The sequence below is a fragment of the Tripterygium wilfordii genome, chromosome 23, assembly GCF_013401445.1.
Source record: "Tripterygium wilfordii isolate XIE 37 chromosome 23, ASM1340144v1, whole genome shotgun sequence".
NCBI classification, from domain to species: domain Eukaryota; kingdom Viridiplantae; phylum Streptophyta; class Magnoliopsida; order Celastrales; family Celastraceae; genus Tripterygium; species Tripterygium wilfordii.
In genome coordinates this window covers 4200338-4262693 of record NC_052254.1, presented here as the reverse complement: position 1 = coordinate 4262693, position 62356 = coordinate 4200338, and the positions used below count along the sequence as shown (strand labels likewise).

General features: G+C 34.1%; 2 protein-coding genes and 1 long non-coding RNA gene across 28 annotated transcripts; all 3 read right to left on the bottom strand.

Moving 5' to 3' along the window:
* Positions 1–1757: 1757 nt before the first annotated feature.
* Positions 1758–12753, bottom strand: LOC119993168 (probable disease resistance protein At4g27220). Of its 7 annotated transcripts, XM_038840157.1 has the most exons (11): positions 12441–12753; positions 12029–12105; positions 11773–11796; positions 11390–11529; positions 10600–10674; positions 6297–8883; positions 5599–6036; positions 4834–5463; positions 3427–4200; positions 3187–3266; positions 1758–2107 (listed from the first exon to the last, which is right to left on the bottom strand). In XM_038840157.1, the coding sequence occupies exons 6-10, from the start codon at positions 8841–8843 to the stop codon at positions 3207–3209; spliced, it is 4449 nt and encodes a 1482-aa protein (XP_038696085.1). In that variant the 5' UTR covers positions 8844–8883; positions 10600–10674; positions 11390–11529; positions 11773–11796; positions 12029–12105; positions 12441–12753; the 3' UTR covers positions 1758–2107; positions 3187–3206. The 7 variants fall into 7 exon arrangements, with proteins under 7 accessions (XP_038696085.1, XP_038696088.1, XP_038696089.1 ...); XM_038840160.1 differs by lacking the exon at positions 10600–10674 and having other exon boundaries at positions 12029–12141; XM_038840161.1 differs by lacking the exon at positions 10600–10674 and having other exon boundaries at positions 12029–12138.
* Positions 12754–31647: 18894 nt separating this feature from the next.
* LOC119993165 (probable disease resistance protein At4g27220) lies at positions 31648–54572 on the bottom strand. 20 transcript variants are annotated; one of them, XM_038840147.1, is made up of 13 exons: positions 54427–54572; positions 54140–54215; positions 53683–53793; positions 51693–51778; positions 48472–48548; positions 47715–47885; positions 42871–45454; positions 42137–42574; positions 41355–42017; positions 39626–40402; positions 39293–39392; positions 39052–39146; positions 38784–38933 (listed from the first exon to the last, which is right to left on the bottom strand). In XM_038840147.1, exons 7-12 carry the CDS (start codon positions 45412–45414, stop codon positions 39091–39093), a joined length of 4578 nt encoding a protein of 1525 aa, XP_038696075.1. In that variant the 5' UTR covers positions 45415–45454; positions 47715–47885; positions 48472–48548; positions 51693–51778; positions 53683–53793; positions 54140–54215; positions 54427–54572; the 3' UTR covers positions 38784–38933; positions 39052–39090. The 20 variants fall into 20 exon arrangements, with proteins under 20 accessions (XP_038696067.1, XP_038696075.1, XP_038696073.1 ...); XM_038840145.1 differs by lacking the exon at positions 53683–53793 and adding an exon at positions 48216–48239; XM_038840150.1 differs by having other exon boundaries at positions 54412–54549.
* Positions 54573–61456: 6884 nt separating this feature from the next.
* LOC119993169 lies at positions 61457–62036 on the bottom strand. Its single transcript, XR_005466515.1, has 2 exons — positions 61937–62036; positions 61457–61694 (listed from the first exon to the last, which is right to left on the bottom strand). It is a non-coding gene; the product is annotated as an uncharacterized LOC119993169 (long non-coding RNA).
* Between the last annotated feature and the right edge of the window lie 320 nt (positions 62037–62356).

Sequence of the window (62356 nt, the reverse complement as noted above, 5' to 3'; positions counted from 1 at the left end):
TCCTTATTTGTACTAGAGAGACATGAAAGTCAGGGGGTCTAATTACGTGTGGGGAAGATATTAAACACCCCATAATATATGTCCGTGTGGGACAGTTACCATTCGAAATCCAGGTGGTGCATGGCCTTGTCATTGTCAACGAACTAATGCACATATTTATAGAGTGAGATTCTGACGTCAAATTTATTGGCATGGTCATGGTCGATCGAACTAGATGTTTCACCCCGAGTCTGTATGATCTATGTAAAGGAAGTACTATGATTACCGAATGCTGGCACATGGCCTTTTACTGTAAGAAAAACTTTACAAGTGATGTGAGTGAGGAATGCAAGATGAGATGTTGGAATAGGAGACACAGACAGAGGTATGTCAAGATAAATATTACCTATTTTCGAGTTTATTAATAGGAGATACAGACAGAAATATGTCACGTAAAATACTGCTTATTTGTGTGTCGATGAATAGGAGACAAGAAAGAAATTGAGTCACGCAAAACACTACCTATGTCTGTGTGGATGAATAGAGGACATAAACAAAAATATGTTACGCGAAACACTGCCTATCTCCGAGTAGATTATTAGGGGACATGAATATAAATATATCACACGAAACACTGTCTATTTCCGAGTGAATATATCACAGGTACAACCTTGACTATTTTCATGTGTGAGTTCGGCTCATGATCTTTCTTTGTGAACGTCTTAGTAACCTGTCGGTATGTTGCAGTTGGTACTAGACTCGGAAAAAGTCCGGTTGTTATAAGCCTTAAAGTCTTAAACACAATCGGACAAGTATTAGTAAGAAAATAATGTTGACGTTAGCCACATTTGTTCGTGTTTTATGGCACAAATGCTGGTTAGTTGTAATGGACCTCCAATTAGCACAACCGAACTTACCGTCAAAGGTTCACCAAGTCCCATAGCTAACCAGACTTGGCCCATCGCGTATAGACACATAGCAGTATAACACAACGCAGTCTCATTTTGGACTTGACCGACGTACAAGGAGAGGGCAGACTTTAACTTGGCCAATAGAACATGCTACACATTATTTGCACCCTATTATTTTCTAAGTATTCTCCATTTTTTATCATTTTAACTTTGACCCTGTATTTTTTTAAGTAGAAGATTATTACACTTCACCCCAAACCTTCAACGAGAGACTTGCGAGCAGGAAGGGAGACTTACGATGATGAGTTTCTAGGATTTATTTATTTTTGGATATGTGGGTTTGCATTAGTTTAGGGGCGATCAAATTCTTGATTTACTAAAGTTGAATCAATTTAGGGGCAAGTCACAACGTAATAGAATGCAAAGTGCAAGAGAGCCTACTTCTTTATGTTCGTCTAGTCTCACTGTAGTATAGTTTTTGGTCTTTGGTGTGTATTTCATTGATGTGTGAGTTTTTTTTTTTTTATTACTTAAGATGAGGTTAGATATTTTCAATTTCGGTGGGGTGCAATATATTGGGATGATGTTTGAAATTAGTTATTTTAGGTAACGTTTTTTTTGTTAATTTTACTTAAAATATAATTTATATTATTATTCCCACTTTTATCATATTATAGTATTTTATTAATATAAAAATTATAATATAAAAATAGTAATTTTAATATTAAACATTTTATTAATTTATAAAAATATTTAATAATATATGCTTAAAATTAAATTTAATAAAAATTGTACTTATCATATAAAATTTAATATAAAAATCATAATATAATACTTTAATTTAATAACTTTTCTGTCAACATCAGGTTTTAGTATATCAAATACCTCACGGCATATTCCACATTTTAAGCTCAATTTTTTTTTCCACAATTTTTTGTTGACATTGAAAATCAATCCAACAATTCTACCAAACAAACCCATAAAATGACACACACATACCCACAAAAATCCCAAAGTAGCATAATCACCTCACATCAGATTCTTTCTTTTTTTCCCTTCCTTTATGAACTCTAGAGTTTCTCTTTCTAATAACAGCATTAATTCAAAGTCCTAAATACAAGCCAGGACATGCCTGTGTTCATTCTCAAAACACCTAGGCTCGTTCAGGTGCAGCATCCACAAGAACTATAATCGGACCCTGGTCTGATCCGCGGCTCCTGCATCACCAAGTCAATGGGAAATGGGCATGATCAGGAAGGTTTTGCTTCAAATTATCAAACCACCAAATCATGATTGTCAGAGGAGGAATCAAAACTAGGAGTGTTCTTCCAGGAAAACTTTTATTATACTAAGAGTAACCTTCCTCCCATTCCATACAAAAAAAGAGTTACTTTTCTGACCAAAATTGATGCCTCCCCATACTAGTTGAATCAAATTATTCTAGTAGCTAAAATAAAGTCTGATCAAATTTTCAAACCGAAAGTCCATGGATTGAATTCTACTTGATAGCATGAGCGTACTTGCAATTATGAAAGCAAAAAAGATTTCCAGCAAACATCTTCACCTGACACAGACAAAAAGCTTAGGGTCTGTTTGGTATCACTTTTGTTTTTTGTTTTAGTTTTCAAAAAATAGAAAATAAAAACAAAAAATATTGTTTGTTTGTATTTTCTGTATTCGGTTTTTATGAAAACCAAAAATATGTTTTCAAAATTTTTGAAAACGAGAAAAAAATATTCTTAAAAGTTTTGAAAACAAAACTAGTTACACTTACCATAGGTTGTACTTTTTTTAAGATTTCAGATTGCAAATTCATAGAGATATGAAGACAATGATCCAATATACTTTGGGTTATTGTTTTATTTCTTATCCTATTTTCTTTCTGTTGATGTTTTCAATGATGAAATACGGTAAAGACTATAGTTATAAAAATATAGTGATGTGGATATATTCCATTATTATGAAAATAAAGGCATAAACACATTTTTTTTCAATTTTATGCTTTCAGTTTTAAGTATTCAACCAAACAAGTTTCAATTTTATGTTTTCATTTTATGTTTTGTGTTTTATGTTTTTGTTTTTTATTTGATGGTCATCTGAAAGTGGAGCCATATTTAGAATCACTATCTCTATTAATTTCTTCACATGGAAAAATTCATACTCATTGGATTGAGAACATCTAAAGGCAGAGCATACAATCAAGAAGCTAAAGAGAAGGGCATGGAGTTTCGTTATAGTAGGAAATGCATATGAGTGCAATTTGATTGGACAGTATGAACGAAAAGAAGTTGCGTACCTTTTCTTTATACAAGGTCTCTATGCTAGCATTGAGGTCGCCATTCCAATGCTCCTCATATTTCCATATTCTTGGAGATACTGGTACACTAGTACATTAATTAATACCAGAGTACATTATGCAGCAGAGCATACAATCGAGAAGCTAAAGAGAATTGAAGGGCATGGAGTTTTACATTACATATGAAATGCATATGAGTGCAACTTGATTGGACAGTATGAACGAAAAGAAGTTACGTACCTTTCCTTTATACAAGGTCTGTATGGTAGTATTGAGGTCGCCATTCCAATACTCTTCAGATATCCGTGTTGATGGAGATACTGGTACCATTACACTGAGACCCCGGAGCTTAAAAGTGGAAAGTGGCCCCTCGCAAAAAGTTTTTAGATTGGGGCAACGTTCCACAAATACATAGTCCAATGATGGAAATTTGAATGCATGTTTCGCTGAGCCGCAGAAGCTTGAAACGTTTGGCATATATTCAATTTCTAGTTCTTTCAGTTGGTGGAAAATGATATCCTCCTCTGCCTCACATTCCCCTACACATTCTACAATGGACGTCATCATTTTACATTCAAATACCTTCAATTTCTCAAGCTGCATCATTGTTTTAGCTGTCGAGCAAGACATTAAGTAAGTCAATCCATCACAATATGATATCTCCAGTTCAATCAAATTGCAGAATGACAGCAGTGAGGACGGAAACAGAATTTTCAATCTGTCCCAATAACTCAATCTCAGAATTTTGAGAATGCAAAATGTTGAGAGCTCTCCAGCCTCGCCAATGACTCCTCCATTGGAGAATATCTCATCCAAAGTACTACGCGATACACAAAGTTCTTCCAAATTTGGCAGTTTCTTAAAGAAACCTGGTGGAAAAGATTCATCATCATACTCCCAAACCTCAAGGGATTTTAAACTGCAGAACATTTCAAATTGAAATTCTCCATGCCACATCTGCTTCATAATGTAATTCCAACTCAATGACAAATCTTCAAGGTTGGGGAATATCTCCTGTCAAAATATTATGTAAATGTAAAAAAAAAAAATGAAGGTAATATTATTCAGTACTCAACATGCAACGAAATACATACTTGCATATATATATATATGGAAATTTGATATGTGGCTTCACATAATTTAATCATTCAGCTTTTACTAAATTGTTAATATCATTTTACACAGGTAAATTAATGCAATAAAAAAATAATTTGATGGAATTGGAAGTCCGTATTAATAAAAAATAATTGTGTTCATCTTTCATACCATTGTGCTATACATTAAGTGAACAAAAATAACTGCATTATTAATACTATTAATCTATTATTGTTCTTAGTAAATTGAAGGGTTAATATTAAAATATTAATTACAATTTTTTTTTCATCAATCAATAATAATATTTAAACGATGGAGGACAGGTGCATTTTTTTTCCTAGTGTATAATTAATTATGTACACTCTATTCAATATGGTGAGTGGAAATGGGATCTTAGGATTGAAAGGATTTATTCTCAACTAACTCCATCCTTTATGAGTGGTTATCTATACATACGTGATACATCCTTCAACTGTTGCTTGAGTTCTTAATGATGTTTAGCAATGAAATGTGAACTTCAGATATTCTAAGCAAAGAGTTTTAAGTCCATACCTTTTCATACAAAAAAAGTGGTTGCGCTCCTTCTTCCACATTCCAACATTCAGAAGCAATTATTTTCAGTTCATCACATTCCACAACTTGCAATTTCTTTAACAGTGGCCATTCTGAGGTATGAATTCCAGGGTAGAAACTTCTTAGTTTTGGTAGTTGTCGAAGTTTCAGGGAAGTGACTTTTGGGAACTCGAACCTAACATCCGCATCTCCCCCTTCCATTGCAACAATTTTCTCAACTGCCATACAGCAGTTAATAACTAACTCCTCAAGTTCCTGAAGTCCACTGCCTATAGAGAGTGGAAAAATATATCTCACACTTGGACAATAACTTATTGTTATGGACTCTAGTTTTCTGAATATGGGGGCCTTTGTAATATTTATCTCCAAAGCATTTGACCCTTCCAAATCAAATATCATATCCATTGACTTGCAATTTTCTATCTTCAATTTTCGTAGGTTCTGGAGTCTTGTCAGCATATTAGACGGAAAAATGTGCAATACATTTCCACAGCCCAACAGCCAAAGATAACCGAGTTTGCAAAAGGATTCTGGGGGGAGTTCATTGTGCCATATTCTTTTCAGGTTAACGGACCAGATGTGTAATGTTTCAATGGTAGGGAGTTTCACCTATAAATATGATTCCGACTGCATCAGCTAAGCATCGAAAAGAATGCAACACAATTATATGAACATATTTAGGAATATTAGTAGCTCATATACTCAGCATATATCCATCAAAGTAAGTAATGAAAGAAAACTAACCTTTTCATCAAAGAGAGGAGGTGGGAGGTCATCATTGCTGACTTCCTTTTCATCAAAGATGAACGACTTCAATTCGGGGCAATTGACTATCCAGATATAGGACAAGGATGGAAATTCAATAGAATTTCCTGTGCAGAATCTTTTGAGTTTCGGAAGACTTATAAGACTCAGACTACGTAATTGGGGGAAGATCATCTGACCTGCGACTCCTTCTATTATCCCTTCCATTAAATTACAGTTTTGTACCGTAAGTCTTTCGAGTTGCATGAGACTTGTGACCACATCAACGGGTAATAAGAACTTTAATTTGTCACAGCCTGACAATTCCAAAGTTCTCAATGTATGAAAACAACGTGGCATTGCTAGAAGACTGTTGTCCCATATTTTTTGAGCTCCAATATGAGATAGATGTAACTCCTCCAAGTTGGGAAGCATTATCTGCATATATATGATAACATTACATTTCGTGAATACCACTAAATTACATTTGACGAGAACATAGAAGCTAAGATTAATGTCAAAAGAAAAAGGAGCAAGTTAATTATTCAAATTAAGTCTTGCTGATCTCATATAAAGTAATTAAGAGACTTCCCTTGCTGATCTCATATAATTATGGATCAACCTTTTGCTTTATCTGTTAGATAATTATGTTACGTACGCAACAAAATACGATCTGTGCAAAGAATAAGAAAACGTACCTTCCCATTAAGAAGTGAGATGGGTTCATCCACATTGATTTCTTCACATCTTCTCACTTTCACAACTCTCAATTTATTAAACGACTCTACTCCAAGTTGGCCGTGACAAATCATCTTAAGGTTCATCAAGTTTGCAAGAGAGAGTACCTCCAAGTCAGGAAAAATGTGACAAGGGGCCCTTGTGTTTGAGTTTACTATGTATTGGAAGTTGAGACCATTCTGGACATGCAAACATCTCAATCCTGGAAAACCCTCCCTATCTAACTCAAAAACACTGTTAACATCAACCAATTCGTCGAGATAAAGATCTTGAGTTTTCTTCAACAATTCCTGAATATCAGGCTTCAAATGAATGCTTGTGGAGAGTTTGAGTTTCAACCTCTGTGAGGTTTCGTACTCGCTAGACCATTGCCAGTCCCAACCATCTCCTATTAATATTTTAAATCTTTCTAACTTGTTTGAGAACAAGTCATTTGGCATAATATCAGAATTTGGAATGTGAATATCTAAGCTGACCAGCTTAGATAATGTTTTCAACTCAGCAAGGCAAGCATTTTGATGATTAACTCCTTCAGCCTGCCAATTTGCAAAGCTTTCTTCCATAGACAATTCTTCTAATCGAGTCCACGATGAAATGACATTTGGTGGAATCACTTCAAGATTATAACACCTGCTGACACTGAACAACTTCAGACGAGTCAATTGTCTTATTTCCTCAGGCAAACAGGAGATGTTTGTATTCACAATGCGAAGAACTTCCAGTCCAACTAGATTTCCAATTATGGCTATATCTTCCAACTCACACTCCTCAAGAGAGAGAGTGTAAAGGTTATTTAGATAACAAAGGGATGAAGGCAAAGATGGAATTATGATATTCTTAATATCTAAGACCATAATTCCTCCCAACCCTTGGAAAAATGAACTAGGAATCTCCAAACCACGATTTTTGGAATGTAGAATAAATAACTTTAGCTCTTCGCATTCCCATCCTTCTTGTAGTCTGTGAATATAATTGTGAGGAAAACATATGGAAGAGAACTTTGCAACTGTATTCTTTTTGGGCCATTCTTCCAATTCAGCATCATATTCTTCAATGAAAATATTATGCTTTCGGCGTGCAAATGACACAGCAAACTTGCAAACCACATCATGCATTTTGATGTAACCAGATTTTTCAGCATCTAATAACAAACATGCGGATTTGAGATCTCTAACCAATTTATGCAACTTGTTTCTCCTATCTTCCAGCTGATCATTGTCTTCGAAAGAATCAAGGATCCTGCAGTAGTTCAACAAATCCTCAATGGAAAAATCAGTATTTAACCGTAGACCACAAAGCAAGAACAACTCTTTCATGTCATTACTACTCAAATGATTGTAACTTAATTCTAGAGTTGAATACACTCGTGCATCAAATTCAGCATTTTTAAACTTTTCTAATTGTTCCAAGGCTACTTTCCAAGTATGTAAATCCTTTCTATTTCTTAGGGATCTTGCAACTGTGTTAATCAAAATTGGTAAACCTCCACATCGTTTAGATATTTCAATAGCAATAGGTAGCAAATTGCGAACTTTCAAGACATCCCCTGCCATTTTCTCAAATAAATTCCAAGCCTCCCTAACATCTAATGTATCAACCTTGATGTTCGAACTATCACTACCAATCTCGGTTAATACATCCTCATATCTAGATGTCATCAATATTTTGCATCCTTTGTGGTAAGGTATTCCCAACTTTCCCAGATCAAGCGTTGCCCAAATATTATCAAGAATCACTAGAATTTTCTTTTCTTTCTGCAAACGTTCACGTAATTGGTTGGATCTCCCAGAAATTGTCTCCACCTCGAATTTGAAGCCTAAGGCATCCGCAATTTCTCCTTGAATCCTTCTCAAGTCTTGATTTAAAGATACCTCCGATAAAACCACCACATCAAAAATCCTGTCTACATTGGCTTGTTCAGCAGCTTTCTTCACAAGAGTGGTTTTGCCCACGCCACCCATACCCCAAACGCCAATCATGTTGACATTAGGATTTTTGAAGGCCTTCATAATTTCTTCCAAATGCCATGCTCTTGATTCGAAGGTCTCATAATCCTTGATGGTTGCAAAACTTATTCTTTGTGGAGGAGGACGATATGAAACACTTGGAAACTGCGTCGCCAGAAGATCTGCTGCATCCTTTGATAAGTCCACAGATTTCTTACTAAGCCGATACCTTGCCTTCACATTAGGACAAAACCCAAACAAACACCCCTTCTTTGCCCTCTCTGTTTCCTTCAAAAAAGGTTCTGCATTCTCATTAATTGCGTTCACTCGCTTCAGCCAGTCTTGAACGTCGCTTTCAATCAGCCTTTGATATGTCCTAGTTGCATCATCAACATCATGCTGGATCCTCTCTCTCTGAAGTTTCAGTCTTTGGAGTTGATCATTAAAATTATCAACATTTCTTTTGAAGTTGAACACATAACCAATTTGACGTTTAATCCAACTTGCAGCAGGAGGAACCACCTGCTCTGCAACAATTGGAACAACAATCTCGGCCGCCATTTCCCAAAATTTTTATTCTCCTTAATTTCGTCTTGATTTTCTGTAGTTAAACACAGAGTGAAACAATGTCATTGACTATAATAAGATATGGGAGTAAATGAGAAAATCACTATTGTAGAAATGCTTATGATAGGAAAGTTAAATGGCTTCAACATATCATGAAAAGAATTTCCAAAGTTGAATGCATGGATGCATTTGGGAACATTTATGGTATGTCACAAACAAATTATTTCACAAATCCCACAAAAAAATTTCCAACCTTCAAGTATTAAGAAACATAACATAACATGAAAAGAATTTCCAACCTTTCATGAAAAGAATTTCTTTATATGGCGTCAACATATCATGAAAAGAATTTCCAACCTTCAAGTATTAAGAAACATAACATGGACATATAAAGCATAGTGATAGACAGAGACATTTTGTATATCTAGTAGTAAAGAAGAAGGATTCTCGTGAAAGTAAGATCATGAGTGTAGTAATATTTTTAAACCGCGGCAAATTATTCTACACCTAAGCATGAATGCATTTGGGAACATTTATGGTATGTCACAAACAAATAATTCGATGCATAAGACAAAACTGCAAAACTGGCTAAAGCATGGTAGTTAATTTCAGTTGTGAAATTCAAGCCATCAATTCTAACATCTATCATTAATCATCACTACATATAAAAACACTAATTATAGAATTTGAAAACCTACTAGGACTTTTTTTTTTAAAGATTCTACATATGCTGATTTTTTTTTCTCCATAAATCAGGTGGTACTTCGTTGATGAGTAATAATAAGAGTGTTGATAGAAAGAATAGCAGGGTATTCGAGTACCCGAAATTTACCAAGTAGTACGGAGTTTAATGTGGCCGTGTGTGGGATGAAATAATGTATTACTCTTCCACCAGTAAATAGTAATGCAATTGGATAACATCAATTCAAAAGGGGAGTTCAAGTGACATATCGGTGTAATGTAGGTCTAAATAAACTACACTTTTCTAAATAATACATATAAATTATTTTCCTAAATAATACATATAAGTTATTTTTACATTTATGATATATATAAAATTCATATAAAAATTAATCGAAATATATATAATATTGACATTTTAGTACTAAAATAGACCCGAAAAATTTAAGAGCTGAAATTTTTTCAAAAAAGGACTTGAAAGAATCTATTCATTACTAATTACGAAAAATTCGTATGTATCCTTATCACCTATAGTTAATGTATATGCAAGTAAAATGAATTCGAGAGAATGGGAGGTAGCCTGTTTAGGACCTTGAGGTCCAGGGTTCCATTCTCACCAGGAGATTGGGATTTGAATAGTTTCCATCCCCTGTGATGGGCATTGTGTGTATGGTCTATGGGTCTTTCAAAAAAAAAAAAAAGTAAAATGAATTCGAAATCATACAAATTAGGTCTGCAATAACCAAAATGATATATGTCCATAATTTTTCCATCCATAAACTTACATAATCTATGTAGCAAGCAAAAAAGGCATGCCACATATATTAAAAAAAAAACAAACTTTATTAAATAAGCCACATATATAGGCATGCCACATGTTTATGTAAGTTTATGGATGCTTATTTTATGGATGTGTAGTATTTCCACTGCAACAATAAAGAGTAAAGAGTAGCATCATTTGTGAGGTCTACGTGTAAGTCTTCACCATCGCCAAGACTTAGAAAGTGTGTGAAAGCATCAAAGTGAAGAGAGGCTATACCTACAGATTAAATGGAACCAAAGCAAATACCTGCGAAGAAGAAGGATGCAGGTGGAAGGAGCGCAGATAAAGTAGAGCCACTAGGAAATCATAAGGCCAAAATCACTGCAATCGAAGAATTTAAATTGTAGAGTATGACCTGTTGAGCTCAACCACACACAAAGCCAGACTAACAAATTCACATAAAAACGTAAAATACACAACACCACTTGTCCACTTGGTAACACACCCCACACATCCACAAGACTCTCCATATATATTATCATCGCATACAGCCACAGACTCCACAACCATAGGAATACACTCATAACCTTATCTTTACTAATATACATGTCAACAATATATTAGCTATTTAGATTTCTTATATGCCCGTCTATCTAGACGATTGCCCAAATACCTGACGTAAATAAAATTGCATAGTTGACTTAAAATGACTTTCAAAAGTTATTTTAAGTTCTTCATCTTAAAAGTTTTGACTTGGTTATACGTATTTGTGAGAAAACTAACATGAATGTTTCCACAAATTATTTTTATAATTTTCATCAATTCTTGTTGAATATATATCCTCTTTTTATTATTTCCAGTCCGTTTTTTAAATCTACCTCTTCGTTTCCTACTCTCTCTTATATAAATTCTCTTGATTATTTTCACTGTTACCTACATTGTACAAAAACTTACCATGTTAAACGGTTTCCTCACACTTATCTTCAATTAGTGTTACTCTTGCTTTAGCTATAATAATCTAATTTCCATGAATCATGGTACTTCGATGATGAATAATAGGAGTGATAATAGAAGGAATGACAGGGGATTCACATACTTGAAATTTATCATGCAGGATAGAGTTTAATGTGACCGTGTATCGGATGAAATAATGTGATTCCTGCTCTCTCGGACTATATCACCAACTGGACCAATATCGTGTAGTGCAGGTCTAAGAGTTCCAAATAAACTACACTTCTGCATAATACATATAAATTATTTTTATATTTATGATATATATAGAAAAATCATATAAAAATAAATCAAAACATGAATAATATTGGCACTTTTGTACTAAAATATACTCGAAAAAATCTTAAGAGCTGAAATTAAAAAAGACTTGAAATAATCTATTAATTCATTAATAATTAGGGAAAATTCTTATGTATCCTTATCACCTATAATTAATGTATATGCAAGTAAGAGAATTCGAAATCATACCAATTAGTGTCTGCCGTTAAAGACCTGCAATAATAAAGAGTAAAGAGTAGCATCATTTGTGAGGTCTACGTGTAAGCCTTCTATATAATAAATCCTTTATTTAATAAAGAAAATCATTGCCAAGACCTAGAAAGTGTGTGAAATCATCCAAGTGAAGAGAGGTTTCTACATATCTTGATTTTTTTCTTCATAAATCTAGTGGTACTTCGTTAATGATTAACGATACTTACAAAGTAAATAGAACCAAAGCAAATACCTGTGAAGAAGAAAGTTGCAGGTGGAAGGAGCGTAGATGAAGTAGAGCCACTAGGAAATCATAGGAATCCAAAATCACTGCAATCGAAGAATTCAATTGTAGAGTATGATCTGCTGAACTCAACCATACACAAAGCCAAACAAACAAATTAACATAGCCATATAAAATCTACAACACCACCTGCCTACTTGGCAACACACCACACACATCCACAAGACTCTCCTTATATATTATCATCGCATACGACCACAGACTCCACGACCATAGGAATACAATGTTACTGACTATAACAAGATATGGGGAGAGTAAACGAGAAATACTGATAAGGATTTTTTTTTTTTATTTGTTTAAGAGTTGTTACACAGAAGGACGAAATTGCAAAGATCAAACAGATAAAAAAAATTGCACATACCTTTGCCAAATATTAATGATGCGAGGCTTTGTTTGTTTTAATCTTTTGTATTCTTTAATTTGGGTTATCAAAGACTGAAAAATGGAATCAGAGATTAAGAGTAGTAAGCTGAGAATAAATTAGTATGAAGGTAGATTTGCAGAGAAGAATCAGAATGCAGAGAAATGTGGAGAGTGGGGATAGAGCATGAAAAGAAAGATAGATATAGTAGAAAAGTCATTGTCAAGACTTTGAAAGCATGAGAAAGCCTCCAAGTCAAGATAGGTCCACCTCCACCAGGTTCACATGGCAATTGGCCATCTGGGTCCCTTTGCTTCTCAATAATTGAGTTGCATTATTGTGCATAGCACACTGAAAGAAACCTTTCTTTTTGGGTGGCTTGATTTACGGATCTTGCAATGTTAAAGGAGATGAATTGACATGTTTAAAAATCTCCTACCCACTCTTTCTGAAGAACACTGAAGAAACCTTTCTATTTTTCTCTCTCAGCTTCTTCCACTCTGAATGAATATTTGTTTTGATCCAGGAGTAGACTTTGGAATTAAGGGGATATTTGACATTCGACCAACCTATGATTTCGATGTCCACATGGCTTGGCCATTTGAGTCCCTTTGCTTCTAAATAATTGAGTTGCATTATTGTGCATAGTACAGTTACTTTCATCCTTCTTTCTGATACTTTATCCTAAGAGAATGTTTTTTTTTCCTCGTTTTTGTTTTTTTTTTGATAAAAAAAGAGAATTTTTTTTTTCTCTCTTTTTTATCGGAGTGGGCAAAAACTGAGATCCGGGATGGGCAAAAGTGGGCTAAAACCCCAAAACTTTTAATCTATAGCCAAAAAAAAGTTGAGGGTGGACGACCTTGGCTCAATGTATGTCTACCCCTACTCATTCTACCATGATCTAGTGTGCTTGGGATTAACGACTTTTAAGAATTTGGCACGAGAGTCGAGTGATGTAAAGAAGACAAGTTGAGCGTGGCTGTATGAAGTAAACGACAATCTTGGTTGGGAATTTACGATTTTTAAAATTTTTTTTTTTTGAAATTGTCCCATTAAATATTTTTTTTTTAGGGATGACACATAACAGGATCAAAGTTTGTTGGGGTAGATCGAACGGATGTATTTGAAGATGATTTTACTTACTCCAATCAAGAGTTCAAGGTATGTGGTATTACTTAGAGTCTTATCGGAGTCTAAATGAATTAGGTAAGACAAGGAGTCACTAGTCGTTACATTAAAATAAATTAAATTTGATTAGTTTTTTGGCCTATGATTTGGTCTTTTAATAATCAAAAATCATTGTCAAGACTTAAAAATTATGTGAAAGCACCTAAATGCATTAGGTAAGACAAGGAGGCGCTAGCCATTACATTAAAAGAAATTAAATTTGGTTAGTTTTTTGGCCTATGATTTGGTCTTTTAATAATCAAAAATCGTTGTCAAGACAGAGAAAGCATCTAAATGGATTAGGTAAAACATGGCGGCACTCTTATTACATAAAAAAAAAAAAAATTGGTTTGTTTTTTTGGCCTATGATTAGGTTTTTTGATGATAAAAAATTATTGTCAAGACTTTGAAAGCGTGTGAAAGAGAGGTCTACCTCCACCAGGTTCAGATGCCAATTAGCCTTATGGGTCCCTTTGCGTCCAAATAATTGAGTAATTTCTTACTTGCATTATTGTGCAAATATTGTCGTAGTCTTCATCCTTCTTAATTTGTGATGCTTTATCCTTCCAAATAATTGAGTAATGTCTATGTTGATTGGAAATCACTGTGTCTCTTTTACACCAGTCACTGCTGTTGATCATGCTTAGAGGTGCTACCAGAATAGAAATTTTACATGACATCATGGAAGTGAAAAATAACACTAGTGCTAGGTAGTTCAAACCTTTTAAATGAAATTTTAAAACGTTTTAACTCTCAAAATACATGTTAGATTTAAAAAAAAAATTACTTATTCAGAATCAACAAATAAAACTCTTTCTAACAAGATTCATTGTCGACGATTTTTATCGGCTAAATCTTAATTTAATTGTTTCTTTCAACGTAATTTCAAAAACAAATGAATTCAGAACTAAAACAATAAATTCTTTTAAAAAAATAATATAATCTATATTAAAACAATAAATGTTGGTCAATGAATTATGGGATAAAAGAGCGAAAATAAAATTATTTCATTGATTAAATCAATGAAATAAACTTGTTAGACTTCTATGGATTACATGATATTTTTGAAAAAAGAAAACGACTATTATAGCCTCAAAATTTCTTTTTACAATCTCTGCAAGTGACTTGATTAACCCCTTGGGAAAAAGTTCAAGCTGAAGCAAACATCTAAAAGTATAATTTCTTGTAATATGATATCTCTAGGTGATAAATTGTGATATCTTTTGTTGCCCGACATGAATTTATGACAAGAAAATAAAAAGACAGACACGCCTGAATTGGTTGCAGCAAAAGAAAATGACAGGCTTCAATTTCTTGGAATAAAAAAAAGGAAAAGTCAATTGAAGAAGGGAAATTCAAAGTAATAAATGGGACTTGACTTGGGTTTGGTGAAGATGTTTGCGGGTTGAAGAGTAGTGTGAATGTGTTTTAGTTCAATTAATTTCTTCTTAGCTTTGTCTCTAACAAAATGACAAACGATCTCTGGATGCTTGGTCCTCTCGTTGAAGACATAATTCATGGCGATGTGATATGTAGACTTGATGTCGCAGAATATATGAGCTGGTTTGTTCATGGAACTAAGGAATTTAGAGCAACCATAATGTTGTTTATTTCTAATCCCGAGAAGTATTTCAACTGCTCTAGCTCTTTTAACTTTTTAACATGTACTTCTGTCATAGTAAGAGCAACGAGAATGGTTTTTGTTTGCTGAGCAATAAAAATATATGAGATTTTGTATTTTATTGATGTGATTGTATTATAAGGTGTGTTTTTGTTGATATGATTGTATTAAAAGACGTGTTTTGTTGATGTGGTTGTATTGAAATTTTGTGTTTTGGTGTACTTTTATTGTGGATAATATGGAGGCATTGAATATTGTTGACCTCCATCTTAGGTGGGAATGAATAATGTATAAGAATTTGTGTTTTGTTGATATGACTATATTGGGAGACGTGTTCTGTTGATTTGGTTGTATTGAGAGATGTACTTGACTTGACTTTTTGTGTAATAGAGGTTGAATCCGATATTAATTTTTATTGGATCATTAAAAATAACCCATTGCATTTGCTCTAAGCTCATTGCCACCAATGGCAATATCATTGACATATTGTAAAAGTATCAATATGGAAGCACTCTTAGTGTAAATAAATGACGCAGTGCGAAAATAAAGATCAATTGTTTAAATCACAACGAAGCTAATATAATTTAAAATCCACAAAAAAAAAATTGAGAGAAACATCAAAATTTATATTAATTCATCATTCATATTTTTTTTATATTTTTTTCTTGTCGAAAACGGCTACAACTGTACTACAAATATAAAATCCTAATCCACCTGAAGTTATCAAAACCTACTAATAATAAAATTAAAAATTCTAATGTGAAAGCATCTTAATGAATTTAAAATTTGTTAGCATATTAGGCCCATGACTAGGTCTTTTAATAAAAAAAAAAAACATTATTGCCAAGACTTAAAGTCTCTGAAAGCATCCAAATGAATAAGGTAGGACAAGGAGGCATTCTTATCACATAAAAAGATATTGAAATAGGTGAGCTAAAAAGTTGAATTAGGTGAGGTGTTGTGAGGTAAAAAGTTGTAGTGTTGTGAGGTGAGTTCGAACACAAAAACTGTTTGGCATATCACAAAAAATTGTGATGTTGTGAGATGCGATGCAACTGAACGCAATGCGAACGCACTACCAAACAGTCACTACATAAAAAGATATTAAATTTGGTTAGTTTGTTGGGACTTTGATTAGGTCTTTTAATAAATAAAAATAATTGTCAAGAGTTAGATAGCATGTGAGAGCATCTGAATGATGAATTAGGTTAAGACAAGAAGTCACTCTTGATGCATAAATAAAGAAATTAAATTTGGTTAGTTGTTTTGGTCCATGATTAGGTCTTTTAATATAACAAATTATTGGCAAGACTTAGAAATAATCCAAGTGGTCTACCTCCACCTTCAACAGGTTCAGATGCCAATTGGCCATCTGGGTCCCTTTGCTTCCAAACAATTGAGTAATTATTGACTTGCATTATTGTGCAAATATTGTCATAGTCTCCATCCTTCTTTTCCTCTTTCTATGCTGATTGGCGAGAAATCACCGTCTCTTCTTGCAAAATCATTATTATAGCCATAAAATTTTCTTTTACAATATGCAAGACATTACTGGTTCTCTCGTGGAAGACATGATTCATAGTTGTGCCAGAATTGTTTATTTCTAATCTCAGGAAATATTTCAACTTCCCTAGGTCTTTAACTTTAAAACATGTATCTATATATTTCTATATCTTTATTTGAAAACTAGTGATGCATGGTTTTCGTCCAACAAGTGTATATAAAATATATCTTTAATTGAAAACCCCCGAAATATCACAAAAATAACATTTGAGCCTTCTATTTGAATGCATAACCTTCACATACGAATTCAAGCCAGAATATCAAGGCATTTCAGAAGCTCGGATTAGGAACAAATGAGAATCAAAAAATATGTCAAAACAATATAAATTCTAAAGATATTTGTCAATCCGAATGAATTCTCCTTTCCACAGGGATATTCGTCTGCTAGGCAAGAGGATAGCGAGTTACTAATTCTATCTCGGTTGGACATATATTTATTTTATTTCCATTTACTATGAAATTCCTAAATGAAGTAGTTACTGGTGGGGCTACTGTTGAACCTATGGTCCTACATGTCTAATTTTGATAATATTAAATTATTTGTAAATGATATTGAAATATTAAAGCAATATTTGATTTATGTGAATTGAATTTGAATGAATCTATCTTATTGATTATCTTACATGATCACACGTTTTAAGTGAAGCTTTTGCCTAATATTACGTGAATTTGACATGTACTCATGCTTGATATATTGCTGGAAATTCAGAATTGCAAATGAACTAGAATGGATTAAGTTAGAGCATAAATTCCTCAATTATCATATCTTAACCAACTTAGGTCCAAATGACTTGAAACTTGAACCACATGCACATGAAGGTCTAATATATGTTCTAGGACTATAATCATGAGAAATTATGTGCATCACATATATATTTGTTCATATGCTCAAATTTCGCCAAAACTAGGATTTACCTAATTTTGTCCATATGTGTTATTTGTCAACGTGGTGAACCAAATGAACTTTGATTTAAATGAAATTTCGCGTGCACCTTAGTTTCATTACTATGAACATATTTGACTTAGTAAAGTTCAAGAGAAAAGGTCATTTACACTGAATTTGCAAAATGACATTGAATTTACACATAGAATTTATCGGTTTCAATATTAGTGACCTATATGTTTGGTTGAGTAACCAAACGATTTCCGATTGTCATGACATTTAATATGAACATTCTAATACATATAAAATGATTTATCATGCAGTAATATGAATTTTCTGGATTGTTTTTTAAAATATAATTAACCTATGCGCTCTATATGAAGCTCTTTGAGCTTACATGCAATTGGGGAGTTTTACCTCCTATTTCTTTGTAGGTTAATCATCTTTGTAGTCTCATATAACTCAGAATTCAGTATGTTTAAGAGATTTGAAGTCCGTTTTCTAAGAATGAGCTTGGAGCTCTAGGAAACTATGGAAAATCCTATTCTCAACAACTTACTACTAAGGACTTGATGTGATGATCGAAACTAGCCTTAGGGCTAAGCATTGAGATCATATGAAAGGTATTCAAGTAGTCATTGGAGTCAAAAAGGCATGAAATGAATATGTGCAAAATTCTATACCCGAGAGGAAAATCGATCGATCGGTTTGGGTTCCCAAACCGATCGGAAGTGGATGGCAACACTTCATATTTTATGACAAAGTTGATTCGCGATCAATCGGTGATCAAGTCCGATCGATCGGAACACGTGCAGGAGTACCATCACGTGAATGTTAAGAAAAGAAGGAGAGAATGAAAATACTTGGAAGAGACTCAAAAGAGGTGTCTTCTCTTTCATTCAACTTGGAGAAGCAAATTGAAAATTATCCTTAAGAGAAACTTCTTGCTATCAAGTTCATCAATCATCAAGCTTTCTTGCTATTTGCTACAACAATCTTCTCCAATACAAGCCTCTACAATCAAGGACTTCTCACTACTTTTGCTTTTGCAAAAGGGAAGTTCCTATATCCTTTAGATTTTGTTTACTTACAATCTAAACCTCTCTTGTTCTTAAAATCCTACCTTTGAGAGTGTTGTTGTAATCTTGAGAGTTCCACACCAAATACCTTTGAGGTAACTTGTGAGAACCTTAGCTGAAAACCCTATTGAGAAAGTCCCATTGTTAGGGCAAATTGTAAACATTGAAGTTTGAGGGAGTTCTTAGAAACCCTTGGTGTAAGGAGTTTTGTGGGTCTCTTAAAACCACACCTTAGTGGAGTTGGGAAAATCCTAGGTTGGTGAATCTAAGTAGTAAACGTAAAAGAAGGATCTCCGAACTATTATAAATCGCTGTGTTGATTTCCTTGTTTACTTGCTTCTATTTACTACTTGTTTCAAACTGCAGGATTTTCAAAACCCTACGTTCTCGGACGAATACTAACAAAAAATTCCATTAAAATGAAAAAGATTACAAAAGAGATGAGTTCTTGAACTAAGAACTAATACAAATCACTGTCTCTTGAATTCTCACTCTCAAACCTCTATTTAGGACTCGTTGGACATGTCTAGGAAAATTTTTTAGATTGTTAATATAGGACCAGATTTTAGTAGTTTTCTTTATTAATTAGGAGAGAGTTTATATGGTTGTTACTCAAGATCAAGGTTTTGAAAACCGGACCGGACCGGCCGGTCGGACCGGTCCAACCGGTGACCGGCCACTTGTCCGGTCCGGTTGAGGTGCCAGAACCGGTGATTGGTGAACCGGGATATTTCTGGTTGAACCGGTTGGTTCTTCGGTTGAACCGGTCAGAACCGGGCCGGTTTTGACCGGTTCAGTCATTTATTAAAGTTAATAAAATATTTTTGAAATTTTGTTATTTGTAGGGTTTGAACTCATGACCTTTTGTTCATTAAAAACGGCTTTAACCACTAGGCTATGAGATTTTCTTTGTTTAAAATGATATTTTATTTGAATATATTGTATTTTTATGAAGTTTTCTTACATATTATATGCATATAATATAAATATATATATAAATAATTCATTACATTAAAACCGGTTCGAACCCGGTTTGAACCCCGATTGAACCTTTGAATCATGAACCGAATACTTTTTCGGTTTGATGACCGGTCCGATTTTAAGAACCTTGCTCAAGATGTCCCCGCTTGGGCTAAGTAGCCAAGTGTACCTTCGTATATGGCCACCACATAACCAATGCCCCAATATTCAAATTCGATTCATGCCCTTACTGATATAATTCAAGGCCCAGTCCATTCTAGGCATAAATTGAACTCTTTTATAGCTATAGGCAGTTTTACCAATTAAAAAAAAAACAAAAACTGTCCTTTCCCAGAAAGTGTAAGTTACAAATGCAAAGATAATTCAGACCTTCAAATTTTATTTCTACATGAATAGAACCCAATAGTGGGAAGGGCAAAATGGTATTGCAACATATTTGTATTTCCTGTTATAGGTCATCTTCGATCATAGTAAAAACCCTAAATTTACAGTAAAAGTACATTTTTTACAGATTATAATTTCTCTAACCAATACCACCATGGAGTAGATACTCTAAACTTTATCCTAAATCATTTAAATATTCATTTATATAATAATTTTTTATTAATTTTACAACTATCATGACATAAAATCATACCATATTTAAATATTAAATCATTTAGTATTGATATTTGACTAAATAATCATGTAACTTTTTTTTTTGAGAAGGAAAATGTCATTAAGAAGAAAACAACTACATATCTTGTTGCCGGTCCCTTAGAACAAGGGCCTGAACTTGCCGTGGGCATTCAGCTCTCCAAATCAACCTCCCATTTATATTCTTTGTCATACGGGCAAGACAATGAGCTGTAGCATTACTATGACGAATTACATGTTTACAAAGCACAATACCAAGTCTGGACATTAACAATTTAGCTTCCTTAACAAAATGTCCCATCCCGGATCCAAGGAAGTCATCTGATGCCAGAGCATGAACAACATTGGTTGAATTGATCTCAAGGATGAATTCCAGAAAACCTTAAGCTAATATACCTTACAACGAACAAACCATCGCTAAAAGTTTGGCATACATGGGATCCACATGACCAGATATCCTCTCAGACAAGCAAAACAGCGGAATCCCATCATGGTTTCTCAAAATTGCACTCGCACTCACCCAGGATGGTAGGGGCTCCAATTCTCCCCCAAAAATCACGTTAAATCATAATTTTTGTTTTTGAAAATGACATATTAGAGTTTAGGAGTTAGAAATTAGTGTTTAGGGTATAGAACTTAATTTTTAGTATTTGAGGTTTAGAGAGTAGGATTTAAGGTCTAGGGTTTAGAATTTCGTATTTAGAATTTAGAATTTTTTTTTCTCAAAATCAATTATATTATAACATTATGAACACAAAAATACTTAATCACACATTTTAATTCATGATTTAGCATGGTTTTGGGGAAGAATTGGAGTCGGAATTGGAGCCCCCCTATCCCCACCCACTGAGTCCAACTCCACAACTACAGCACCATCATATAACTAATTTATTATGATATTACTTTCACTTTAAATAATTAGAAATCAAATTATTTCATATCATAATTAAAAAATGTAAATTAGTTCATATCATTATTAATAAATGGAAAAAAATAAAGTTTTAATTGATCCGTTTGTTTGATATAGCGAACCGTTGCACCAAACGATGCAGTGGATCCGTCTCAAAAAAAAAGCTCCCGTTGGGATTTTTTAAAATGACAAGGGCCCAGTTGATTAATACTTAACCTTTTTATTAGTTTTTTTTAAAAAAGCAAACATGGCCCCCAATTTTTAATACTTAATTTTGTATTAATTTTTTAAAAAATAAAAATGGCCCCACTTTATATTTAATAAAAATGATTATTTTAGGTAACAATTTTTGTTAATTTTACTTAAAAATATAATTTATATTATTATTCCCACTTGTATCATATTATAATATTTTATCAATGTAAAAATATTAATTTTAATATTAAACATTTTATAAATTTATAAAAATATTTAATAATTTATGCTTAAAATTAAATTTATTAGATTAAATTTAATATAAAAATCATAATATAATACTTTAATTCGACAGATTTTTCGCCAGTGTGAGGTTTTATTATACCAAACACCTCACAACATATTTTATAGTTTTAATCTCAATTTTTTTGTTCACAGTTTTTCCATTGACATTGAAAATCAATCTAACCGCTCTATCAAACGGATCCATAAAATGGCACACACATACCCACAAAAGTCCCAAAGCAAGCAGAATCACATCAGATTCTTTCTTTTTTTCCATTTGTTTATGAACTCTAGAGTTCCTTTTTCTAATAACAACATTAATTCAAAGTCCCAAACACAAGCCAAGACATGCCTGTGTTCATCCTCAAAACACCCGGCCAGGCTCGTTCAGGTGCAGCATCCACAAGAACTCTAATCGGACCCTGGCTCGATTTGCGGCTCCTGCATCACCAAATCAATGGGAAATAGGCATGATCAGGAAGCTTTTGCTTCAAATTATCAAACTACCAAATCATGATCGTCAAAGGAGGAGGAGAAAGAATTTCCAGCCCCAGCCGAGCAGGTTTTGCTTGATGAATGACAACAATGGAGCTGGGGCTATTACAGTCTCTGGATGATCAAACATTACATATTTTGCAGTGACATGTATATATACATCTACACATATAGAGAGAGAAAATGAAAGAAAGAGATAAGAAATTAGTGTTATGTTTCATTGTGTACCTTTTTTTTTATTGTTGTTTTGCCTTGTATGGGTGGTTTGGGTACCTTTGATACTTTTTGTTGAATTGAATGTTCAATTTCTCTCATGATTTTGGGTTTATCCATTAATAAAATTGGTTCTTCATCGGGGAACTGGAGAATTTTTAGTAATTTATTTCTATTATTAGCATATTTGTGAAACTAATTTTCTTATCCATGACCATGAAGAACAAAGTAGAAGAAGCTGTTTTACTAGAAATTTTTTTTTTAAAATGGTCAATTTGACTGATCTCATCCTAATTTGATGGAGATAAAGATGATCAAGGAGTCCAATTTTGCATGGAAACAGTAATTATCTTATCTAAGCAAATAAAGTTCAAGTTTCAGTCTTTTCTTGATTAATGATCAGGACAGGTTAGTGAAGATAATAGGTTATGTTATTTATTATATTGCTGCAAACGCCCAAAAGCATCTCAGCAGTATATGATGCTCAATAATTTGGTGTAATGACTCTTGTTATGATGTCACCACACTCAATGAATGAGTGTGTGTCACACATTGCTGGCTGGTTGTTTTTTGAGATGATATCTTTTAGGATATTTATCATTTTTATTATAATTTATACATGTAAATTTAGGTTAAGAATGGGAGGAATGTCTACAATGGTTGGGGCTCCTAATCCGTATTAAATTAAGTTTAGACATAAGTTACATGTTCGAAATTCGGGTGCAAACTCAAAATTTCTATCCAGTTTAAAACTGGGTCCGGATCCAAATATATAAATCTTGTCCGGACCCTAACTTGAATTATGTTATTGTCATGTTGACTTGTTCAAGTTTAAACAAATCTAGTTTAGAATCCGAACATGTAAATATTTCGTAAAGTAATAATGTTGTCCAATCCAGAACCAATGTTTTTACCAACAGTAGTTAAGAGCAGGAGGTTCGGGAAAGTTCGAATAATAATTTTCATATACTTTTACTCTTAAAACCCTCCGGAATGGTTCGTTCCCCAACCAGAAATATTATCGCCGTAAATGAATATTATCTTACGGCGACAATTGTTGGACTTATTATAGTAATATTCAAACAATTTACGACGACAACTGTCGCCGTAACTTACCTATATATTACGGCGACACATTTTTCTCGTCATAATTTTTTTTTGTGACGCAACTAATTGCGGTGACCATCGGAGACAATTTTATGTCATCGTAAAAAATCTTTAGCGGGGATGAAATTTGTCCCCTTAAAATACTTAACTTGTTGTAGTGTTCTTAAAATTTGAAATTCTAATCTTTATATTTAAGTTGATCTGTATTCTATTCTCTATTTCAACTTCAATTATTTAAGTTGATCATAACCGGAAGCACTAAGCTCTAAGCAATTTTAGAAGCTCTGTTTACCAAAATTATTAAATTGAACTCTGATAATAACTGAATCAACTATACCAATTGTTTGTAAAACCCTATATTCAAGAGATTCGTAGAAACACATAGAAGATTGTTTGCTTCATCGGCCATACAACTACCCCCACCTTTCTTGGGGGCATGGATGAGGATTTTCCGAACCTTTCAACTAAGATTGTTTGCTTCATCGGCCATACATACATTGATACATACATACATAGCCTTGATCCTCTCAAATCCATGTTTCCTCACCAGCCCTAACAGGGGCTTTTGGTCTATGTTGTTTCTAATACTTCATTTCATGATTAGACACTTGATTTGCCAAGTATCAACCTTTGATTGGTTTGCTTATCTTGTCTGGATTTATTATTTTGGATGTCAAGTACTTTTTAACATTTACATGATTAATCATATCATATGTCTATGATTGTAGGGCATTCCTTTTTGGGTGATTAATCAGATCAGATATAGCTGTCTTTTTGACAATATATGTGGCTTCAAGGTCTCTGTGTATAGCAGTTTTGTGAAAATGTTGGACACTTATGATAAGTCTCACTATTTTATCGTCAATATATTGCCAAAAAAAAAAATGGAATTGAAAATTTGACAATACCCATTTCAAATATGAAAAATTTAAAATTAAGTAGTATGATTAATTTAGGAATAAACTCTTAGGATAACAGTTAATAAGAGTATATATGTTAAGAATCCCACGTCCGTTGGAAGAACTATTCGATTGTGGTTTAATTTACAAAGTCAATCCCAACCCTTAACAATTAACAAACCCTTTTCCTAAGTCTAGTGAGTTTAGGTTTCGGCTCGTAGTAGCCGAGCTTGCTCAGTGAGTTGGGCTTCGGCATGTAGTAGACGGGCTCAGGAGAAATGACGTCATTCAGGCATAATGTATCCATGAGAATCACATAACCCAAAACGGACAATATTATTGGTGTAAGTGGGATGGACCCAAGACATTTTTCTCGGGCTTAAGTACCATTAAGTGAGACGGTTCAATGAAGAACAAAGTTGTGCGGGCCCGATGGTAAATCCAAAACGAACAATATTATTGGTGTAAATGGGATGAAATTTATGATATGTTATTGGAACAATTCAGTTCAGTTGGAAATAACATTTATTCCATTTATTGGGTCTGGCATAACCCAACCCATAAGTGTGAAAAAATGTTACGAATCTCACATTGGTTGGAAGACCCAACCGAGTGTGATTTATAAAGTCAAACCCCACCCCTTAACAAATAACATGACATTTTCCTAAGCCTAGTGAGTTTAGGTTTCAGACCGTACCTTGGCTTGCTCAGTGAATTGGACTTTGGCTTGTAGTAGTTAGGTTTAGAAAAAACAAAATCGTGCGGGTGTTATAAATCCTCGAAAACTGGATAACCCCAAACATACAATATTGTTGGTATATATGGGGCATGGATTTATGACAATATATCGCTTTTGAAAATGTTGTGAGTTGGATTTTTAGCTCAATTCTCTATGTGAAATTTTGATGTATTTGTCTATTATAAATACATAGAATTTGTATTTTTTTTTTTCCTACATATGCTTTGCCAGCTATTCCGCAGATTTAGACCCAAAAAAAACAATCTGAGGATTGTCATGTAAACGAAAAGAAAATGAGTTGCATTAGTTTTTAACACATGATTCACGCGCACCGCCACGTCATTAGGCCGACAGGACCGTAATGGATCATGGCGGGGCCTACTTGTCTTCCAGAAAACAAGAGGACTTAATGCGAAGGTGACGGACGACGGTGAAAATACCCGTTCGCGGGTCATGTAACCCCGTTTGCTGACAGTGGCCCTTCTTCTCGGATCGTTAGTTGCACCGTGGGTAGCCAGGGGATGGACACTCAACGTGGGATTCCCGGGTTAACTACAGCAGACCCTGGCTGAAGTCTTCTTTTTTTTTTTACCGCAATAAATTTTTTTTTTAAAAAAAATGAATTTGATATCTCAATAATTTTTTTTTAAAAAATATAACTTTATTTCATGGTTTTACGAGTCGGACGATAGATTTTTTTGTTTCAAAGTTATTCAACGATCCATAATTTTTATATTCGAATCGAATATTGAACACATATATGTCTGACTCAGTCGATTGTCAATCGACCCACCGCTCGTTGGTCTAAATTAAGGTTACTATTGAATTATATGTTATTAATGGTTCACATATGTAAAACTATTAGTTTTTAAGACTAGTCTTGTGATATTATATATGAAGTTAATGTTGAAAGTGAATTGAGCGTTTGACATCACAAGACAAAGTGGGAGACAAATCCCAAGTTATAGACAACCGACCATAAGAAAATACATGTCTTTTAGGAATCATTGGAAAACTTGAAACCTAAAAAGCTTCATTTTTGGTTACGTATTTTGTGGTTACAATGTCTGGTTACAAGCCTAACAGTCACTTTGCATACATGTACACAATTAGTTTATTTGAGTTGAGAAGACAAAGACAGATGTTTATAACCTCAAGAAAAGCTAATCACCCCAAACTAATGACATACACAATAACATTGTTTGTATATGTGGATGGGAGCCACGTTTTATGGCTTGAGATGTCAGATTTTCCAGTTGCAAAACAACCTCAGTTCATGCCGCAATTGCGTAATACTTAATTTTTATAGTATGATATTAGAAACCCAATCAAAGTAAGAAATAAAAAATAAATAAAACATGGACCAAAATTTTAACAAGTGAGAGAGCATGAAGTTTCAGTAGTTATCAAATCATATCCTTGGATTTGGTTCTGTTTCTTTTGGAGTTGCATTGGATTTTCAACAAGCTAATGAAAAGAGTCGATGTTGTTTGAAATTTTGGAGAATAGGAATGATCATATATATAAAATAGAGAAAAGAGAATATGAGTGATCATAAAGAATAGAGAAAATAAGATATGGATTGAATGTTTGGGGTCAATCATCAATCAAAGAAAAATTAGAGATCAGTCTCTCAATTAAATTTTTTTGTTCTGACAGTCAAATCAGTTTTGTTCCAATAAAGACATAACGTTTAAAACATTATTCCATAAAAGACAAAATATTAAAAATAACTTGTTTTATTATCTAAAATATAATCATCTTCCTCAAAGGAATTGTAAATCTAAACTTTCGGGTTAATAGAACATGTAGTCCCTGAAAGATGATCATTGTTCCAAATTAGTCCCTGAAAGTCAAATTGTGTCAATTTAGTCCTCCAATGTTCAATTTGTTCCAAATAGGTCATCCGGTCAGATTTTAGCAATTTTGGGAAGTCAACATAATGACATGGCAGTTTGACCGTTAAACAAATGTTAACTTACAGTGATGTGTCAAACGGTAACTCATACATGGCAAACGACGTCTGACCTAAACCCTAGTTTTAAATTTCACGCGAAATCTCAAATCCCTCAGAAATTTCAACAGTTTCCTCTGATGTAAACCCTAGTTCTTATACGATTTGGAGAAACTAGCCATCAAAGCTGCAACTCTGTGTGTTGATTTCCGATTTCACACCATCTCCGCAAATAGAGTGAAGACCAGGACGTTTTATTGGAAACATATTGTTAGGTAAGTTTCAATTTGTGGGTATTCCCTCGATTCTTGAATATTTTTGCTAGAACCACGAATCCCATCTCGTTTTGTAGCCTTTTCTTCTGAAATCGTATGTCTTATGTTTTCTTTTCTCAATTTCGCATATCGTTTTGAAACTTTATTTTCTGAAACCGACTCTTCTGAAGTTTTCGATTCTTCTCGATTTCGCATCTCGTATTCAACAACCTAGTATTTTCTGTTTTTGATTCTTCTGAAGTTTCAATTCAATATGTCAATTAGGTGATATGGATAGAGGGAAACTTGTCCCAAGGAGACCTCTGACCAGAGCAAGTAACAAACTGAAAAGGGTAAGAAGAGATGATGGGTTCAATGGTGTAGTGACTTTAGATGATGATGATGATGAGGTGTTGGATGAATATATGGCTAGTTTTGAGACAACTGATAGAACTGTGGAAAGTGTTGTGCAAAATATTATGACAACTGAAGCGTGTGTTGAAGAGGTGGATGATGAAGCTGATCTGCAAGATGACTTTGTGGAGGTTTCCGTTGGAGGGGCTGTAGCTGGAGAAAATGATTCTGATGATGAAGAGGTGGTAGATGAAGAAGAGGGTGATGAAGCTGATGTTGAAGATGAGTTTGTGGAGGTCCCTGTTGGGGATGATGCAGGTGGAGAAAATGATATTGATGTTGATGAGTTGAAATTAGTTTATGAATCCGATAATGAAGACATTTTGTTATTCGAGGATGATAGTGATGGTGAAGTTAGAAGACGCATTGGTGGTAATCCAAAGTGCAAGCTGAATGGAAATGATTTCAAGCTTGAACTTGGCATGGAATTCAACAGTATGGGGGAGTTTAAAACTGCGGTTAGAACTTATGCAATAGAAGGTGGATATCAACTAAACTTTGCTAAGAATGACAAGGAGAGGTGCCAAGCTAAATGTGAACCCGGTTGCCCTTGGGTGATATGGTGCTCGAAAATCAATGGTGAGACAACTTATCAGATAAAAACATATGTTATGACACATAGGTGTACTAGGAGGCTTGATAATAAAGCTGCCAATAGTGACTGGCTTGGTGTGAAGTTTGTGGACAAGCTAAGGGGTGATTCAAAAATCAGTGCTTCAAAGCTTGTTAGTTATGCAAAAGAGAATTTGTCCTTGGACATATCTAGGACACATGCCTATAGGGCGAAGAAGAAGGCTTTGGATATCATTGATGGGAAGCATCAAGAGCAATATGGCCAACTGAGGAGTTACATGGCAGAGGTGATGAGGACTAATAGGGGAAGCACATGGATAGACATGTGAGGCCATGGATAGACATGTGAGGCTTCGAACAAAGATGGAAACGAAAGAAGGGAGGCTAGTGCCTGAAGTGCATGACAGATTGGATCAAGAATTCTTAAAGAGTAGGTCTTGGACTGCAAAATGGACAGGAGATGCTAATCATTCTGTTTTTCAGGTATACAATTAACCATTTTTTTTATGATGTTATTGAATGAGCCTAATCATAATGTTTTTTGTTATGCCAGGTGACAAAGAAGCCACATCAGTATGTTGTGAATGTCAAAGAAGCCTCGTGTACATGTAGATCATGGGACCTATCTGGGATCCCATGTACACATGCTGTGGCTGCAATTGGGTGGCTTCACAAGGATCCAACAGATTTTGTTCATTTGGCTTACACAAGGGAAACTTTTATGATGGCTTACCAGAAAAATGTAGAGCCTACCAATGGACAAAACTTGTGGATAGCTACTGGTGGTGACAAAATTATTCCCCCCCCCCCCCCGATGAATGTGGCAGTTGCTGGAAGACCAAAAATGAAAAGAAGGAGGGAACATGATGAGCCTAGAAGCAGTAGCAGATTGAGAAGGAGGTATCCAAGGATCAAGTGTTCCAAATGTGGTGAATTAGGGCATAACAAAAGAGGCTGCACTAATCCACCAGCCCCTCAGGTAATGTTATTATATGTCATATTAGATTGTGTGGTACAAAAGTTTGGATTTAACTGTCAAATTCTTTTATACATGGCAGCAACCTATTGGCACTGATATGAGTGTTACTAAGCACGGTTCCACATCAATTGGAGGTGATAGTAGAGCTGCAGGGAGAGGATCATCTGGCAGAGGAGCTGCTGCAGGAAGAGGTGTTAGTGGAGGAGCTGCAAGGAGAGGATCATCTGGCAGAGGAGGTGATGCTGGAAGAGGTGTTAGTGGAGGTGTTGTAGGAAGAGGTGTTAGTGGAGGAGCTGCTGGGAGTGGATCATTTGGCAGAGGAGGTGATGCTGGAAGAGGTGTTAGTGGAGGAGCTGCAGGGAGAGGATCATTTGGCAGAGGAGGTGATGCTGGAAGAGGTGTTAGTGGAGGTGTTATAGGAAGAGGTGTTAGAGGAGTAACTGCTGGGAGTGGATCATTTGGCAGAGGAGGTGCTGCTGGAAGAGGTGTTAGTGGAGGAGCTGCAGGGAGAAGATCATTTGGCAGAGGAGGTGATGCTGGAAGAGGTGTTAGTGGAGGTGTTGTAGGAAGAGGTGTTAGTGGAGTAACTGCTGGGAGTGGTGTAACAAGTGCTAGTCCTGCTAGAGTGACAAAATCAAGAGCCTATAAGCCTACCCTTACTGTGAATAGATCCACTTCTACTTCAAGGTACAATGCAATCTTGAAAGCTTCTCAAGAATCCGTCACCAATCAAAGGAAGGAAGCATAGATTTGATTTGCATATAGGTTTCAAAGTATACCTCTATTTTGTGTTCTCTGGATGCATTTCATAGGCAATTGTTATTCATCTTTTGTTCTATCTGGATACTCTATGGATACTCTATTATGTGGTTATTTTGGACCTGATTATGATGATCTTGGAACAAACAAAATCTTTAGGTGACTGTTTTGGAACATTACTTTATTTTGATGCAACGAGAACTACGGTTTTTTTTTGTAGTTGTTGGGTTAGCTATAAAAATTTTGTCAATTTTTTTTTAAAGAAATCCACGTTGACATATTATTATCCACATGGAAACCCTCCTTTAACGGTCAAACTGCCATGTCATTATGTTGACTGCCCAAAATTGCTAAAATCTGACCGGATGACTTATTTGGAACAAATTAAACATTGAAGGATTAAATTGACACAATTTGACTTTGAGGGACTAATTTGGAACAATGACCATCTTTCAGGGACCACATGTTCTATTAACCCCTAAACTTTCATAAAGAGAGATGGCGAGAGAATGGGATCTAATTGACAGCGAGATAGATCAAAGCTCCACCCCAACACCAAAATTTTCCAATCTCCATGGTCATGCACAATCCTGGCTTATTGGGCCACACCACTCCTTTGAGTTTAGACTTTTCAGAGAACATGGGAGCCCACATGTAAGGAGTGACTAGTCATTACTCATGCTTTGAATTCAATTAGAGAAACATGGTGGGCCAGGCCCAAATTCCTTGGTAGGCGACTGCTTTGGTAATGAAAGGCATAAATCCAACCACCAACTTCACTCAACACAGATCTAGAGATAGCTAGGTACCCATGTTGTCCCTAATTCAAAGTCCCAAATTGAACTTGTTTTAGGGTTTTTTTTATTTTTTATTTTTTCCAATCACATTTTCAATTAACTTGTTATGCTTTCATTATTGGTCTTTAATTTGTCACATTTTATGGTTCCTTCTCCCATGACTTGTGGGATAAATTAAACCGTTTAATTAGTGTCCACGGTAATATTTTAACGTGTGGGAAGATCCATACCTTAAACCCGAGATCTATTGGAAACCCTAACTCATGAATAGTAATTAAAATACAAGTTAGTATAAATTATTATATCATTTTTAAGAATGTCCTCATGTAAGATAAGCATACATACCAGAACAACAGAGGAGTAATAAAAAAAGGCCCTAAAGTGCTCATCATGATTCAATCATCCAAGAAAAATGATAGTGTACTAGTAACTTTAATAATATATATAATATAATAATTAACGTATATTTACAAATTAAATCATCTCTCTAAACCCTACAAAAACTGCAGCATTTCGGTAATGCTGTCGAATTATTTTTTTACTAATGTTTCTTTCTTTATTATATATATATATATAAATAATATCCTACTAATATCACAGGTGATGCAAACAAGAAGAGTAACCTTCCTCCCATGCATGCCAGCAAGGGATGCCCAACATTGTGGGTTAGCACCAACACCAAATGGCAGAGGAAGCAATCAATATACTCTGAACATTCATAGATTCGATTCTACTTGATAGCATAGAGCGTACTTGCAAATTGCAATCATGGAAGAAAAAAAAAAAAGAAACAAAGATTTCCAACACACATCTTCATCTTCATCTGACACCAGACATAAAGCTTAACTTGCCAACAAAAAGAGGAGGCAATGTTGGAGCCTGAAATTTTTTGAATCCAGAAATAAAAACAAGGTTATGTTAGAAACACGAATAAGATGCGTTGATCAACTGATGATGCATTTTGCAGATCTCTTATATATGTGACGTGTTCGGTACTCCTGTGATCGTCAATTCAAAACAATATCTCCTTTTAAGCTTTCGAAAATTTTACGTGCAATACTTCCTGCAAATTTGCAAAAGGCGCATGTTAAATTACTGAAATAAATATATAAATTACATATATATAATTGAGTGAAGAGCGAGCTAGTACTCTTTCTTAACTCATCAGATAATTGAAGCCAAGGGGAGAAAGCAGTTGCTAAGATTAACACTTCACGTATTGAAATTGCTATTCAGCTTATTACATATTTTGATGCCTTACCTCTCACTGTAGACTGTATTACTATGGAAGCCATCCGCAATCTTGGGGCATCTTTCGATATGTGTGAAATACAAAGCCCAGTACTGTAACACAACTGTGAAGTCACTCTTCTTTGTCGGCATTCAAATCTAGTCAAAACAAACTTAATTAAAAAGGAAATTTGGTTTATGACTTTGATTAATAATTAGTACTGGGCTTCCCTACGCTGCTCTCTGCTACGGTGCTACCGCACTTGCAGTGGCGACGAGTCGGTTGCTTCAATGCCAAATGGTTCTCCCCCATCATTGACCTCTCACCTTCCCCGCCAGCACACGACGGAGATTGCGATTTCAAATTTGAAAAGGATAAGTCTTTGACTGCGACAACCACCGGTAGCGCTGATCTAGGGTTTGCGGAGAACACTATGGAGGGCTCCGTATTAGAGGAATCATTCTTTACTTTAGATGAAAATTGAAAGTCATGAGGAAGAGAAGAGAAGCGGTGCCGGTTGTGAAAAGGACGGAAACCACCGACGATGGTGAAATCAAAGAGTTTGCGATCTGGTTTGGCTTCAGTGATTGAAGATGATGAGCTATAGAAATTTTGCTCCATTTCCATGTGTTTCTGATTGGGGTATATGGTTAACTAGAATTGATAAAATTTTGGAAAATCCGATGCATGATTTTATTAAATATTTTATTGAAAGTTAAAAATAAGTAGAAAAAGTAATTATTATCGTGAATTAACGAACAAAACTTGAATATTGAAAACATACAAAAACAAAAGGGAAAAAAAGATACAAAATTTAACAATATTCGACACAATTTATCTATGTTTTTGGCTGAATAATAATAAAAAATTCCATTAAAATGAATAAGATTACAAAAGAAATGAACTCTTAAACTAAAAACTAACACAAGTCACTATCTCTCGGATTCTCACTCTCGAACCTCTTTTTAGGACTCGTTGGATACAGGACTTCCTATAACACCTTAGAAAATTGTGCAGGCCTTAATTTTTTAGACTGTTAATCAAGGATCAGATTTTAGTAGTTTTCTTTACTAATTAGGAGAGAGCTTAATATGGTAGTTAGGGCAAATTCAATGGTAAAGTGTTATTGGGCTAACAAAGATGTTGTATTTTGTTGATGTGGCTGTATTGTAAAATGTGTTTTGCTTATGTGGTTGTATTGAGATAAGTGTTTTGCTGATGTGGATGTATTGATATTTGATGTTTTGGTGTAGTTTTGTTGTAGATAATATGGAGAAATGAAATGTTATTGGCCTCCATATTGGGTGGAAAGAGAAATTGTATAGAAATTTGTGTTTTGTTGATGTGGTTATATTGGAAGATGTGTTTTGCTGATGTAGTTGTATTAGAATATGTGTTTGACTTGACTTTTATATAATAGAGGTGGGACCGAACCAACATTTTTATCGACCCAACAAATAACAAACCATTACATTTGCCCTTAAGCACTTGCAATGGTGTTATTTTGTCTGGACCAACAAATATGTATGAGGTTTTGTGTTTTGCTGATGTGGCTATATTGGGAGATGTGTTTTATATTGAAAGATTGTGTTTTGGTGTAGTTTTATTGCGGATAACATGAAGGGCATGGGAATTTGTGGCCATGGGAATTTGTTGGCCACCATGTTGGGTGGGAAGGAAAATGTATAGGAATATGTGTTTTGTTGGTGTGGTTATATTGGGAGATGTGTTTTGTTGGTGTGATTGTATTGAGAGAAGTGTTTGCCTTGACTTTTTATGTAATAGAAGTGGGACCCAATATAAATTTTTATTGGGCTAGTAAATTTATACTACTGAAGTTGCTCTTAGTCTTAGATGTCCCTGCTTGGGCTAAGTAGCCAAGTTTACCTTCGTATATTGCCACCACATAACCATGCCCCAATATTCAAATTCGATTCATGGCCGTACTGATATAATTGAAGGCCTAGTCCATTCTAGGCATAAATTGAACTCTTTTATAGCTATAGGCTGTTTTACCCAAAAAAAAAAAAGACTGTCCTTTCCGAAAAAGTGTTAGTTACAAATGCAAAGACAATCACCTTCAAATTTTATTTCTACAGGAATAGAACCTAATAGAGGCAAGGGCAAAATGGTAATGTAACATATTTGTATTTCCTATTATAGGTCATCTTAGACCATACACATCAGAAACTCTAAATTTAGAATAAAAATACACCTTTTTACAGATTTATAGTTTCTCTAAACAAAAATAGGTGTCACAGGCCCCACGCAGGAGGCGCAAATCAAGCCCACACACCTCTTTATAAATATTTAGAGAAGGTGAAACTAAAACTCATGACCTCAGTCAGGAAGATGCAAAGTCATTATCACTCAACCACTGGCTCATTTGCTAATGCAATAGATACTTTAAACCTTATTCTAAATCATTTAAATATTCATTTATACAATAATTTTTTATTATTTTTACAACTATCATGACATAAAATCATACCATATTTAAATATTAAATCATTTAGTATTAATATTTGACTAAATATATCATATAACTATTTTTTTTTTTTGAGAAGGAAAGAAGAAAACAACTACATGGCTTGTTGCCGGTCCCTTAGAACAAGGGCCTGAACTTGCAGTGGGCATTCAGCTCTCCAAATCAACCTCCGACTTACATTCTTTGTCATACGGGCAAGACAATGAGCTATAGCATTACTATCACGAATTACATGTTTACAAAGCACAATACCAAGTCTGGACATTAAGGGCTTGTCCGTTTAGGGTGTTGGGGAGGGTTGGGTTCGTCCCAAACACCTCCCAACCCTTGATTGTTTGAGACGTTCGGGACCGTTGATACAAACACTTCCCAACACCTCCCAACCCAACACCCCCAACACCTCCCAACACCTTAAACGGGCAAGCCCTAACAATTTAGCTTCCTTAATAAAATGTCGCATCCTGGATTCAAGGAAGTCATCCGATGCCAGAGCATGAACAACATTGGTTGAATCGATCTCAAGGAGGAATTCCAGAAAACCTCAAGCTAATATACCTTATAACAAACAAACCACCGCTAAAAGCTCGACATACATGGGATCCACATGACCAGATATCCTCTCATACAAGCAAAACAATGGAATCCCATCATGGTTTCTCAAAATTGCGCCCGCAATCACCCGAAATGGGAGGGGTTCCAATTATCCCTCAAAAATCATGTTAAATCATGATTTTTGTTTTTGAAAATGATATATTATAGTTTAGGAGTTAGAAATTAGTGTTTAGGGTTTAGAACTCAATTTTTAGTATTTGGGATTTAGAGAGTAGGATTTAAGGTTTAGGGTTTAGAATTTCGTATTTAGAAGTTTTTTTCTTCTGAAAATCAACTATATTCTAACATTATGAACACCAAAATACTTAATCACACATTTTAATTCAATATTTAACATGGTTTCGGGGGAGAATTGGAGCCCCCCATCCCCACCCACTAAGTCCAGCTCCACAACTACCACACCATCATATAACTAATTTATTATGATATTACCTTCAATTTAAATAATTAGAAATCAAATTATTTCATATCATAATTAATAAATGTAAATTATTTCATATCATTATTAATAAATGTAAAAAATAAATAAATTTAATTGATCCGCCAGTTTGGTATAGCGGATTCGCTGCACCAAACGATGCAGCGAATCTGCCTTAAAAAATAAGCTCCTCTTGGGAGCTTCTTTTTTTTTTCTAAATGACGTGGGCCGAGCTTATTAATACTTAACCTTTTTATTAATGTTTTAAAAAAAGCAAACATGGCCCCCAATTTTTAATACTTATTTTTGTATTAATTTTTTAAAAATAAACATGGTCCCACTTTATATTTAATAAAAATGATTATTTTAGGTAACATTTTTTGTTAATTTTACTTAAAAATATAATTTATATTATTACTCCCACTTGTATCGTATTATAATATTTTATTAATATAAACATTATAACATTATAATTTTAATTTTAATATTAAAATTTTTATTAACTTATAAAAATATTTAATAATTTATGTTTAAAATTAAATTAAATTTAATATAAAAATCATAATATAATATTTTAATTCAACAGTTTTTCCGTCAACTTCATGTTTTAGTATGCTAAACACCTCACAGCATACTTGACACTTTTAAGCTCAATCTTTTTTTTCCCACAATTTTTTTGTTGGCATTAAAAATCAATCTAACTGTTTTACCAAACGGACCGTAAAATGACACACATACCCCACAAAAGTCCCAAAAGCAAGCAGAATCACATCAGATTCGATCTTTCTTTTTTTCCATTCCTTTATAAACTCTAGAGTTCCTTTTCTAATAACAACATTAATTCAAAGTCCCAAACACAAGCCGCCAGGACATGCCTGCGTCCATCCTCAAAACAACCAGGCTCGTTCATGTGCAGCATCCACAAGAACTCTAATCGGACCCAGCTCCTGCATCACCAAATCAACGGGAAATGGGCATGATCAGGAAGGTTTTGCTTCAAATTATTAAACCATCAAATCATGATCGTCAGAGGAGGAGGAAGAATTTCCAGCCCCAGCCGAGCAGGTTTTGCTTGATGAATGACAAGAGTGGAGCTGGGGCTATTACAGTCTCTTGATGATCAAACATTACATATTTTTGCCTTGTATGGGTGGTTTGGGTACCTTTGATACTTTTTGTTGAATTGAATGTTCAATTTCTCTGATGATTTGGGATTTATCCATTAATTAAATTGGTTCTTCATCAGGGAACTGGAGAATTTTTAGTAATTTTTTTTTATTATTAGCAGATTTGTGAAACTAATTTTCTTATCCATGAAGAACAAAGAAGAAGAAACTGCTTTACTAGGAAAAAAAGCAATTTTTTTTTTTAAAAATGGTCAATTTGACTAATCTCATCGTAATTTGATGGAGATAAAGATGATTAAGGAGTCCAATTTTGCAGGAAAACAGTAATTATCTTATCTAAATAGATAAAGTCCAAGTTTCAGTCTTTTCTTGATTAGTGATCATGAGAGGTTAGTGAAGATAATAGGTTATGTTATTTATTATATTGCAGCAAATCCCCAGTAACGTTTTTACTTTTTGTTTTTGGATGAAATTCGTAATGTACTTCGTGGGCTTATGTTGAGAAAATTGTCTGGGCCTCTATTCAATGGGCCATGTCTAGTCAAATTGGGCTGGCCAACATAATGTTGTATGAGAATGTGGGCTTGCTAGGCATTACAAAGATCTATCTTTCCCAGTTCCCTACACTACTACTGGCCCAGCATTCATTCTCACGGTTTTGAGCCCTCAACTGTACAACTCAATGATAAGAGTGGTCCGATTTAAATACGAAAAATTGACTCGTAGTTAAAATCAACAAAGTATAATTCAGAAATACTACACATCCCAGCAGTTATCATCCCAAAAATATCTTAACAGTGTGATGATCCCAAAAGCATTTAGCTGTATATGATGCTCAATTATTGGGTGTAACGACTCTTCTTATGATGTCATCACACTCAATGAATGATTGTATGTTACACATTGTTGGCGGATTGTTTTTGAGATGATATCTTTTAGGATATTTATCATTTTTATTATAATTTATACATGTAAATTTAGGTTAAGATTGGGAGGAATGTCTACAATAGTTGAGACTCCTATTCCGGATTAAATTAAGTTTGGACATAAGTTACATATTTGAAATTCGGGTGCAAACACAAAATTTCTATCCAGCTTAAAACTGGGTCCGGGTCCAAATACATAAATCTTGTCCGGACCCTAACCCGAATTAGGTTATTGTCATGTTGACTTGTTCAGATTTAAACAAATCCGGTTTAGAATCCAGACATGTAAATATATTGTAAAGTCATGATATTATTCGATCCATAACAGATTTTTTTACCACCTTTAGTTAAGAGCAGAAGGTTAGGGAAATTTCGAATAATAATTTTTATATACATTTACTTTTAAAACCCGCCGGAACAGTTCATTCCCTGACCATGAATATTATCGTCGTAAATGAATGTTATCTTACGACGATAGTTGTTGGACTTATTGTCGTAATATTAAAACCATTTACGGCGACTATCGTTGTAAATTACCTATAAATTATGACTACACATTTTTCTTGTCATAATTATTTTTGTGACGCAACTAATTACGGTGACGTCGCCGTAAAAAATCTTTAGCGGTGACAAAAAAGCTTTTACGGTAATATCTATCCCCACAAAATTAGTGTTCTTAAAATTTGAAATTCTAATCCCTATATTTAAGTTGATCTGTATTCTAGTCTCTGTATTCAACTTAAATTATTTAAGTTGATTATATACTTATTGTTTGAATCTGTGTTATGTTATGTTAGATTTTTTTTTTTTTTTTTTGAAAGGCCCACATGCCACAGGCCACACACACGTTAAGCCATGCCCGAGGGGTGTTCTTCCAAGGAAACTAGGAGTGTTCTGCCAGGGAAACTTTTATTATACTAAGAGTAACCTTCCGCCCATGCCATACAAAAAAAAGAGTAACTTTCCTGACCAAAATTAATGCCTCCCCATACTAGTTGAATCAAATTATTCTAGTAGCTAAAATAAAGTCTGATCAAATTTTCAAACCGAAAGTCCATGGATTGAATTATACTTGATAGCATGACTGTACTTGCAATTATGAAAGCAAAAAAGATTTCCAGCACACATCTTCACCTGACACACACACAAAGCTTAACTTGCCATCTTTAACAGACGCATTGTTGGAGCCTGAAATAAAATACACAGTTATGTTAGACACAAGTAAGATGGTTAGGAGCTACATTATATGACCGAAATTACTCCGAAGTAGTCATTGGAACTCTTTACAAGTACATGAGCTGCTCACCCGATGATGCATTTAGCAGATCTCTTATATATGTGAACATCAATTCAAAGCAATATCTCCTTTTAAGCTTTCAAACATTTGACGCGCAATATTTCCTAGAAAATTGTAAAACGTGTGTGTTAAATTACTGAAATAATGAATCAACCAGAGAATTGAAGCCAAGGGGAGAAAGCAGTTGCTAAGATGAACACTTCATGTATTGAAATTGCTATTCAACTTATTACATATTTTGATGCCTTACCTCTCACTGCACACTGTATTACTATGGAAGCCTTCCGCAATGCAATGAAATCCCTACGAGCAACGTGACTCCGAAATTGGCGCTGTATTCTGATGGTCATCTGAACGTGGAGCCATATTTAGAATCACTATCTCTATTAATTTCTTCACATGGAGAAATTCATACTCATTGGATTGAGAACATCTAAAGGCAGAGCATACAATCAAGAAGCTAAAGACAAGGGCATGGAGTTTCGTTATAATAGGAAAGAAATTGTCAAATGAGTCATATTGCATATGAAATGCATATGAGTGCAACTTGATTGGACAGTATGAACGAAAAGAAGTTGCGTACCTTTTCTTTATACAAGGTCTGTATGGTAGTATTGAGGTCGCCTTTCCAATGCTCTTTAGTGTTCCATATTGATGGAGATACTACTGGTCCTAGTACAACGAGCCTCCGGAGCTTAAAAGTGGAAAGTGGACCCTTGCAAAAAGTTTTCAGATTGGGGCAACCTCCCACAAATACATCTTCCAATGATGGTAATTTGAATGCATGTTTCGCTGAGCCGCAGAAGCTTGAAACGTTTGGCATATCATCAATAACTAGTTCTTTCAGTTGGTGGAAAATGATATCATCCTCTGCCTCACGTTCCCCTACACATTCTACAATGGACGTCAGCATTTTACATCCAAATACCGTCAATTTCTCAAGCTGCATCATTGTTTTAGCTGTCGAGCAAGACATTAAGTAAGTCAATCCACCACAATATGATATATCCAGTTCAATCAAATGGCAGAATGACAGCAGTGAGGACGGAAACAGAATTTTCAATCTGTCGCAAAATTTCAATCTCAGAATTTTGATAGTGCAAAACGTTGAGAGCTCTCCAGCCTCGCCAATGACTCCTCCATTTGGGAATATCTCATCGAAAGAACTACGCCTTACCATCAGTTCTTCCAAATTTGGCAGTTTCTTAAAGAAACCTGGTGGAAAAGATTCATCATGATACTTGATAACCTCAAGGGATTTTAATCTGCAAAACATTTCAAATTGAAATTCCCCATGCCACATCTGCTTCATAATGTAATTCCAACTCAATGACAATTCTTCTAGGTTGGGGAATATCTCCTGTCAAAATATTATGTAAATGTAAAAAAAGCGAATGAAATATTATTCACTCAACATGCAACGAAATACATACTTGCATATATATATATATATGGAAATGTTGATATGTGGCTTCACATAATTTAAAGATGCAGCTTTTACTAAATTGTTAATATCATTTTACAAAGTTAAATTAATGCAGTAGAAAAATAATTTGATGGAATTGGAAGTCCATATTAATAAAAATAATTGTGTTCATCTTCAGAGGCGAAGTTACCCTTACCCAAGCTGACCCCCCTCAAATTTTTTTAATACTCCTAGTTATATACTAATTTAAATAAAAGACCCCCTTGAATTTTCAATTTAGACCCCCTAGTTATAAAAAATCATTCTCATGGTTGAAACATGAAGACATGTCACAATTATTTTGTACTTTCGAATGTATAATTAAGATATAATCCAAAAAAAATTCCGAGCGCGCTGCCCTCGGACCCCCACTTAACCTTCTCTACCCCAATATAACATCCTTTGTCAGTCAATGCGACCCCCCTCATAAAAAGTCCTAGCTTCGCCCTGTTCATCTTTCATACCACTTGTGCTATACATTAAGCGAACAAAAATTAACTGTATTATTAATACTATTAATCTATTATTGCTCGTAGTAAATTGAAGGGTTAATATTAAAATATTAATTACAATTTATTTTTCATCAATCAATAATAATATTTAAACGATGGAGGACATGTGCATTTTTTTTCCTAGTGTATAATTAATTATGTACACTCTATTCAATATGGTGAGTGGAACTGGGATGCTAGGATTGAAAGGATTTATTCTCAACTAACTCCATCCTTTATGAGTGGTTATCTATACATACGTGATACATCCTTCAACTGTTGCTTGAGTTCTTAATGATGTTTAGCAATGAAATGTGAACTTCAGATATTTTAAGTTGAGAGTTTTAAGTCCATACCTTTTCATACAAAAAAAGTGGTTGCTCCACTGAGGTCTCCAAAAGATACTCATCATGCACCCCTTCTTCCACATTCCGACATTCAGAAGCAATTATTTTCAGTTTACTACATTCAACAACTTTCAATTTCTTTAATAGTGGCCATTCTGAGGTATGAATTCCAGGGTAGAAACTTCTTAGTTTTGGTAGTTCTCGCAGTTTCAGGGAAGTGACTTTTGGGAACTCAAACCTAACATCCGCATCTCCCCCTTCCATTGCAACAATTTTCTCAACTGCCATACAGAAGTAAATATCTAACTCTTCAAGTTCCTGAAGTCCACTGCCTATAGAGAGTGGAAAAATATATCTCAGACTTGGACACTTATGGATTGTTATGGACTTTAGTTTTCTGAATATGGGGGCCTTTGCAATAATCATCTCCAAAGCATTTGGCCCTTCCAAATCAAATATCACATCCATTGATTTGCACGTCTCAATATGCAAAATTTGTAGGTTCTGGAGTCTTGTCAGCATATTAGACGGAAAAATGTGCAATACATTTTCACAGTCATGCAGCCAAAGCATATCTAGTTTGCAAAAGGATTCTGAGGGGAGTTCATTGTGCCATATTCTTTTCAGGTTAACGGACCAGATGTATAATCTTTCAATGGTAGGGAGTTTCACCTATAAATATGATTCCGACTGCATCAGCTTATCATCGAAAAGAATGCAACACAATTATATGAACATATTTAGGAATATTACTCAGCATATATCCATCAAAGTAATGAAAGAAAACTAACCTTTTCATCAAAGAGAGGAGGTGGGAGGTCATCATTGCTGACTTCCTTTTCATCAAAGATGAACGACTTCAATTTCGGGCATCTCTCTATCCACATAAAGGACAAGGATGGAAATTCAATAGAATTTCCTGTGCAGAATCTTTTGAGTTTCGGAAGACTTCTAAGATTCAGACGACGTAATTGGGGGAAGATCATCTGACCTGCGACTCCTTCTATTATCCCTTCCATTAATTTACAGTCTTGTACCATAAGTTTTTCGAGTTGAATGAGACTTGTGACCACATCAACGGGTAATAAGAACTTCAATTTGTCACAGCCTGACAATTCCAAATTTCTCAATGTATGAAAACAACGTGGCATTGCTAGAAGACTATTGTCCCATATTTTTTGAGCACCAATATGAGATAGATGTAACTTCTCCAAGATGGGAAGCACTATCTGCGTATATACGAGAACATTGCATTTCGTGAATATATTTTCAAAAATTTGAACAATACATTTCGTGAATACCACTAAATTACATATGACGAGAACATAGAAGATAAGAATAATGTCAAAAGAAAAAGGAGCAAGTTAATTATTCAAATTAAGTCTTGCTGATCTCATATAAAGTAATTACGAGACTTCCCTTGCTGATCTCATATAATTATGGATCAAATTTTTGCTTAATCTATTAGATAATTATGTTACATACCCAAAAAAATTCGATTTGTACAAAGAATAAGAAAACGTACCTTCCCATTAAGAAGTGAGATGGGTTCATCCACATTGATTTCTTCACATCTTCTCACTTTCACAATTCTCAATTTATTAAAAGACTCTACTCCAAGTTGACCGTGACAAATCATCTTAAGGTTAATCAAGTTTTCAAGAGAGAGTACCTCCAAGCCTGAAAAATGGTGACGAGGAACCCTTATGTTTGAGTTTACTATGTATTGGAAGTTGCAACCATTCTGGACATGCAAACATCTCAATCTTGGAAAACCTTCCCTATCTAACTCAGAAACACTGTTAACATCAACCAATTCGTCGAGATAAAGATCTTCAGTTTTCTTCAACAATTCCTGAACATCAGGCTTCAAATGAATGCTTGTGGAGAGTTTGAGTTTCAACCTTTTTGAGGTTTCATACTTGCTAGGCCATTTCCAGTCCCAGCCATCTCCTATTAATATTTTAAATCTTTCTAACTTGTGTGAGAACAAGTCATTTGGCATAATATTGGAATTCGGAATGTGAATTTCTAAGCTAGTGAGCTCAGACAATTTTTTCAACTCAGCAAGGCAAGCATTTTGACCAACTTCTTCAGCCTCCCAGTTCACAAAGCTTTCTTCAATCGACAATTCTTCTAATCGAGTCAAGGATGAAATGACATTTGGTGGAATCACTTTGAGATTATAACATCTGCTGACACTGAACAGCTTCAGACGAGTCAATTGTCTTATTTCCTCAGGCAAACGGGAGATGTTTGTATTCACAATGCGAAGAACTTCCAGTCCAACTAGATTTCCTATTATGCCTATATCTTCCAACTCACACTCCTCCAGAGAGAGAGTGCAAAGGTTGTTTAGATAACAAAGGGATGAAGGCAAAGATGGAATTATTATATTCTTAATATCTAAGACCATAATTCCTCTCACCCCTTGGAAAAATGAACTTGGAATTTTCAAATCACGATTTTTGGAATGCAGAATAAATAACTTCAGCTCTTCACATTCCAACCCTTCTAGTAGTCTGTGAATGAAATTGTGAGGAAAACAAACAGAAGAGAACCTTGCAACTGTATTCTTTTTGGGCCATTCCTCCAATTCACCATCATGTTCTTCAATGAAGATATTATGCTTTTGGCATGCAAATGACACAGCAAACTTGCGAACCACATCATGCATTTTGATGTAACCTTTTTCAGCATCTAATAACAAACATGCGGATTTGAGGTCTGTAACCAATTTATGCAATTTGTTTCTCCTATCTTCCAGCCGATTATTGTCTTCAAAAGAATCAAGGATCCTGCAATAGTTCAACAAATCCTCAAAGGAAGTATACATCAGTAGACCACAAAGCAAGAACAACTCTTTCATTAGTTTACCTCTCAACTGATTGTAACTTAACTCTAGAGCTGAATACACTACATCAAAATCATCATTTCCAAACTTATCTAATTGTTGTAAGGCTTCTTTCCAAGTATATGAATCCTTTCTACTACTTAGAGCCCTCGCAACCGTGGTAATCAAAAGTGGCAGACCTGCACATCTTTTAGCTATTTCAATGGCAAGAGGTTGCAAATTGGGAACCTTCACGATATCCCCTGCCATTTTCTCAAATAATTTCCGAGCCTCCACATCATCTAATGTATCTACCCAAATTTTCAAACTATTAGTACCAATCTCGGTTAATACACTCTCATCTCTAAACGTCATCAATATTTTGCATCCTTTGTGGTCATTCCCGAAAGGTATTCCTAACTCTCCCAAATCAATCCTTGCCCAAATATTATCAAGAATCACTAGAATTTTCATTTCTTTCATCAAACGTTCACATAACCGGATGGATCTCACTGAAATTGTCTCCTCCTCGATTTTGAAGCCTAGGGCCTCTGCAATTTCTCCTTGAATCTTTCTCATGTCTGGATTTGAGGATACCTCCGATAAAACCACCACATCAAAAATCTTGTCTATGGTGGCTTGCTCAGCAGCTTTCTTTACAAGAGTAGTCTTGCCCACACCACCCATACCCCAAACGCCAATCATGTTTACATTAGGATTCTTAAAGGCATTCATAATTTTTTCAAAATGGCATGCTCTTGATTCAAAGGTCTCATATTCCTTGATGGTTGGAAAACGTATTCCTTGTGGAGCAGGACGATATGAAAGCCTAGCAAACTGCCCCTGCGACATATGTTTGGCTGCGTTATTCGATTTTTCCTCAGCTTTTTTACTAAGCTGATACCTTGCCTTTACATTAGGGCATAACCCAAAGAAGCAACCCTTCTTTGCCCTCTCTATTTCCTCTAAAAAAACTTGTGCATCCTCATTAAATCTAGTCACCCCCTGTAGCCAAACTTCAACCTCCCTTTCAATCACTTCCAATTTTGTTGTAGTTGCATCATAAACATCATGCTCGGTTGTCTCTCTCCTAAGATTCAGACTTTGGAGTCGATCATTAAAATTATCAACATTTCTTTTGAAGTTGAACACATAACTAATTTGACGTTTAATCCAACTTGCAGCAGGAGGAACCACCTGCTCTGCAACAATTGGAACAGCAATCTCGGCCGCCATTTCCCAAAATTTTTATTCTCCTTAATTTCGTCTTGATTTTCTGTAGTTGAACACAGAGTGAAACAATGTCACTGACTATAATAAGATATGGGAGTAAATGAGAAAATCACTATTGTAGAAATGCTTATGATAGGAAAGTTCTATGGCTTCATCAAATCATGAAAAGAATTTACAACAGTCAAGTTTTAAGAAACATAACATGGACATATAAAGCAAACTGATAGACGGAGACATTTTGTATATCTAGTAGTAAAGAATAAGGATTCTCGTGAAAGTAAGATCATGAGTGTAGTAATATTTTTAAACCGCGGCAAATTATTCTACACCTAAGCATGAATGCATTTGGAAACACTTATGGTACGTCACAAACAAATAATTCGATGCATAAGACAAAACTGCAAAATTGGCTAAAGCATGGTAGTTAATTTCAGTTGTGAAATTCAAGCCATCAATTCTAACATCTATAATTAATCATCACTACATATAAAAATACTAATTATAGAATTTGAAAACCTACTAGGACTTTTTTTTTAAAGATTCTACATATGCTGATTTTTTTTTCTCCATAAATCAAGTGGTACTTCGTTGATGAGTAATAATAAGAGTGTTGATAGAAAGAATAGCAGGGTATTCGAGTACCCGAAATTTACCAAGTAGTACGGAGTTTAATGTGGCCGTGTGTGGGATGTAATAATGTATTACTCTTCCACCAGTAAATAGTAATGCAATTGGATAACATCAATTCAAAACGGGAGTTCAAGTGACATATCGGTGTAATGCAAGTCTAAATAATACATATAAATTATTTTCCTAAATAATACATATAACTACAATTTTCTAAATAATACATATAAATTATTTTCCTAAATAATACATATAAATTATTTTTATATTTATGATATATATAAAATTCATATAAAAATTAATCAAAACATAAATAATATTGACATTTTTGTAATAAAATAGACCCGAAAAATTTAAGAGCTGAAATTAAAAAAAAAAAAAGGACTTGAAAGAATCTATTCATTACTAATTACGGAAAATTCTTATGTATCCTTATCACCTATAGTTAATGTATATGCAAGTAAAAGGAATTCAAGAGAATGGTAGGTTGCATGTCCAGGACCTTGAGGTTCAGGGTTCCATTGTCACCAGGGGGTTGGGAGTTAGGTAGTTTCCATCTACTGTGATGAAGGGCCTTCATGCCCTTTGGGCATGGCTTAACGTGTGTGTGGTCTATGAGTCTTTAAAAAAAAAAGAGTAAAAGGAATTCGAAATCATACAAATTAGGCCGACAATAATAAAGAGTAAAGAGTAGCATCATTTGTGAGGTCTACGTGTAAGTCTTCACCATCGCCAAGACTTAGAAAGTGTGTGAAAGCATCAAAGTGAAGAGAGGCTTCAACATATCTTGATTTTTTTTTTCATAAATCAAGTGATACTTCGTTAATCATTAACAATACCTACAGATTAAATAGAACCAAAGAAAATACCTGCGAAGAAGAAGGATGCAGGTGGAAGGAGCACAGATAAAGTAGAGCCACTAAGAAATCGTAAGGCCAAAATCACTGCAATCGAAGAATTTAAATTGTAGAGTATGACCTGCTGAACTCAACCATACACAAAGCCAGAAAAAACAAATTCACATAAAAACGTAAAATCCACAACACCATTTGTCCACTTGGCAACACATTACACACATCCACAAGACTCTCCTTATATATTATCATCGCATACGACCACAGACTCCACAACCATAGGAATACAATCATAACCTTATCTTTACTAATATACATGCATGTCAACAATATATTAACTATTTAGATTCCTTATGTGCCCATCTATCTAGACAATTGCCCAAATACCTGATGTAAATAAAACTGCATAGTTGACTTAAAATGACTTTCAAAAGTTATTTTAAGTTCTTTATCTTCAAACTTTTGACTTGGTTTTATGACTTGGTTATATGTATTTGTGAGAAAATTAACATGAATGTTTCCGCAAATTATTTTTATAATTTTCATCAATTCTTATTGAATATATATCTTCTATAATTATTTCAAATCTGTTTTTTAAATCTACCTCTTCTTTTCCTACTCTCTCTTATACAAATTCTCTTGATTCTTTTCACTATTACCTACGTTGTACATAAACTTACCATGTTAAACGGTTTTCTCGCACTTATCTTCAACTAGTATTACTCTTGCTTTAGATATAATAATCTCATTTCCATGAATCGTGGTACTTCGTTGATGAGTAATAGGAGTGATAATAGAAGGAATGACAGGGGATTCACATACCCGAAATTTACCATGCAGGATAGAGTTTAATGTGACCGTGTATCGGATGAGATAATGTGATTCCTGCTCTTTCGGACTATATCACCAACTGGACCAATTGTGTTTTCTCTTCTTCGGGACTCGGTTGCATCAAATTCTTGCCATTTTTGCCATGCATCACAGCTATTACTCCTTCACCAGTAATGCAATTGGATAACATCAATTCAAAAGGGGAGTTCAAGTGGCATACTCAGTTTTGATAAAAATATCGTGTAGTGCAGGTCTAAGAGTTCCAAATAAACAACACTTTTCTGCATAATACATATAAATTATTTTTATATTTATTATATTTATATATATAATTCATATAAAAATAAATCAAAACATGAATAATATTGACACTTTTGTACTAAAATATACTCGAAAGAATCTATTAATTCATTACTAATTAGGGAAAATTCTTATGTATCCTTATCACCTACAATTAATGTACATGCAAGTAAAAGGATTTCGAAATCATACAAATTAGTGTCTGCCATTAAAGACCTGCAATAATAAAGAGTAAAGAGTAGCATCATTTGTGAGGTCTACGTGTAAATCTTCTATATAATGAATCCTTTATTTAATAAAGAAAATCATTGCCAAGACTCAGAAAGTGTGTGAAATCATCCAAGTGAAGAGAGGTTTCTACATATCTTGATTTTTTTCTTCATAAATCTAGTGGTACTTTGTTAATGATTAACGATACTTACAAAGTAAATAGAACCAAAGCAAATACCTATGAAGAAGAAAGTTGCAGGTGGAAGGAGCGTAGATAAAGTATAGCCACTAGGAAATCATAGGAATCCAAAATCACTGCAATCAAAGAATTCAAATTGCAGAGTATGATCTGCTGAACTCAATCATACACAAAGCCAGACAAACAAATTAACATAGCCATATAAAATCCACAACACCACCTGCCTACTTGGCAACACACCACACACATCCACAAGACTCTCCTTATATATTATCATCGCATACGACCACAGACTCCACAACCATAGGAATACAATGTTACTGACTATACCAAGATATGGGAAGAGTAAGCGAGAAATACTGATAAGGATTTTTTTTTTCTTTTTTTTGTTTAAGAGTTGTTACACAGAAGGACGAAATTGCAAAGATAAAACAGATAAAAAAAATTGCACATAACTTTGCCAAATATTAATGATTCGAGGCTTTGTTTGTTTTAATCTTTTGTATTCTTTAATTTGGGTTATCAAAGACTGGAAAATGGAATCAGAGATTAAGAGTAGTCAGCTGAGAATAAATTAGTATGAAGGTAGATTTGCAGAGACGAATCAGAATGCAGAGAAATGTGGAGAGTGGGGATAGAGCATGAAAAGAAAGATAGATATAGTAGAAAAGTCACTGTCAAGACTTAGAAAGCATGAGAAAGCCTCCACCAGGTTCACGTGGCAATTGGCCATATGGGTCCCTTTGCTTCTCAATAATTGAGTTGCATTATTGTGCATGGTACAGGGAATTTGATTTTTTTGATCGAAACAAAAATCAAATTTAACATAAAAAATATATAGCAATTCTTAACTGTTGAATAGAAATTCAAAATACCCAATGCCTCTTTTGATTAGAATTTGATATTTGTTTGAGATAAAAAAAACACCGTTAGAACATAATTCCTATCAAAACACAATCATAATTAATTTTTCTAAGAATAAATTATAAAAGTGTGTAAATGATTAAAACACAATCATAGAAATTCAATTATAACCTTATATTTACTAATCCACCTATCAACAAAATATTAGCTATTTAGATTCCCTATCTGCCCATCTATCTAGACACCTGCCCAACTACCCGACGTAGATAAAACTGTATAATCGTTGTAAACTTTCAAAAGTCATATTACATTTCTTTTATCTTAAATTTTTTACGTCGGTTATATATTTTTGTGAGCAAATTAACAGGAATTATTCATTACTTTTGACCATTTATTTCTTTATAGAATCGTACATTCATCAAATTCATATCAAAAAGTGTGCACTGTAGCACTTGAGGGAAAAAAGCAAACAAGCGTCTCCATTACCAAAGAGAAGAAAGAAAACACATGGGACACACCCTAAGAGAAGGAGAAGCAAAATTACAAAAGTGCGTTGAATTATGTTGTTTTTTTTTGTGTAATGCGTGGGAAATTATATGCACAATTGCGTGAGGTCTTCGTTTTTGTTTTTTTCTTCATAATTGGGGAGGAGTGTCATATATGAGAGTAGTGCTGCAGCCACAGCCACAGGTGTTCTAGGGCCGAGGGAAAAAGATTGTCAATGAGAGAGAATCTATATGGATTTGTCGGTTAGTTTTTAAATTCAAGAGCTCATCTCTTTGGTAAATATTATATTATTCATATTAATGGATATTTTTTGTTATTCTTCGCCCGAGAATATAAACAAATTGTGTCGAACATCGTTATATATTGTTGACTGTGAAAAGAAAACAAGATAGAGTAGAAGAGTCATTGCCAAGACTTAGAAAGGGTGTGAAAGCATCCAAGTCAAGAGAGGTCCATCTCCACCAGGTTGAGAAGGCAATTGATCATTTGGGTCCTTTTCCTTCTCAATAATTGAGTTGCATTACTTCCCAATAGCTCTCCTAGCCGCTCAGAGCAGAAAATCAGAGGAAGATAGAAAGTAGAGTAGGGGAGAGAAAGTTCTTTTTTTCCGTTATAAGACGTCAGAAAGTTCAGTAGAGTGAGGCTAAGGGGTGGAGCGCGGGACTGGCTTTCTGGTTGTGTAAGCAGCATTGCCATAGCCTCTTTCTTGCTTTGTGCCTCCTCGACTTATACTGTTCATAGTACAAATACCTTGATGAAAAAGTTCTGTTTTTTCCTCTTTCTATATTCATTGGTGAGAAATCACCGTCTCTTGAATTTATTGCCAAAAGAAAAAATTTCAATTGCAGAAGGCAAGTATTCACAGTAATTGTGACTTGACTTGTGGCAGCAAGGAGTCTTTTTGGGTGGCTTGATATACGGATCTTGCAAGTTAAAGGAGATGAATTCATATGGTAAAACACCGGCAGCACAGTGAAAGAAACCTTTCTTTTTGGGTGGCTTGATTTACGGATCTTGCAATGTTAAAGGAGATGAATTGACATGTTTAACAATCTCCTACCCACTCTCTCTGGAGAACACTGAAGAAACCTTTCTATTTTTCTCTTCTTCCACTCTGATGAATATTTGTTTTGATCCAGGAGTAGATTTTGGAATTTAAGTGGATATTTGACATTCGACCAACCTATGATTTAGATGTCCACATTGTTGGACCAAAGGTTTTACATTTTAATTTTGATGATCTAATATTATTATGCTATTTGATTACATGCACTATGTGATGAATGTAAGATTGAATTTGAAATTGGTTTTTATTGAAAAGGTTTAAACCTACTTGTGAACTCACTGATCATTTTTATATCAAATGAATTCGGATTAAGCTGTAATTTGGTAGAGACATTATTTACATCATAATAAACATATTTCATGAAGACATGATTAAGAAATTTTGACTTGTTCTTGCTCAAAATCGTTGCCCAAATATCTGTCCGAAATTGCTGCGCAATGTTATTATCCGATTGATTTATGTGACTTATTATATGACTATATGATATTTATTTGAGCTGGAAACTTACATGCACATTAGTATATATATGTTATGATATTATATGCTTAGATTTTAATTATTTAACCTCAATTAACCTATGGTTCAAGCATGAAACTCAAATGAGTTTACAAGCAAATTTTCAGGAAAGTTGAGAGAGACTTGACTTGATGATATTTTGGAGATTAAAAGCAAAAGGTCTACTTTCCTTACTTATCGTCCAAAATCATGGAGAGCTGGAGGTCAATCTCTCATAAAGGAAATCTTCTACTTGTGCTGCCAAATTACAGAGACTAAATGGAAAGATAGTTGACCGGCATTTGATTTCAAATGAAGAAAGACTTACCATAATTGATTGAAGCCATTAAGCCAAGAATTATGGAGAATTATATCAAGTCTTAAAGTCCTTATATGGTGCACTCAAATCTTGATCTGTGAAGGGAAACAAAATCAAGACTATTAGACGTTGATTCTCTAAACTCCTAAATTCAAGGGAAGTGATTTGGTGAGAAAATTATCAAGTTGATTGGAGAATAAAGTGTGATATCACTTTCCATTTATAAAGCTTTGAATCATGCTATTCTTGAAGATTGAACGAAAGTCCAGCAAGCAATGATTTTAATATGACAAGCTTCATTAAAATATTTAATGATTCATACAAGCAAAAGTCAAGATGTTTCTAAAGTGGTGGAGTTGCAAATAAGGAGAATATTTCCTATCAAAGACAAAACGTGAAAGAGATTGAAGGATATCATATGAATCAAATCAAAGCTATTAATTGATTGATTCATTTGGCTTGAGAAGAATCAAATTACCGAGAAAATCAAGAGGAAATCAAGGAGTCCTTGTGGACTATAAAAGGAGTTCTTGGGATCTCACCAAAGAGATAAGAAAAGTTTTCACTCTCAAGCATATTCTATTGTTTCAAATCAAAGAGCTATACTTCATCTTCTCCTTCACTCGGCTACAAAAGTTTCTTGACATTCTTTCATATTCTTCACCTTTATCTTAGTGCTAATCCAGGTGTGAATAACTGATATTTATTGTTTATCTTCACCGATTGCTATAGCAATTCCAGGTGTGAAGAATCCGTCTTCTTGTGAGCTCTTCTAAACTCAAATCCGATTTTCTATCCGTGAGCCTCACTTTAAAATCTTTTGAGAGTTCCTCCTAGTTTGTTGAGTGCAAACACTGAGTGAGTGAATCATTGAGCCTATCTTTGTAAAACCCAAACCGGGTACTATATTTGTGAGATTGTGGAAGAGTTGGGGTAATTTTGAAACCCTTGTGTAAGAGTTTTGTGGAGCTCTTGAAAAGCCACACCTTAGTGGAGGTTGGAAAATCCTAGGTGGTGAACCTAGGTGGTAGACGTAGGAAAAGGGTCTCCGAACTACTATAAACTACTTGTGTGATCTTTACTTGTTTTACTTTTACAGCTTTCATTAACTCTTCTAATCTAACATAACTTGCTTTATTTTATTTACTTTATTTACATAACACTAATCTAATCAAGAATTATTTATATTATTGTTTATTCTGTCATATTGCTATTGCTATTGTTCTGTAAAATTACAAGTTAAGTACTTTCTAGTGCTTATCTTGCTAGAAGCTTTGCTTCAATTAGTTCCTATTGTGCAATTTATTCATATTGCTCATATAGACTCATTTGTGTGCAATCATACTTTGCCATTGATTAAATTGATAGTGCTTGGTGTAGTGCTTGATTTATGAAATTAATATAAGGGGATTCCTATTTGAAATTTGGGGACACAATTCACCCCCCTCTTGTGTAACCTAGGTCCAACACACATGGCTTGGCCATTTGGGTCCCTTTCCTTCTAAATAATTGAGTTGCATTATTGTGCATAGTACATTTACTTTCATCCTTCTTTCTGATACTTTATCCTAAGAGAATGTTTTTTTTTCTCGTTTTTGTTTTTTTTGATAAAAAAAGAGAGAATGTTTTTTTTCTCTCTTTTTTATCAGAGTGGGCAAAAACTGAGATCCGGGATGGGCAAAAGTGGGCTAAAACCCCAAAATTTTTAATCTACAACCAAAAAAAATTGAGGGTGGACGACCTCGGCTCAATGTATGTCTACCCCTACTCATTCTACTATGATCTAGTGTGCATGGGATTAATTTAGTTCAGTATTTTTGCTTGCTATTTCAAGTGACAAAAAAATCGCTTATACTAACAGGAAGTTGACAATAAAGTATGAAGGTAGATTTGCGGAGCAGAACCACAATGGAAAGAAATGTAAAGACTGAGGATAGAGCATGAAACCAAAGCTAGATAGAGTCGAAAAATTATTGCGAAGACTTAGAAGGCTACGTACTAAAGTTTAATTGTTAGGCTGATTTGACTAATTGCAACATTCGAAATTCAACAGGATGAAAAGAATTTCCACCCTGTCATGCTGCATGCGAAAGAGAGACATTTTGTATACCTAGCAAAAAGAAGAATTCTCTTGAAAGTAAGTGTATATGAGAGCATTTATGGTATGTCACAGACAAACAATTCGCGATGCATAAGACAAAATTTGTCCAAGATCACTACAATTAATCAAAGAATTAAACTTGCTGAAGTAGAGTAGTTAGTATCAGTTGTGAAATACAAGCCACCAATCCTAATATCTAGAATTAATCATCACTACAGATAAAAAAACACTAGTTAGAGAATTTGAAAAAGAGACTTCCGCTTATGTTGATGTTTTTTTTTTTTTTTCATAAATCAAGTGGCACTTTTTTAGTGATTAAAAAGATTTACAATATACATAGAACCAAAACAAATACCTGCAAAGAAGATAGTAGCAGGTGGAAGAAGTCAAATAAAGTAGAGCCACTAAGAAATTGTAGGAATCCAAGATCACTGCAGTCAAAGAATTTAACTTGTAAAGTATGATACGTTGAACTCAACTATACACAAAGTCACAACAAAATCTCACATAGCCAAATAAAATCCATAAAACTAATTGCTCACTCAGAATCATCACACAGATCCACACAAACTCTCCTCTCACACGACATATTAATGGAAAGGATAATAGGAGTGATAGAGAACTGACGTATCTGAAATTTACCATGCAGGACACAGTTTTGTGGCGGTGTCTCGGATGAAATGATGTAGTCCTTTGCTGTTTAGAGAAAAAGGCACTTTTATGTATGTATGCTCCTTTTGCTGCTTTTATAGAAAATGTATCTGAAATTTTTTTTTTTTGAAATTGTCCCATTAAATATTCTTTTTTTGAGGGATGACACGTATCAGGATCAAAGTTTGTTGGGGTAGATCGAACGGATGTATTTGAAGATGATTTTACTTACTCCAATCAAGAGTTCAAGGTATGTGGCATTCCTTAGAGTCTTATCCTTACCTTCAAACAGAGTCTAAATGAAATAGGTAAGACAAGGAGGCACTAGTCATTACATTAAAATAACTTAAATTTGATTAGTTTTTTGGCCTATGATTTGGTCTTTTAATAATCAAAAATCATTGTCAAGACTTAAAAATTATGTGAAAGCATCTAAATGGATTAGGTAAGACAAGGAGGCACTAGTCATTACATTAAAAGAAATTAAATTTGGTTAGTTTTTTGGCCTATGATTTGGTCTTTTAATAATCAAAAATCATTGTCAAGACAGAAAAAGCATTTGAAAGCATCTAAATGGATTAGGTAAAACATGGCGGCACACTTATTACATAAAAAAAAAAATTGGTTTGTTTTTTCGGCCTATGATTAGGTTTTTTGATAATAAAAAATTATTGTCAAGACTTTGAAAGCGTGTGAAAGAGAGGTCTACCTCCACCAGGTTCAGATGCCAATTAGCCTTATGGGTCCCTTTGCGTCCAAATAATTGAGTAATTTTTTACTTGCATTATTGTGCAAATATTGTCGTAGTCTTCATCCTTCTTAATTTGTGATGCTTTATCCTTCCAAATAATTGAGTAATGTCTATGTTTATTGGAAATCACTGTCTCTTTTTTACACCAATCACTGCTGTTGATCATGCTTAGAGGTGCTACCAGAATGGAAATTTTACATGACATCGTGGAAGTGAAAAATAACAGTAGTGCTAGGTAGTTCAAGTATCTTAAACGACATTTTAAAACCTTTTAACTTTCAAAATATATGTTAGATTTAAAAAAAAAATTACATTTCAGAATTAACACATAAAACTCTTTCTAACAAGATCCATTGTCGATGAATTTTATCGATTAAATCTTAATTTCATTGTTTCTTTCAATGTAATTTCAAAAACAAATGAATTCAGAACTAAAACGATAAATTCGATACTGTATTTTAAAAAAAAAAATATAATCTATATTAAAACAATAAATTTTGGTCGATAAATTATGAGATAAAAGAGTGGAAATAAAATTATTTCATTGATTAAATCAAAGAAATAAACTTGTTAGACTTATATGGGCTATTAAATTGGTGGGCTACATGATATTTTTGAAAAAAGAAAACGACTATTATAGCCTCAAAATTTTCTTTTTACGATCTCTGCAAGTGACTTGATTAACCCCTTGGGAAAAAGTTCAAGCTGAAGCAAACATCTAAAAGTATAATTTCTTGTAATATGATATCTCTAGGTGATAAATTGTGATATCTTTTGTTGCCCGACTTGAATTTATGACAAGAAAATAAAAAGATAGACGCCTGAATTGGTTGCAAGAAAAGAATGTGACTTGACTTGGGTTTGGTGAAGATGTTTGCAGGTTGAAGAGTAGTGTGAATGTGTTATAGTTCAATTAATTTCTTCTTAGCTTTGTCTCTAACAAAATGACAAACGATATCTGGATGCTTGGTCCTCTCGTTGAAGGCATAATTCATGGCGATGTGATATGTAGACTTGTGGTTTGTTCATGGAACTAAGCAATTTAGAGCAACACAATGGTTGGTTATTTATTGTGGACAATATAGAGACATTGAATATTATTGACCTCCATATTAGGTGGGAATGAATAATGTATAGGAATTTATGTTTTGTTGGTATGATTGTATTGGGATACTTGTTTTACTGATTTGATTGTATTGAGAAATGTGTTTGACTTAATTGTTTGTGTAATAAAGGTAAAATCCAGTGTTAAAAATAACCGATTGCATTTGCTCTAAGCTCATTGCCACAAATGGCAATATCATTAATATATTGTAAAAGTATCAATATGGAAGCATTCTTAGTGTAAATAAATGATGCAGTGCGAAAATAAAGATCAATTGATTAAATCGCAACGAAGCTAATATAATTTGAAATCCACCAAAAAAAATTATGAAAAACATCAAAATTTATATTAATTCATCATTCATCTTTTTTTTCATATTTTTTTCTTGTCGAAAACGACTACAACTGTACTACAAATATAAAATCCTAATACACCTGAAGTTATCAAAAAATACTAATAATAAAATTAAAAATACTAATGTGAAAGCATCTTAATGAATTTAAATTTTGTTAGCTTGTTAGGCCCATGACTAGGTCCTTTAATAAATAAAAAAAAAACATTATTGCCAAGACTTAAAGTCTGTGAAAGCATCCAAATGAATTAGGTAGGACAAGGGGCATTCTTATCACATAAAAAGAAATTAAATTTGGTTTTTCTTTTTTATTACAATGAAAGGGATGGAGTGACACGAACTCGAGATCTCTAATATAACACACATGAGTAACATCTGAGCTATTTGTGATTGTCTGAATTTGGTTAGTTTTTGTTGAGGCTATGATAAATCTTTTAGTAAAAAAAAAAAATCGTTGCCAAGACTTAGAAAGCCTCTAAATGAAATAGGTAAAGACAAGCAGCAGCGCTCTTATTACATAAAAAGAAATTAAATTTGGTTAGTTTGTTGGGGACTTTGAGTAGGTCTTTTAATAAATAAAAATAATTGTCAAGACTTAGATAGCATGTGAAAGCACCTGAATGATGAATTAGGTTAAGACAAGAAGTCACTCTTGATGCATAAATAAAGAAATTAAATTTGGTTAGTTGATTTGGACCATGATTAGGTCTTTTAATATAACAAATTATTGGCAAGACTTAGAAATAATCCAAGTGGTCTACCTCCACCTCCAACAGGTTCAGATGCCAATTGGCCATCTGGGTCCCTTTGCTTCCAAACAATTGAGTAATTATTGACTTGCATTATTGTGCAAATATTGTCATAGTCTCCATCCTTCTTTTCCTCTTTCTATGCTGATTGGCGAGAAATCACCGTCTCTTCTAGCAAAATTGACTATTATAGCCATAAAATTTCCTTTTACAATCTGCAAGACATTACTGGTTCTCTCGAGGAAGACATGATTCATAGTTGTGCCGGAATTTTTTATTTCTAATCTCAGGAAATATTTCAACTTCCCTAGGTCTTTAACTTTAAAACATGTATCTATATATTTCTATATCTTTATTTGAAAACTAGTGATGCATGGTTTTCGTCCAACAAGTGTATAGTAAAATAGATCTTTAATTGAAAACCCCCGAAATATCACAAAAATAACATTTGAGCCTTCTATTTGAATGCATAACCTTCAAATACGAATTCAAGTAAGAATATCAAGGCATTTCAGAAGCTCGGATTAGGAACAAATGAGAATCAACAAATATGTCAAAACAATATAAATTCTAGAGATATTTGTCAATCCGAATGAATTCTCCTTTCCACCGAGATATTCGTCTGCTAGGCAAGAGGATAGCGAGTTACTAATTCTATCTCGGTTGGACATATATTTATTTTATTTTCATTTACTATGAAATTCCTAAATGTAGTCATTGGTGGGGTTACTGTTGGACCTATGTCCTACATGTCTAATTTTGATGATATTAAATCTTTGTAAATGATATTGAAATATTAAAACAATATTTGATTTATGTGAATTGAATTTGAATGAATATATCTTATTGATTATCTTACACGATCACATGTTTTAAGTGAAGCTTTTGCCTAGTATTACGTGAATTTGACATGTACTCATGCTTGATATATTGCTGGAAATTCAGAATTTCAAATGAACTATAATGGATTAAGTTAGAGCATCAATTATCCAATTATCATTTCTTAACCAACTTAGGTCCAAATGACTTGAAACTTGAACCACATGCACATGAAGGTCTAATATATGTTTTAGGACTATAATCATGAGAAATTAAGCGCATCACATATATATTTGTTCATATGCTCAAATTCCGTCAAAACTAGGATTTACCTAATTTTGTCCATATGTGTTATTTGTGAACGTGGTGAACCAAATGAACTTTGATTTAAATGAAATTTCGCGTGCACCTTAGTTTCATCACTATGAACATATTTGACTTAGTAAAGTTCAAGAGAAAAAGCCATTTACACTGAATTTTCAAAATGACATTGAATTTAACATAGAATTTATCGGTTTCACTATTAGTGACCTATATGTTTGGTTGAGTAACCAAACGATTTCCGATTGTCATGACATTTAATATGGACATTCTAATACATATAAAATGATTTATCATGCAGTAATATGAATTTTCTGGATTTTTTTTAAAAATATAATTAACCTATGCGCTCTATATGAAGCTCTTTGAGCTTACATGCAATTGGGGAGTTGTACCTCCTATTTCTTTGTAGGTTAATCATCTTTGTAGTCTCATATAACTCAGAATTCAGTATGTTCAAGAGATTTGAAGTCCGTTTTCTAAGAATGAGCTTGGAGCTCTAGGAAACTATGGAAAATCCTGTTCTCCCCAACTTACTACTAAGGACTTGACGTGATGATCGAAACTAGCCTTAGGGCTAAGCATTGAGATCATATGGAAGGTATTCAAGTATTCATTGGAGTCAAAAAGGCATGAAATGAATATGTGCAAAATTCTATACCCGAGAGGAAAACCGATCGACCAAACCGATCGGAAGTGGATGGCAGCACTTCATATTTTATGACAAAGTTGATTCGCGATCAATCGGTGATCAAGTCTGATCGATCGGAACACGTGCAGGAGTACCATCACGTGAATGTCAAGAAAAGAAGGAGAGAATGAAAATACTTGGAAGAGACTCGTCCAACATGGCTTTTACCAAAAATATACAAACATGTAGGACAAGCCTTGTACTCTCTATTAGAAGTGGTATATTCTGAAAAAGTCTCTCTCAAATGTATAAACAAAAGGAAATAACTTGACAAGCAATGAGGAATGATCAATTCATATAATCACTCTTGAGCAAGTTACTCAATTATGTACAAGTGGTTTGTTTATATATATAAATCATCTAACGGTAACAAAACAAATAAATAAGGAAAACTAATTTTGATGTTAAAGACACGTATACTTTCCAATCTTTTTCCTTGATATTTGGCCTATTGTAAGGCTTACCTTTGTCATAATTTAGTTAGTGCCTTGACTGGGATTTCTCTCCAATAGTATTCTCCATTAACTGAGATTTGTTTCCTTGATATTTTCCTTTTGTAAGGCTTGACTTTTGTAGCCCTTTAGCTATTGCCTTACATAGAATTAGATTTATGTCCAACGGTCTGAGAGAGATTTTCTGCTGTACATACTCTGATTCCTCAGTCATGCTTTGATGTTGGGCTTGATTTTTGTGACTATTACCACCCTTCCTCAAGCTGGTGAGTGGAATGCAATGGACTCCCAGATTTCTCAATCTTGATGATAATATTTCAAATCCTGCAAGCAAGTAGTTAGCCACAAAAGTGCTTTTAAAAAGACAAAAACTGAGAGCCAATTCCAAAATAATTAAAGCAAATAATAGATTAAAATTAAATCAAAGTAATTTCACCAAATACGCATTTGAGGACCTTCATTCTCAATGCAACCAACTATGTTATTGGACAACAAATCTAGTTTTTTCAATTCTTCAAACGGGAGAAACAGAGAGGCATTGATATTCAATACCGGTAAGTCCAATCCTCTACTTTCATAAAGGGAAAGTGTAATCACTCACCCTGTGGCAGGACTACACTCAACCCTTTCCCACTTACAACAGTCTAAAGAAGTCTCCTCACCCTCCAACCAGTTTAGTTGATTGAATAAAGGTTTGAGTTGCAAGAGAGCAAGCCTCTCCTGCTCCCAACACCCATGGCACCACCCATCATCTATTGATACCCACATGATTACCATAATACATATCCACTTTGGTCCCATTTCTTTGTGTGTTGATCAACTACACAAGCTGATCCATTCATTTATACTGATTAGGTGTGCTGCATTCTAATTATTATTCGTTACTTTAATTTAAGAAGACCATGACTTTGACTTGTATCCAAAAAAAATTAATTGCTTTTAAAATTTATTTTATTTTATTTTGGCTGATTTTTTATTTTTCTTTATGATTAAATTTTTTATTTACTAAATAATTATTGCAATAATCAATGTTATTATTCATTTAGGGGTTCTTATTTTGGTTGATTTTTGTATTAAAGTTTTGTCGTAGGATAAATGTTGAAATTAGTAAAAATTTTCATCTAATAAACCCTATTTTTTGGAATTTAACCAAACTAAGTAAAAAATAATTTAGATATTTTATACTTAAAATAAAGTAGTTCAGAAGGAACTGAATAGAAAAATAGAAAAAAATAAGGGATTTAATTGATTAAAATTAAATTAAAAATTTTAATTTGATCTAATTATCATTTTCAAATATACTTAACCCAAATTTCTTGAACACACAGATGTAGTTCTTGACTTATAAAGTCATGAAAGTGATAGATTTTGGCTGTTTCCATCACAATATAATGGAACTTAATTGCTCCATCAATTATGTGGGTAAATATAGATGTGGAAAGGCTCATGTATCTTCTTACAAGCCATTAGGGCTGTTATTGGTACGGTTACCATTACCAAACCCTAAATCCCATTACCATACCGATCCCTTCGGTAACTAAAAAAATGATACCATTACCGTTACCGAAAGAATCGGTATACCGACCATCGATATACCGATGAATCGGTAATGGTAAATCGGTAATTGGTAAATTTACCAATTTTAAAACCTGTCTCTTGCATCAAAAATAAACAAGAAAAATATGCTTTTTGAAATGAAATATGTTTCCAGACTCTAATAGTTCCACTTCCCATGTCCCACACATTACTAACAATTTATTTCATACAAATACAAGACCATCACACAAAATAAATTAACAAAGTCAATTTCATGGCCTTCAAATTTTCATATACTACGAACTACTTGACTGGACAATATTACATTGATACTTAGATACTACATTAGTACATTACTACTTCAGAATTCAGATCATTAACTCATTTTCTGGGCCTGCAGACTTGATATACTTCCATGACCCCAACCATTTTGTACCCGTTTAACTGCTTAAGAGCTTTCAATGCAACTCCACTGCCTCATCTCTGGAAAAAGGATTAGATAAGGGAAATGTCAAAATGGAAGTGAAAACAACTATTTATATTTATATATATATATGTGTTTAACAAAGTAAATAGCAATACACCTATAGTGCTGAAATTGAATGTTCCAACCAGATCTATAAACCAGTTCCAACCAGTTCATTTGTTCAGTTCAAACCAGTTCCACTCACAAAAAAATTCTTACACCAATCAACATTCAATTTAGAAAAAAAATAGGCACTCACAATCACAGAGATTCTTCAGTATTTAGTTTGTGGGTTTGGTGGACGTGAAGCCGAAGGAGGAAGTTCGGAAGGTGGAGCTTGAGCATTCAAGATACTCATACAAAGACATTTAAAAATATTAACCATTCACATTAACTATCAAGTAATATTAACAATTCAACTAAAATAAAAAGTATAAAAGTTGCTGACTTATTTCAAATTCTTCAAGATCCTTATACAAAGAAACTTCAAGATCCGTTGGCTCCTTATAGAAATTGAAATCATTTGCTCTAAGCCAATCACTAGTACACACTAATGCCTCTACCATTTTTGGGGTCAATGAAGCTCTAAAAGGATCCACAATCCTCCTACCCAAGCTAAAAGCACTTTCACTAGCCACGGTAGAACTTGGGATTGAGAATATATCTTTGGCAATCTTTG

Coding starts and splice junctions, on each gene's coding strand:
- LOC119993168 (XM_038840160.1), bottom strand. CDS start 8,843: ATGGCGGCCGAGATTGTTGTTCCAATTGTTGCAGAGCAGGTGGTTCCT. Junction 6,037..6,296: donor TCTCACTTCTTAATGGGAAG/GTACGTTTTCTT, acceptor ATATATATGCAG/ATAATGCTTCCCAACTTGGA. Junction 4,201..4,833: donor CACTTTTTTTGTATGAAAAG/GTATGGACTTAA, acceptor ATATTTTGACAG/GAGATATTCCCCAACCTTGA.
- LOC119993165 (XM_038840139.1), bottom strand. CDS start 45,414: ATGGCGGCCGAGATTGCTGTTCCAATTGTTGCAGAGCAGGTGGTTCCT. Junction 42,575..42,870: donor TCTCACTTCTTAATGGGAAG/GTACGTTTTCTT, acceptor GTATATACGCAG/ATAGTGCTTCCCATCTTGGA. Junction 39,393..39,625: donor AGACCTTGTATAAAGAAAAG/GTACGCAACTTC, acceptor CTCCACGTTCAG/ATGACCATCAGAATACAGCG.